The sequence below is a fragment of the Mytilus galloprovincialis genome, chromosome 14 (assembly GCF_965363235.1).
Source record: "Mytilus galloprovincialis chromosome 14, xbMytGall1.hap1.1, whole genome shotgun sequence".
NCBI lineage: Eukaryota > Metazoa > Mollusca > Bivalvia > Mytilida > Mytilidae > Mytilus > Mytilus galloprovincialis.
The window spans coordinates 37,450,976-37,523,064 of NC_134851.1; the positions used below are offsets into that span (position 1 = coordinate 37,450,976).

At 31.5% G+C, this 72,089-nt stretch overlaps 2 protein-coding genes and 1 long non-coding RNA gene across 3 annotated transcripts; 1 reads left to right on the forward strand and 2 right to left on the reverse strand.

Moving 5' to 3' along the window:
* Positions 1-5,889: 5,889 nt before the first annotated feature.
* Positions 5,890-7,737, reverse strand: LOC143058210 (uncharacterized). Its single transcript, XR_012972946.1, has 2 exons — positions 7,546-7,737; positions 5,890-6,238 (listed from the first exon to the last, which is right to left on the reverse strand). It is a non-coding gene; the product is annotated as an uncharacterized LOC143058210 (long non-coding RNA).
* Positions 7,738-15,759: 8,022 nt separating this feature from the next.
* LOC143058844 (uncharacterized) lies at positions 15,760-21,731 on the reverse strand. The gene is made up of 2 exons (XM_076232319.1): positions 21,670-21,731; positions 15,760-18,322 (listed from the first exon to the last, which is right to left on the reverse strand). The coding sequence occupies exon 2, from the start codon at positions 18,309-18,311 to the stop codon at positions 16,218-16,220; it is 2,094 nt and encodes a 697-aa protein (XP_076088434.1). The 5' UTR covers positions 18,312-18,322; positions 21,670-21,731; the 3' UTR covers positions 15,760-16,217.
* A 10,715-nt stretch (positions 21,732-32,446) lies between these two features.
* On the forward strand, positions 32,447-47,642 carry LOC143059708 (uncharacterized). Its single transcript, XM_076233260.1, has 10 exons — positions 32,447-33,159; positions 35,485-35,728; positions 36,131-36,282; positions 36,888-36,958; positions 38,202-38,288; positions 39,776-39,865; positions 40,922-41,896; positions 42,526-42,747; positions 43,437-43,585; positions 44,421-47,642. The coding sequence occupies exons 1-10, from the start codon at positions 33,141-33,143 to the stop codon at positions 45,736-45,738; spliced, it is 3,327 nt and encodes a 1,108-aa protein (XP_076089375.1). The 5' UTR covers positions 32,447-33,140; the 3' UTR covers positions 45,739-47,642.
* Positions 47,643-72,089: the final 24,447 nt, after the last annotated feature.

Consider the following 72,089-nt stretch of genomic DNA (forward strand, 5'->3'; position numbering starts at 1 on the left):
TTTTCTAGGTTATCTTCCTTCTTCTTCTCTGAGTTCTTTCCTCCGTTCTGGGAGCACCTGTGTAACACAGAGACAGAGGCTAATAATTGGGCATTCAAATGACAAACTAATATAAACTAGCAACACAATGCATCAGATGCATCAGTGAATAAAACAGTTTGAGTTACACGAACCCAAGCTGTGTATCACAATCAACATTTCAAGTAGTCTTCAAGCCTCGCTCGCGCGGTTTTTTTCTAGTTTATATAAGTTTAATTCCAATTTTAAAAAGAGTTCATTTGTATTTCTGTCATTAAAGCTATTGTTTCATTTTTAGTTTATCACAACTTATTAGCATTAATAACTTGAATTACTGTGTGTTGGTCTGAAGGCGAAACTAGACTAGCTTTCTTACATATGCTCTTATTCATAAATAAAAATTGGATGGGTTTAAGAACTACGTGACTTTCGACATGTTGGTTATGAATTTTAAAAAATAGACATAACAACTGTCATATTACCTCGCACTGACGTTTAAGAACTGAATAATTTTCCAAATTACAATTATTGTGTTATCAACCTTGACACCATCTTTGGAAATGAAATGACATAGATAAGTGACTTTCAAAAATACAAAGTGCGATTTTCAGTCTTAGGAGTATAATTTGCCTTTTGTAATCTAGTAAACACTTCGTCAAGATGTTGCATGTGCTCTTTAAATTTTTCATTTAAAATCAAAATATCATCAATATATGCAACTACAAATATTCACTTCATCTGATTTTCGTCGCATTTTTGGCCCGTGTAACTGCTCCAAAATTGTAAACAATTTGAAGCATTCATCACTAAATCTGTTTCTTGTATGTGTTGTGTACAAGTTATCATTTTGTACAAATTATAATTCGTACATCATCTTTTGTTAATAGATGAAGTACAAATTATTATTCGTAATAGTCATCATGGTCCTGCTTATTTGCCATGTTCCAATAGTACCATTAAAGGCATTGACTTTTATGAATAACTGTAGACTGTGCAATTTACATTATAACAAAATATGTGTTCAACAACCATGCTCGCCTGGTGATTCTGGACTACAGAGCTTCGGCAACATAATAGACACAGTGTGTATACAGAAAGGCAGTGACCTTTTCAGCACGTGTGAAAGAATTTGTGGACATTGATTGAGATGTCACAAGTACACCAGAAACTCTGAAAATGACAATGGGATGTATTGTAGATAGTGTTTTATTATGAATAAAGTTTGACTTAGAAAAAGGGCATGCTATTGTTTTTGATTGAACACGTGATAACAAGGATTTTAGAAAGCTATTTTTTTTATATTGTGCCATGACTTCAACATAAATATATGATATAAATACTGTTTGTTTTTATATATTTGTTTATGTTTTGTACATAAAATATTTAATTCATTTATTGACAATTTGTTCTTTATTTACAATGATATTTAATCTACACCGAACACTTAAGTTTGAGTCGATCCAACATTATACACAATAAAAGAGGGACGAAAGATACCAGAGGGACAGTCAAACTCATAAATTGAAAATAAACTGACAAGGCAGTTATAATTTGTATTTTGACTGTGTACAAATTGTCTTAATTAATAATACAACTGACAAAAATAATTATACAAATTATAATCTGTACTTTAACTGTACACATTGTAATTTGTATGTTGTCCAATACTAGTAAGTGCTTGTACAAATTACAATTTGTTCTTAATTGGACTGTACTTCATTTATAACATGTGCATGTACATTACTTTATATTGTGGATTTGGTTTTGCAAAAAAGCATTGATACACACTCCTGTGGATTCAGTTATTTTCTTGGGTATCAATTTTCGTGGATTAAGAAAAACATTTTGTGGATATTAAATTCGTGGATTTGTCCATCTCTGCATACAAAGCCTATAGAAAATGTATAATTTGTTAAACATTTAAAACATTTATATTCGTGGTTCATCTGTACCCTAGAAACCCACGAAAATTTGTATCAAACGAATAATAATGAATCTACGGTATATCATTTCTGTTTGATATTTATTAAAATAACGCACAATTATACCCCCAATGACATAATATTATACCCATAATGACATACATGAAAACTAAATAGCACATTGCATAATACATGGTACAGTTTACCTTATTAACAAAATACAAAAACATAGTTTAATATAATTTGTTTTAGAATGTGATATAATCATGGGATTGGGAATTGCACAACATCATTTGCTTTTTTACATAGTAAACAAGCAATTATTTGAATCAGGAATATTTTTGAATTTAAAATATTGATACGAAATGTATGATGAAAACTAATTTTGCCGCGAATGGCTAGGGTTCAAGCTACGTCCACTGACATCTTAGTATGAACTACAATGTATTACCAATGTCATTTTAACTGATCGGGCGGAGCTTACGTTTTAATTTGCATAAGGACAGTCTATTTGAAGATGTGTGTGATAAGGATGATAGCCGTTATAATTATTACTGATTTCTAATCACCTATCAGTGTCATCAAAGGAATTTAAAAACAATGACTGGACACTTCATTGATGAGTTTATCCTAAAACACCTATCTATAGATGGACTGGTTTATTGTGAGCGAATCGGTTAAACTCCGCCCAGTCAAGTGAAATAAATCGAGTAATAACTAACCTCTTAGCCGTGCATGCTTGGCTAACCCTAATTTTCCAGAATCAAAAAAAGATGTTGTTTTACATTAAAAAGAGCTGCACCTCCTGTCCCGTTTTGTATTTAAATGAAAGAACCCCATAACCACTAGTTTTATTAAAAACTTTTTAACTGTTTCACGTAGCGAAAGTTGCTCTTTACCCGTTGCTGTAAATATACATTTGTTTTAACAGCTTCATTTTGAATTCTGGACAAATATCCTGGTAAAATTCCCACAGCTGTTCAATATGATACCAGAACACCTTGGTGAGCAAATGGATGCGCTTTCATGTGTTATTCTCTGCTATGTTCCGAATTTCGTGGCAAATATATCCTGCTGATCAGCATTACTGGCCACGCATGTTTACAGTATATCATAAAATGATTTGAATGCACAAAATTAAGGTTTTCATCAAGGCAATTAAAATGACTATGAATGTTGAAAATATATAAAAGGCCATAATTGTGTATCGAGATAAATTAATTTATCGCTATTTTGTGCATTTTTTCTTTGATCTGTTTTTGTGAAAAATTTTCATATCATGCTACTCGCTTAAGATGGAAAATTATCGCTAGAAACTAAGGACACACGTAGCGTTGCTAGCGAAATTAACATGAAATTGACAACGTCGTCGTCGGTAAAATAGCTATAAACAGATTATCATTGATCATCTCAACTCGATTGCATTTCTTGCTTTCGCCGTCCTGGCTCAAGCCAGAAAATCAGTCTCGTTGAGATGATCAATGATAATCTATAAATATTGCTTTTGAACATCGAGTTATAAGTGAAATTTAGGAGTCAAATATAGTTAAATTTTGAACAAATTGTAATTTATACAAGCATTTTTTTGACAAATTGAAATTTGTAAATAATCAATATATACGTTATAAATAATTAATAATTAATATAAAAATTATAATTTGTGATTTTATTTTTTTGTACAAATTATCACGATTTTGATTTATAGCGTCGAAAAAATAAAAAAGCGCGAAAAAATGTTCTAACTGAGACAAAAAAAAAAAACATATCCCCAACCCCAGTTTTGAAGTTTAATGGATGCTCCTTACCGAGTAAACTTTAAGAACAGATGTACGTCATTTACCTACCGACTTTTAAGAGTTGTAAACCACAATGTTTGTTTCCTGTTGATATCTATTTTTACAACAATCAATGAACCGGTTACACCTAGATATACATGTTGTTATGTCCGGCCACTGTGCTTCTTAATGAACAAGAAAGTGGCGCAAACGTAACATCCATTAATAAACAATATAAAAAAGAATAAATTGTACTATGACGTGGTAAAACCTCAAACTTGATTGATTGTTGATGCTAATTTCAGCTATCGGGGTAAAATCTTGGCGTTCACTTTATATTGATGGAGGGAAAACAGATGTGCATTGAGGGAATATCAATAAATTTGTTATCAAACTAACCTGCCACGTCAGTGGTTCGAATTTGCACCTTATTTGTAAAATAAAAAGTCTAATAAGGGCATCCTGCCATCAAATACACAACATTTGTCCGTGCATTGTATCGAACTGTTACCACGTGAGCTTTAATTGAATCGGGCAGTCCGCCGTCAACCATAATGTATATAAAAAAGAAGATGTGGTATGATTGCCAATGAGACAACTCTCCACAAGAGACCAAAATGACACAGAAATTAACAACTATAGGTCACCGTACAGCCTTTATCAATGAGCAAAGCCCACAACGCATAGTCAGCTATAAAAGGCCCCGAAATGACAATGTAAAACAATTCAAACGAGAAAACCAACGGCTTTATTTATTTAAGTTATATGAAGTACTAGAAAGGGGCATATCAAAAGGACATTACAAACTTATCATTGCTCATAAGTATATATTAGACAAAGGACAACGCTATGTCAAAAAAGGAAAATGACGAACAGACAAAACAATAGCCTATATAACTCTTTGATCATGGAAAACTAAAGATTGAGCATCACGGAAGTGAAATATATAGAAGTCTAGAAATAAATCATCTTCGTACAAATGGTTTTTTGTCTGTTTTGATGTACGTTCTGATCTAATTTTTAGAATTAAAGAGTTCTACTTTTGAACTTTTATTTTTTTCGGATTAAATGTATTTCATTTCAGCTGTAATGATAAGAATAAGTTATAAAAATCCTCATTCTGTACTTTCAGTAAAATTTTGTATCATCCCATTTTTCTATTTTTGATAATATGACAATACAGAGATGTAAAGTATGCATAACTGTCAATAAGACAAGTACTAGTATTTACCGAAGTCTAGATATCGTACATTTGTAGTTGTAAGAATCTGAAGGTCACAATTCGACCTTTTACAATTAACCTGAACGATATAGCCTGCTAAAAAGGTCTTCGCATGACAATATATTAAAAGTCTAAACGAAAAAAAAAACACCGGATTTATGCCAAAACAATTAATTAAATATTATAGGTATATATTAGACGTCAAATAAATAACAAAACAACATTAGCAGAACAAAATGCGGTATCAACGCATGTATGTGTCTCGATATGGAAAGCTAGCTTAAAGTTATGACTCTGGAAAATGAGTGTTCTCTTATGTTTAATAAGGGTCTCTGGAATTACAATCAAATTGGTCCCTAACCATAAAAAATGTTTTAACGATAACCTTATTTCACTGTAAGTAATGCTGACGGTTATAATATTGTTAACACCGATTTAATATGTCTGAATAATTTTTGTTTTAACATCACATGTTACACGTTTCACAAATGATATCGGATATGTTCCTTACGTCGTAACTACAATCCCCTTCCATTTCATGAATGTGACCTACCGAATGAAACTATTTACCGAATTTGTTATTACATAGTTCATGTAAGCAACACGACGGATGCCACATGGGGATTTTTTTTTCATTTTATGCCATGGCGTTGTCAGTTTATTTTCAATTTATGAGTTTGACTGTCCCTCTGGTATCTTTCGTCCCTGTTTTATTGTGTATAATGTTGGATCGACTCAAACTTAAGTGTTCGGTGTAGATTAAATATGATTGTTTATTAAGAACAAATTCTTAATAAATGAATTAAATAATTTATGTACAAAACATAAACAAATATATAAAAACAAACAGTATTTATATTATATATCTATGTTGAAGTAATGGCACAATATAAAAATATAGCTTTCTAAAATCCTTGTTATCACGTGTTCAATCAAAAACAATAGCATGCCCTTTTTCTAAGTCAAACTTTATTCATAATAAAACACTATCTACAATACATCCCATTGTCATTTTCAGAGTTTCTGGTGTATTTGTGACATCTCAATTAATGTCCACAAATTCTTTCACACGTGCGGAAAAGGTCACTGCATTTCTGCATACACACTGTGTCTATTATGTTGCCGAAGCTCTGTAGTCCAGACTCACCAGGCGAGCATGGTTGTTGAACACATATTTTGTTATAATGTGAATTGCACAGTCTACAGTTATTCATAAAAGTCAATGCCTTTGTTGATACTATTGAAACATTGCAAATAAACAGGACCATGATGACTATTACGAATAATAATTTGTACTTCATCTATTAACAAAAGATGAAAAAAAGAGAGTTAAACAGATTTTAAATATAATTTTCAGTAGGTTTGCGTTTGAAAGTAATAAATGTACCTGTAGATATGTAAACTAAATACATGTATATCATATATAGAAATCCAAAATATATAAAAAGTAAATAATTATTGGTCAAAGTACGGCCTTCGACACGGAGCCTTCGCTCACACTGATGCAACATGCACATATGATGTTGTATATAGACTGTGACCGTAGTTGTTTGTCTTAATTGTATGCCATGCTTTTGTCCGGCATTTTTTTAGATTTAGGATTTTGTTAGTTCTTTCACTGTCTTCAAAGCATCTTATCTGCCAAAAAATAAACTTACAAAAGTTGCGAACTTCAAGGAAAAATCAAAACGAGAAGTCCGTGATCAAATGGCAAGATCAAACTCTGAAACATATTAATCGAATACAACTGTCATATTCCTGGCTTTGTACAGGCATTTTTTTCTGATGTAGAAAATAGTAAATTACACCTGGTTTCACAGCTAGCTAAACCTCTCACTTGTATGACAGTCGCAAATCATTCCATTTTGTTTACAGCGATGTGTTGCTTGGATTTGTATAGGAAAGGGTTTGTAACGGCATTGCCTTTTTTCCCGTACCTTTGTTTAAATGTACCTTTTATATTTGATATTTGAACAATAAAATATTTTGAATTTAACATCTCTTGTCTCTTTTATGTATACTTTTACATTTACGTTATTTACTTTAATATATAAACAACTGCTATGATAAATAAAGTTATGCAACGTTTCCATTGAAATAAATTGGGTTCAAACTTTAAAGGCTCATTTCGTTGTGGGAAATACTTTTAAATAAGACAAATTCATAATAAAATAGTAAAGGGTAAAAAAGAAGCCCTTCTATGTAGCTAACTTAATTTTGACTTATAATACATATACTGCTACTGTAGTACTTATGGATACAAAAATAATTGCAGATAAACACAATCGCAAATTTAACTTGAATGATAAATATATATTTTCTTTTACTTCATTTTCAATCATAAGTTGTTTTTCTAAACTTTTTTTAAGTAAAGTATATGTGTTTTCTAATGTACAGGAAAATCTTAATTGGTTCAAACAATTTGGCATTGCTACTAACTATCATACAATTCTTAGATTATAAGATATTGAAAACGTACTATTTTCTCATATATATATACTAGACTAGTATACAATTACTAAACAAATATGCAAACATAATATGTTGCAGAATTTGATATTAACATCCTAAAATTCAAAAGGTAGATTCTAAAATACAGAAAACTTACTGTTTGATGTATACAAGATAAATCTATTAAATTTCAATATCAACAACTTTTGTTACATTTTATCCTTATAATGATTGTTGATTTGTTATTTAGTCAATTGATACTATTAGATAGGATATTAGTTTCCGACGCTACTTCCCTTGAACGGATTTTGTTTTAACCTAAAATCGGACCATCCCGCCATAAAGTTTTTTTTATTGCGTCACGTGTACGCAAGCCATTCGTCACAAGTCGACAGATTCCGAAGATTGGTACGTACATGTATACGCAGGCATAATAAAAGGATTTCAAGTGGATAAAACGTATGATCGATTCTTAGAATTATCTTAAAAAACGGATATGACTATATTTCTAATTATGAGCATCAATGTAATAATTATAAATTAGATTAGAGAAAATAATGTTATTAAGGCAATCTTTATAATAAAGGAAATATATTTCCGACGTCTCTTCCTATAAACGGACTTATAATGTATGAATGTGAGAGATCGACCATAATTAAATGATAAATTGGATTTTAATGAAATCCTGAGTGCGGTTTAAAATCGTTGTGCTTCATATAAAAACTTTGACAAAAATATATTTTTATACCATTTCTACGTCCTGAGTTGCAATCTGTGAACAATTGTGAGATCTAAAAATAAGAAGATGTCGTATGATTACGAATGTAGAATCTACACAACAAAAATTCAAATGTAGTGGATTTAATAAGCAATCATAGGCCTTCGGTCCGTGTAACACTTATCAATTCAAAGTTTTAAAAAGTTTTGAAATTTTGAATTTTTGGAATTTTGATCAAAGTTTTAAAATATCAAAATTTCAAATTGTGTAAAAGTTTTGAAATTTTGAAATTTTAACCAAATTATTAGAATATTAAAATTCTAAATATCGTTTATAAATTTGATAGATTAGGAATTTTATCAAAATTTTAAAATACTAAACCTTACGTGCAATTTTGATTATTTCACTTTTTGAAAGTTTGATTTTTTAAATTTTTGATTAAAATATCAAAATAGAAAAGGGGCAAAAAGAGGGGTACCTGTAAAAGCGAAACGAAATAAAATCTGAACGAAACGGAACAAATGAATTGAAAACATATTGATACTTAAAAGTTAATGTACGAAATAAAACCACAGACAGACAGTTGTAAGCGGTGAAAACTTGGATGATAAAATAAATATTTCTCAAAAGAAGAGAATTCATTTCAAAACAAGACGTACGGCTCTGATATTGGCCATTTTTCTTGCTGATTTTTCTAGCACCCATATTTTAGGAGAAACAGGAGTAACAGTAAAAACTGAACAACTCGCAGTAGGTCAAATAGTATGGTTAGGTTGAGCATGTTTATATATTTTCTACTCAACTCTACGCAATAAAAAGGCTCAATACACGGTGTATTATCTCTTTTGATTTCAAATTTTTCTGTTTTGCTCTGCGACTTCTTACTTTCTGCAATCATGTTGGCTAAAGAATATATCATTCCATGTACATTATGAACGATCATTTTTAACGTTTAAATCTGTTCTTTGTAAGTTGTTGGCCCTAAATATTCAGCTTTGCGCGTTCCCTATGAAGTCGATCCAGAAATGCGCTTCGGCCGTAATTTTTAACGTTATATTTTCATTTTTTATCGATTGTATGACGATCATAATTATATTGCCTTGCATCAATGATTTTAGGTAATATTTTTTTGGTACGGTAGGAATACTGAATGCATGGTGTCCCAATTAAGGTTGTCCCAATTAAGGTTGTACTTGTCAACAATGTGGGAGGTTTTTGAAATATATATATATCTTATAGACGATGAAATTAGGAGTACTAAGATCAAATATTAGTAGATTGGAGCCAAGATACTGTTACAAGGTATCTACATAAACTCATCATACATGGATACCAGGATATAAATTTTGTCGCTTTTTTGCGCCAGACGCGCGTTTCGTCTACAAAAGACTTATCAGTGACGCTCGAATCAAATTAAATGAAAAAGGCAAATAAAGTCAAATAAAAATAAAAAGGCCAAATAAAGTAAACGTTTATATTCAACTTATAGGTCTGCTTTTGTAAAAATTGAAACCATTCATATCATATATAAACGCATATCATAAACATTATTTTCAGCATTCATATTTATGTAATAGTTGCCGCTGTACTACATTAAGCGCCCATCTATCCATTTGTAGGTGTCGGCATTTTGAAAATTGAAAATTCTTTTCAAAAGTTTATTTCAGCGATCAATGGTAATCTTTTGGGGAATCCAATATATAGATAGTCACTTTTTTTTACTTTGATACTTCCACGAGGGAATTCGATAATGGGACATTAAAATATTCTGATCCCCAATTTGATGAAAAAATAATATTCTGTGCAAGCAGAGGACATTTTGAAAAAAAAATTGTTAGCGCTTCGACAAAACAACCACACCCCACTTTTAATGTTACATTATATGGTTGCTACATACAACGTTTGGACTGGTTATCATATACGTAGCTCCATCATGGGTCCTAAATCAACCACTGTTTTTAAATAATACATAAAAGGAAAGGGATTTTTTTGTATTAAGGGGTATTATTGTTCCGTATAGGCATTTTTTTATTTTAGAATTTTTAAGCTATCGTACGACAATCGATTTTGAGCAAACTAAAAGAACACAGGTACATCCAGTCAGAATGGGGCGTGTAAAGAGAAGCCACACTGTAAGCTGCATGGTGGATTTTTCCATTTTTGGCCATACACCAATGTTGCTCTCGAAAAACCAGTGCAATGTAAAACGCAGAATTTTAAGTAAAGAATTCACCTACGGAACGCTGATAACTGAAATTTGAAAGTCAAGAAAAATAAGAACCGAAACAATTGAAGAGGTGTTTGGCCAAAGTGCAGTTAAAACATATCAAAATCCATCTATAAGGTCCACTTTGTAAGAGGGAGTTGAATCCTAAGTTTCTTTCGTAATTTGTACGCAATTTTTATTATCGATATTTTTGTTGCCAGTGACAAATATTTCATGAATGTTCCGGAACAAATTAGCAATAAATACAACAGGGAGAGAGTGTGCATAATGAAGACATAACCTTTTAATTAGTTTGATTGAGGTCTGGAGCTGGCGTATGACAGTAACTGCTAGCTTTATATATAGTAGTGCTTTGTTAATTCATTATCATTGTCAATTTGATTAGTTTCTTTTGTTTCCTATTCTGACATATGACTTGTATTTCCTTTTCAAGTGCGTTTTACTGTTCGTTTTACTGTGTGTTTTTCATTCTTTATTGCCTAGAGGTATAGGGGAGGGTTGTGATCTCACGAAACATGTTGATTCCCGCTGTATTTGTGCACCAGTACCAATTCAGGAGCCTCTGACTGTCCTTTTAAGTCTTGTATGATTTTAATTTTAGTTCATTGTTATATTTCGGAGTTTAGTATGACGTCTATAATCACTGAACCAGTACACTTTTTTTCTAGGGGCCAGCTGAAGCATGCCTAGCAGAACGTTCATTGCGACGCTATACATTAAGTATTCCTTCCGTATCATTTCTTGGAACTGAAATAGTACTATTTAGTTTACTGCGAGTTGGTCAGTTTTCACTGTTACTTCTAAATATTGGGCAATGGGAACACCAAATAGCTTTGAATTATTTATCTCAAACGCTAACCTTATATAAGAGATTTGAATCAACTTATTTGATTTCGGTTTCAATAGGTTTAACTATTTTTTTTTTTGATAGATGCACAACCTTAAAATTTCAGGATACTGTTATCTCATGTGTTGTCTAATATATTTTAAGAAAAAAAAAACGACTTCTTCTTTTCATTATTTATTTTGTAATTAAAAATGAGCTGATGTATTTCATGCTATTTATTTATAACTAAGAATGATTTTTTTTTCTGGACAAATTTTTTTTTTCGTGACAAGTCGAAATAACAAATTTTTTCTTTCAATGTTAGCATTACATATAGTGGCAGCTAAGGGTGAAACAAACAATTTTTGTTTTTCTCAGAATCAAAAACAAATTATTTTTTTCTCCAAACACTGGAACCCCCCCCCCCCCCCAAAAAAAAAAATCAAATGGTTGCTGCCTAAAGATATGAATTCAACTTAAATACAAACTCCTGACTTAGGAAAAAGACCAACAGAATGTGGCGGGTTAAGCATATTTGAAGGCGCCAGCTCTCAACCTTATTTCAGAAGGTGTTGTAACAGTACAACAAGTTAAGAAGAAAATATAAAACAAATCATTTGAAAAGGGCTTTTCTCATGTGATCGATGCAAAGAAGGAAAATAACCAATAAAAAGTCCAGATCGGACGTGGTATTCTATTTATACATCTATAAATTACAAAAGAGTCTAAGACATAAAATACAGATCTGAAAGTACGCAGTTAGTTCAAAGTCAATAACAAGCAATACAAAACCCATCATATATCTAAGACTAAAATATCAATCAGTACATACACAGCAACAAATAGATTTAGTGTAAATAAACACTCAGAGAAAAACATGGCATTGTGCGATGCCTAGATTAAGGTATCGGCAGCTTGTAGGGTAATGAATCAATCTACTAGTAATTAGCAACCGATCTCTCATCGCTCCCGCTTTCTGATATGTCGCGTGGGAGATCTAACGAAACTCGCTTTGAGGTCACATGTGAGTGAACTAGAAGTTACGAATTTTTAATGATATGCAAATGAGTTGACGACCTAATAAGCCAATCAAAAAAGTTTATGAATTATTTTGACTGACGATTTCGTCGTATATAAAATGAGTTACTGTACCATCCCTTTACCTTACGATAAACTTTCAAGACCGTGGAAGACTCAATGTCATTGGTCGAAAAAGAAACACCTACGAGGTCACTCACATGTGACCTCAAAGCGGGTTTCGTTAGATCTCCCACGCGACATATCAGAAAACGGGAGCGATAAACGATCGGTTTTTAATTAGATTGGGTAATGAATGTGCATACTACATGTATATTGATATAGAAAGATGTGGTATGAGTGCCAATGAGACATCCAAGTCACAATTTATAAAAGTAAACCATTGTATTAGGTTAATGTACGGTCTTCAACACGGAACAGCAAGCTATAAAGGGCCCCAAAATACTAATGTAAAACCATTCAAACGGGAAAACAAACGGTCTAACCTATATGTAAAAAAAAAAAACGAGAAACAAGAAATACTGACGAACCACATCACCAAACGACAACTACTGAACATCAGATTCCTGACTTGGGACCTTGGACCTAGTATGTTACTAAATAAAAGTAATTTTAAGTTTTGTTTTATTTTACTGATGAACAAAAAATCGATTATAATACCAATAAAAACAATATAAAAAGATGTAAATAATGACAGTGTTGAATTGGCAACCTTTTATATAACTTATTTAAAGGATGCTGTATGGTTGCCAATGAGACAACACCTAACACTTGCAAGTGATCAAAATGACACAGAAATTAACAACTAAAGGCTCTGTACGGAATTACAATAAAGAACGAACTATATTTTAACTTCGTACTTTATTTGGCCTTTTTCACTTTTTTGAATTTCAGCGTCACCGATGAGTCTTTTTTAAACGTCTTGTGTAAATACAGAATTTAAATCTGATATCTATGATGAGTTTATTATAATATGTAAAAGTCAGTTGGAAAAGACTTTACTCATCAGATGAATACAAATAATACATCTAACAAAAAAGAGTTAAATACAATGACCCTGTGCAATTGGTAAACCCTTGAATCGTCAGTGTAGTACAGTACATGTGCTTATATTTAGTCAAGTTTTAATTTACTGTCTGATAATACAATCAGTATATATACCAATAAAACAATATTCAATGATCTAATTACAATGTTGTACCGGTCATCTTTAAAAACGAGTTTACCCGCATTGTAGACTAATTTACGCCTTTTCAACATCCTCACCGCAAACATAAGGATGTGCTATTCTGTTTAAAATATTTTTTTCTGCAAATATAAATAAACTTTCATTTCAAATTTTAAATTTTTTTATTCAATTCAATTCAAAGTTTTATTCAATTCACTTCAATTCAATTCAATTAAAGTTTAATTGAATTGAATTTTAATTCAATTCAATTCCTAAGACAAGCTCTACTGAACTTTCAAATCGACTGAATAACAAAATGCATACAGTCACATATTTTAAAATATACTGCACTCGTTCTATTTGAGCAGTCAAAATGCGTTGACCGTATATTTTTATGTCATATACAGTCAATAACATGATATCACTTTTCCTTATGAATATTTAAATAGAAATTGCCGAAATCATAATTAATTACAATACGACCTATTCAACCTGTTCTTGTTTTCAATGTAAACAACGATGCGTTTAACGATTCAAACTTATTTCTTTTGCAAATGCTATAAAAAAAAAGATGTTTCACTTGTTGATATGTTTGGTCTGCAAACTATAAATCATTATGTTTTATGCTTATTGTTGATATTTTGGCTTATTCTGCAACAAATTCGTTCACCATCGATGTACATTTCATCGTGTTGTATATTTCTCCGCCTGCATGATATGAGGCCTTTTTATAAAAGAGGGAACTTTCCCAATATTTAAATCAAATGATAGCATTAACACATTAAACAACAATTAAAAATGTTTTTATTAGATTTCAGTATAATACAAAAGACAATAATAGTGCATTGACTTGACACATCAATGATATAAGGATTCGGCACGAAACGGGGAAAAAGCTAGGCAGATCCTCGGATTTCCCCGTTTCTAAGCCTCATCCTTATATCGTTGATATGTCAAGTCAATGCACTATTACTGTCTATTTAAGGAATATATCTCCTTCATGCAAAGCACTGATTCATTTACTGACTTTGTCTCACCTTTTGTTCTTTTTGATTTATAAACTGTTCGTGTACACAATCAATTGTTGAATTTGAAATACTTTAGCTTCGAGCATCACCAAGAACACATATATTGTTGACATGCGCATCTGGTACTGTACGTGTTGATGTAATTAGAAGTGATAATAGTTTAACTGAAGATATGTGCATATGCCTGTTCAAAGATATGTTTATCTTCAATGGTTGTTTCTTCATAAGGGGTTTTCCCTATAAAGAATGGATCACGTCATCTAATTTGTAGCAAGCTTCATTATTACTTGTCCAGACTTCAGTCATTTTCATAAACATAGTCATTTTATATAAACATTTGTTCGTTGTAGAACACTGTTAACATTCGTCACATCTCGGCCGATTCTGTACCTTCGCGGATTCACCGAGGATTGTCGATTCACAATGTATACTAAAATATTTTTGTTTATTTTTTCTGTTAGCTGTTCTGTCTCAAAATAACACGTTTTTTTTAATATCAATTACAAGTTATTGTATACGAATAACTGATATAAACAAAAAATTATAATTTATTTCCCACAAATTTAAATGGGTAATTTTCTAAAAAACATGCCCATGTTTTTTTTAGAAATTTACCCATTCAAATTTGTGGGAAATAATTTTCTCTAGATTGTTTATACTTCAAACATTGACATCGTTTTTCTTTCAAACAATTTCCAATGTTGTTTCTCAATGTGCACTACTATTTGTCTGTTTGTCTTTTTCATTTTTAGCCATGGCGTTGTCAGTTTATTTTCGATTTATGAGTTTGACTGTTTTGGTATCTTTCGTCAATTCTTTGAGAAAATAACAAAGATTTTGTTAAATTTTCAAAAGTTGCTTTTTCAATTATATATAACACTTACTATATGCCAGACGCACGTTTCGTCTTCGTGAGACTCACCAGTGACGCTCAGATCAAAATAGTTAAAAAGCCAAACATGTACATATTCCTTGTTTAGTACGAAACAGACACGCCCAGTTAGCTTTAAGGTGGTACCCAACACTTATCTAAAATTAATTTGGCTCGTTTAATTTTATTAAAATTTTGACAAAGTATTTAATTTGACCCTTTTACCAAAATATAAAAATTTTAAAAAATTTTAACCTACCGTTTTATCAGAAAAATTACACTGGTTATATAGCAGTTTGACAAACACTTATTTTGATCAATAAAAAGCTTAATTTTCCCTTAACAACACAACGTAATTAAAACGTTTAGATGATTTTACAGAGTTATCTCCCTGTAGTGTTAGGTACCACCTTAAAGGATGTTCGCTTCTCTGTTAAAACTTTAACAAGCTTTTTAAAAGACTATTATGAATAATTTTATTGATAGTATATAAATAAAGAAACCAAAAAAGTAAAAACAAATGGAGGATCCGTGTGCTTGTTTTCGCGATATAAGCCATTGAAAATTTGGCGGGAAATAATTCTCTCTAGATTTTTCTTATATTTAACAATGGCACCTTACTTGTTTCAAAAACTATGAAAAAATAACAAGAATTTAATATCAGCTGAAGATGTAGTTGGATAACAATATCATTTTTATATTTCGAAATATTAAATTTGCAATAAAAATTGATGCTTGAAGTTGTCTTATATTATGTTTACAACCAGCATGCAATTCACAGGAAGAAGCTATGTAAAATTTTCTAATCATTGATAATTATATTCGTGCATTTATTATAACTCATTATCTCTTGAAAATTATATCTTTGTCTAATATCATTATTGAAAGTGAAAAAAAAACCATCAAAAGACTTAAAAAAAAAAGAAAACATAATTAGAGTGGTTTATGGACTCTTATTTTGGTGACTCGTTTTCTGCTACTGCACACTTTGTTAGACGGAATACCAATATGTTCTTTTTGTCCTTGACCACCATCTTGTGATGGCTTTGGGTAAGCAACATTTTATCTCCTTTCGGACTTAGACACAGTTTACATGGCCATTGGAGGCAACTATCTTGTACTACGACTCCATCATACCTCCCATCTTTACCGTTTAGTTGGATGATGGTTTTATGATCAAAGACAGCGACAAGAATTTTATTTCCACAGAAAGCAATACCACGTGGTAATCTTATTTCCTCGTGCGTAAATGTCCATAGCTTTAGGCCAGTAATGTTCATGCAAATAATAGAACGATTTGGATACCCATCACGTGATACTACGATGCGTTCTGCGGTGCTATCTAAAGCAACAAATTTCAAATTGGTGACGTTAACATTTATCGATGCATCACGAACCCATGAACTACCCTGTCGCTGAAAAATGTAAACATTGGAGGTAGAACAAACGGCCATTTTTCTGTTGCTGAACGAAATTGAATGACATCTTTCATTAACAGTTAAAACCTCGCCGGCTGTGATCTTTTTATTTTTCATATCGATTCGCTCGTGTTTTACACGTGACATTTCGGGAAGACAAACGAGAACTTCTTTTTCCGATAAAACAGTTAAATCGCCTGGGGCAACCGAAAATCTTGTAAAAGCTAGGAAGTTATACTTTTCATCAAATAGTTTCAAACATTTATTTGATGAATCTGTTAAGACGATATGACCTGAAGCAAGCATAGCTGCGCCCTCTATCGAACATTCGTATTCTTTATCAACTGCAACGTTAAAATCCCGAAGGAAACGAGCTGTTACCATAGTGTCTCGCTCCCGAGTGGTGATAGTCCCTTGTTCTTTAACTTTTGGCTCTTCTAAACGTAATGTTAGAACTGGTTCCTCTTCATCAGAATCCGCTTTTGCGTGTGTCCCGACGGAAGCAACGGAAACAGATTTCATCGGAGAAACACGAGCGACTTCAATTCCTGGTTGAATAGATTGAGATCGTGCAGTTGATGCTGCACTGGTTTCTGACAGCTCATGGCTTTCCTTGATGGCATCCAGCTTTAATGAGAGTTTATCATCACGTGGTGTTCCCTTTGTCAAAGGCTTAGCTAATTTACCTCTTACCCTCTCAACAGACAGTGATCCAATACTTTCAGCTTCGTGAAATGCTTTCTCGATTTCTCTGTTTGCCAAATATTTTATTTTTAAATCGGTCAAGTTTTGCGAAACATGTTCGAATTTCTCTTGCCTTTCCTCATACGACTTGATCTGATCGTTGTATTTCTCTACAAATTTGATTGGATTTTTTTCATCTGTCTTACTCATGTCTGTAATGGCGTCCCTCGCTTTCTGTATGATCTGATGGCAAATATTAATTTCAAGTTGTACACTTCCTAATTCTTTATTCTTAACCTCTGCAATAGCATCTAAAACTTTTGTTTCCATTTGAGAAAAGAAATCGTTTACCTGTTTCTTCATTTCGGTAATTTCTTGTTTGATTTCGTCTTCTTTACTTTCGATCAATTCAACTTGATCTTGACGGTTGTTTAAAATTTTCTCAGTTTCAGATATCTGAATTGATAGGTCATTCGTCAAAACGGATACATTTTCCCGCCTTTTTCTTACAGCATCAGCAATCGGATGGATCTTTCTGCACGAATTATGCGACTGGTTAGAGCAAAGTGAACAAGCAAATACTTCGTGATCCTCACAAAAGAATTCTACTTCATGATCCAAATGCCTTGGACATTGCAATGGTGACCTATTCTCTACTTCATTCAAAGCGGTCAGAATGTTTGACAATGCCTCGTTCGTTGGAAGCATAGAAGACCAGTCTTCTGGTTTTTGTCCAGCGAATTCCGACAGACTTGTCTGTTTCTGACATGTTGGACATTCGAATCCCTTTGCTTTGATCTCAGTTTTGTTCTTTTCGACAATATGGTCACTGATACACTGCTTACAAAAAGAATGCAAGCAAACTAACGTCTTAGGATCGTCAAAATTGTTTTTACATAATGGACATATCAAGTATTCCTTTGCAGCTTTTAAAGCAGTAGCCATTACAAAATATCCTATAAATAAAGTAATACAAAATTAGTATATAGACAAAGTAAAATAAGAAAATTCGATTGGTATGAAATGCCTCATCATGACAAATATACAACAATTTAACTGAGAAAACATGGCAATGTTTATAATACAAAATATACAAAAAATTAATATACCAGGCATGAACCAACAACAACCGCTAATCTTTAGGTTCTTGACCGGCACGATAAGAATGTGGCGGGATTAAACATATGTGTGAGCGCTCAATCCTGCCCTAACAAGGGACAGTGATGTAACTCAACAATATAAGAAAACAATCTATAAAATCGGGTGAAAAAGGCTCTATTACTGATCAGACCGATACAACACAGAAAAAAACCAACACAATTCACAGACGGGACGTGGCAGGGTATCCCTAAGATTAAGACAGATACTAGGCAAAAAAGAAACGTAACATTGGTTTTTAATTTGAAAATATCACATATTAATTTCAAATATTTTCATGATTAAAACAAGTATCCTGAATGATTTATCTATCAAATTTACTCATTTATGAAAATATTGGAAATGACATGACGTCATTTTCTGATGTCAACCAAATAACCCTTTTTTCAAAAATTTACCTGTATAGAGTTGGAATCGAGTTGTCTTTTTTGTCATTAATTATGTCGAACACGATTGTTAACAAAAGGTAGCATTAAAAAATTGAAAAATTTACACGTAAAACAATGCTCCGTCTACGCCAAAATGAGAGAGAACGAGCTATTGGGATGTTGGCAGTAGGAATGACTCCGGAATCGATTTGTAAACGCGTCACAAACTGCACGACAAACCCACGGAAGACAAAACAACAGAATATCTGCTCAGGCAGTTCGTAACCGATTGCGTAAAGTTGGTCTAAGAGCTCGTCGTCCATTGGAGGGACTTATTCTTACGCAGCGTCACAGGATGGCGCAACTCCAAAGAACACGGGTACGGATTCGATGGAATAGGCAAACATTGAGACAGGTTCAACTTGAAATTTAGCGACGGCAGAGCCAGGGTCTACCGGAGACGCAATGAACGATTTTCTGATGCGTGCGTGCAGGAAACAGATCGGTTTTGTGGTGGCGGAATCATGGTATGGGGCGGAATTACCTATTAGGAACGCACCGAGCTCAAAATCATCGTTGGTAACCTAAATTCATAAGGCTATAGGGACGAAATTCTGGCTCCAGTTGTTCTCCCGTTTCTCCGAAGACAGCATTTTAACCACGTTTTTCAGCAGGACAACGCCCGTTGTCACGTGACACACATTTCGATGACCTTTTTGGAGATTACCATATTCGTGTGTTGCCTTGGCCAGCAATGTCTCCAGATTTATCAACAATTGAACATCTTTGGGACGAACTTGAACGACGTATCAGAAATAGCCAAAATCCACCGGAAACGCTAGCCTAGCTCCGAACAGCATTTTTCAGGGAATGGAACAACATCCCGCAAGATTTTATTCGACGTCTTAATGATTCCATGCGACGGAGGTGTCAGGTGGTCATAAATACAAGAGGTGGTCATACAAGGTATTGAAATGTTAACCCGAATTCTGTACTCGCCCTGTTAAAATTGTCCGAAAATGTGTATTATTGTATTCAATAAAAAAAAAACCTTGTTATTGTTCTCTTCAAAATTATGTAAGCTAACTATTTCATGAAATTTTTGTGATCAATTTTTTGTTATAAAAAAATTAAATGAGCTTATTTTTGTCTCGTATATATCCATCTTCCTATTTTTTGAATGAGAACAAATCCCTATGCATTTATTTAGATTGTGATACAGTTTTTTTTAATAGTTGTTATTGACTTTGACCATTTAACAAGTTGAACAACGTAAAAAAACAGATAAAAAATGAAGACAGAAACAGTCCCACAGTCCTTAATTGAAAAAAAAATCTAACGAAACACAGACATACAATACGTACATAACAGAACGAGTATACGCCAAATTGAAATAAACCAATTGCACTAGACTTAAGTTTTGTAGAAAATGAAATTCTTTGTCATCCGAAATGTCAACTATATTGGAAACAGACATAACAAGGATTCAATTAGGAAAAGATGTACTTCATCATTTATCTTTTTGATATGATAAGGTTGTTCGAATTATCATTATAGCAACGACATCCGGTCGTTAATACTTTCGGAACATAGCAATGTTATGAATTAATGGGTATTAAAGTCATAAATTATATTTCATTAATATGTACAGAATGTAAAAAAACTTTCTGTTGTTGGATCTCATTGTGTTTCAAAAAAACAATATATAAATAAAACGAATTACGCAGAATTCGATTCCAGGACGTATTAATTGCGATCAACTGTACTTACTTACCGAATGAACTTTTGTACAGTGCAATCATTATATACAAATATAATGTATTGATAGTTGTCTCATTGGAACTCATGCCACAATTTCCTATGTCTATATATAAGCAGCATGTCACTGTGTCCCTTCTTTATTTATTGATATATAAAAGTAACTATTTTTGACGACACATTTGATGAGAAAGCAACATGAGTTAAACTGTGAACATGACAAATTGTTTTGTTTCAAAAGACAACTTTTGAGTTCGTAGCATTTCCAGTCAAAAAGTTTCAATTTGGTCATCACTATGCCTGCACTGAAGGGCATCGCCACTTTTTTCCCATGTTTAGCGGGCGGTTTAAAAATTGTTGCTTTATTGCACGAATATTCGGCAAATTAAATTCTTATAATTGTTAATTTAATAATCAGCACAGCTTTTATTAGAGAATTGTAATTAAATAACTACGGAATCCTCTTTATCTGGTAAATGACGTCATTAAGGCGTGCATATATTACGAACTTTTCCAGGGAAGGGCATAACTTGAAAATGAACTGTTTACAAATGAGTTATGTGTGCTTAATTTACTGGATATTTTCATATGTGGGTGCAACATCCAGGGGGAGGGGATGTTCCGGGGGTTGCGACTCTTTTTTCTATAACGAAAATGTTTTTGAATCAGGTCAAACATGTGTGGTTTGAACGCCCTTTTTTCTTACGTTGGAACCTCTGTTCTAAACTTGGCTGGATCTGCCCTTACTTGCGACCATTGATAACGCTTTTATTAAATAATTTTCTAGTCCTTTTTTTTGAGATATAACTGACAACTTTATTTTTATTATTTCACAAAAGGGTATTTAACGTATATAATTATGGTTTCATTTCTATCAGAGATCTATACTGAAATGTACTTTTCATTTATTAATTTGCATTTGATAATGATAATTTTAAATTAACGAAATGACTTTTAAATTTTACGTCTTTAAGTTAATAATAATGAAGCGTAAATATATCAATAATAATTTAACTTACATTAAACTATTTAAACTGCGTCTAAATTTTCTGTTCTTATATACTTATAAACTGTATATAAAATGTAAAATCTAGTTGTTTAAACAGTATTTGATTTAAAAATATTCGATGCAGATCGGTGATTTTGTTTACATGATTTCAAATTATTTTCCTTTACGTATTGTCTTCAAGTCTTTGTAGTTGTGTTACTATTGTTTAAGGAATTTCCATTTCACAATTATTACAAAAGAAATCTGATCTCCCTATTACATGTGTACAAATACCTTTATTAGTATTCGACATAATTTAACTGCTACAATTTTATACATGGATATTTATGTTTCGAGTGGCATCTTTTCTGCAGTTTTGAAAACGTTTACTAATAAAAAAAAATAATTAATGATCGGCATATCAAGGACATTACAAAAAGACATAAGTAGAAAACAACAATGCTTATAAAAAATACTATCTGCTAGTAACAGTATAAAGCTTTTTGTCGAGAAAGTGCAGCGAACAAGTTCAAAAGTCTTCATACTAGTACATGTATAGGTCAATCAAATATCATATCAATATATATAAAAATAGTGAAAATCTGATACTCGGTTCAATGAATTGTGTGTGAGTGTTTTCGTGATAGAAACAGTACGTTTTTATTTAGTATTTAAGTTATTCAAATCGAAAAGGACTTGCTAAGTTAAGGACGAAATTATGATCACACAGTTCGTTGATAAAAGTCATTCTTAAAAGTTATAATTTTGAGAAATGTTCCCCTTCGAGAACACATAATAACAGTTAACTGAACAACCGACTCTTGACTTTGGACAGACACATTCAGAATGTGGTTGTGTTAAACATGTTTGTTGGTGTTAAACCCTCCCCTAGTCTAGGACGGTGGTGTAATAACATACATATAACCTATGGACAAATTATAAAATCATTTGCATTAATCCAAAAGATTGGTGTGACAACTACATGTAACATTAAAACAATAGACACAAATAATAGATATAAGAGTACTTGCTGTTCAAAGCCAATAACAAATAATAAATCATTTTTTCCCAGACTAATGTTTCATAATGATGCAATGATAGGATTATCGTTATCTTCATGTCTTTAAATTAATCTCGATTACGATCTTATTCAGACGCTGATAAGCCAGCAGATGTAAGTCGAAATAATCCTCCTAATAAATCTTAATTTAGATTTTTTTGGAACAAAGGACCAACTTAAAGTAGATATTACTTCCGTGGCATTCGGCAATCCTCGGTAGAATCCGCTACTCTCCTTCTTCTATAGATGAGGGTACAGAATCGGCCAAGTTGAGACGAATGACTTCCGTGGGTGTTTGCGAAACCTTGCACTTCAATACTGAAAGCAACAAACCTACGAAAGCTTGTGTTATAGGGCTACTTTGTGTTGACATGAATTGTCCTTAATATGGTCATACACGTAATCATAAATTAGCTTTTTTCAACATTTTGATTTTTTCAAAATGCCAAGGAGGTTCTACCCCAGAAGTTGATTTTCTAAGCTGTATTTGGTCAAACCATAATTCGGAATTCTGTGTCTTTAATGTTCTTCAACTACGTACTTTCCTTGCTTTTTTTTTTTTTTTATCTTTCACGATTCAAGTGTCAGTGGTTAGTTATTCTTTTGAGACGAAACGCGCATCTTCCGCATTAACCAGGTGTGTGACAGCTCTTGCTTTCGGATATTAAACGAATTTAACAAAAGCTGTCAAATTCAGTGAGATTTGTAAATAAGTCTGTCGAATTTGATTTTTTATCGCATGATGCTGTTGATTTCAGTTATTATCATACCACAAACCGCTGTGTTCAAAACTTTCAACTGGTCGGTGTTTCGGAACATTGTATTTTAAGTAAAAATGTCCTTAAAATATCCAATCATTTTATAAACAATATTAGTCAATTTATATAATGCCTGAAACGCTAAGCAAAATTTTAGACAATTCCTTATTTTTTCAAGCGTTTAAAAAACATCTATCTAAACAATTGCTATAAAATAAATCATCATAGATACCAGGACTTAACCATATATACAAAGATGTATAATATCAAATTGAACAACAATCTTGGATTCGAAATTGAAATGTCTGAAATTAATTTTTCAGCTATTTTATAGGGCATGATCCCCTCTTTATCAAGCAGGTTGGCCAAAGATCAATGAAACCCCTGTTCACATTTATCAATGGCAGCTAACAAGGATTTTCTATTTACAATAAGGGATTTGTGCAAGTATGTTTTGCAGTGTCGGTTTGCAAAGTGACAGATCTTTTTGTTTATTTGTCATAAATAATATTGTGTATGTCGAGAATAACCCATAAAAAAGCGGGTAAAACGGGGAGCTAATTTCCCAAATCCAGTCCTTGTCTTGTCAATTGTCCTTTTTCATAGATCACACATTTTTACCCACTATATTTCAGACCCCCATTGTATTGTAACCTAGAATCCCACATCCAATAAAGCGTTTCACCCCCTCACCAATGTTAATTCTGGGAAGAACAGGATTGTTGGGTATGTCGGAGGTATTGCATCAGTGTATGGTTTCCGCGGAAAAGGTTTAGCTGTGAAAAACAAATTACAAAAAAGAAGATGGCTGTGACATATTTGTACTTGTTTTCCGCGGAAAAAGTTTTGCTGTGAAAAACAAATTACAAAAAAAAAGAAGATGGCTGTGACATATTTGTACTTGTTTTCCGCGGAAAAAGATGTTGCTGTGAAAAACAAATTACAAAAAAAAAGAAGATGGCTGTGACATATTTGTACTTGTTTTCCGCGGAAAAGGTTTTGCTGTAAAAAAACAAATTACAAATAAAAGAAGATGTCTCTGACATCTTTGTACTTGTTTTCATTTGGGTAACTCTTAATGATTACCAATGAAATATGAGGTCTGGATAGAATTTATACACTTTATACAAAAGAGAGTAATTGGTAAAACATGCAAAACGAGGACAAAAAAAAAGATGAAAAAAAAAACAGAAGAAAAAAGGCATGAATTTAAAATATACAGAACAATGGGCAAAACAATAATAAAGAGAAGAGAACAATTTTCTAAAAGGTTAAAAAAAACCTATCTTTACCCTCAAATATTCAATTTCTTTTTGTGGTTAAGCCTTAAGCCTTTTGATTTGTGGTTAAAAGTCAGCCTACGTTGTCAAGATATTAATATTCAGATGGGAACTCTTTTTTTTAAAGATTTAATTGATTCTTTACTGTTATAAATCCCTATGGCAACCCAACATAAAGATCTACTTTTTTGTAACAAAGTTGAATAATTCAATTTTGGATGTAACACGTCCTCTGACTGGCTAAAAGGTTTTTGTTCATGAGCTCATAGACATAATTTTGTCAAGTGATCGTGACGGGATTTACGTTTTTATCATGATTTACTCTTTAAAAATGGTATTTAAAATTAAATTATAAGGAATGACTATAATATTTTGTCAGTCTATGAAATAACAACCTATAAATGTGCATGTCTCATTGGTAATTATACCACATCTTCTTTTTTATATGTTATATAAAAAAGAAGATGTGGTATGATTGCCAATGAATCAACTGTCCACAAGATATCAAAATGACACATACATTAACAACTATAGGTCACCGTACGGCCTTCAACAATGAGCAAAGTCCATACCGCATAGTCACATGATGCACACTTTGAAATGGCCTTCTGCGTGGATTATTCAGTATGCACCACATTTTTTATGGTTATCTTCAAAAACAAAAACATTATTACAATAATTCCTTAAATAAACTCATTATAGATACCGTTTATTTGGTTTTTTTTCACAACTGACGAACGTTTTGTAAACAAAAGACTTACCAATGATTATCGAATCAGAAAAAGATATACCATTTAACTTGGTGTATAATTCTATCATTACAACCAGATACCTAATAGTAATATTCTCTGAAAACAATCATGCTATTTATCTATATACAAATACAAGTCCATTTGTTTAGCTAGGCCGTGTTCACATTGACCTTAACTCGGTGTTGTGTTAGTGTAACTCACACGTAAACTAAACACAATTACGTTCCCATCGATAAAACTCAATGTTAACATGTAGTTTTAATGATGTTTTGTCTACATGCAGTCAATTTAGGCATTGTGTAGGTTAAGTGTACACAAAACTAGGCATTTAGGACATTAGTTTTACCATGTATATTTAAGGAAGAAACGATTTTTAAATAAAATTGATATAAGTTTATAACAATTAATAATAAAGTTCTTTACAGAAATATTTGTCTAAACTTGTATACTAATTTGTTGTAAAAACACTTTAGGTAGCTTTATGAACCTCTTATCAAGACTCAAAACATCATCATTGCCGAACACATTTGAAAAGGTCTTCCCGAATTGACTGGACGTACACGGAAATATTTGCCACTGGTATTTACTCAAATAACGATTCACTCATAAATGCAATACTAAACAAGTGTGAGGTAAATTGTATTGATTGTCTAGTATCTCAGTTCTATTAAAATACACTTAGAAATAATAATAAAAAAAATTACCCCCTCCCTATAAATACTCCTTAGAGAAGAAATACCATTCGAACCAAACAGAAAATATTAAAAAGCAGTGATCCTTTCATCTCAGTCCTTTTGCTTCGTCTGTAAGCACGCTGCTGCAGCCTACGTGTTATTATCTGTAATCGAGACATCGTTAGTATATTTAAACTACTGCAAATCATCAAAATTGTTTTCAAAATGGAACAACCACTTAAGTTCAAAAAGGGGGGGGGGGTATATTTTTTTCTGAGTCAGAATTATTTACGAGAACGTTTTTTTTTATTCAGATTTTTTCGATTCTATCAATCAACTAACTAACTTCAATATTTAAAAGCAATTATCTGTAACAACCAAAATTAGATGGAAATTCAGGGTTACGGTATTTTTAAAGTTCATCGAAAATTTGAAGGACCCATAAAAACACTATAATAAATGGGAAACTCTGGGTTCAGAATATATTTTTTTTTATCAAATTTGGGGTCAGAATATTTTTCAAGGAAAAATCCATTCCCCCCTTTTTTTGAAGTCAAATGGTCGTTCTCTAACTGCTAGAAAAGTTGTCCGATAAATTTGCATTCAGTTCTACGTAATGAACATTTTAATGACATAAAGTTTAAAGTGTGAACATATATTATGTACAGGTAATTAAACAAGGTGTATAGATGTGAACAAATTTAAATATGAAACCAGTGTACATTACATTAAACTAATTGTAAACATGTTGACTGTACATGGCGTTTGGTGTGAACACGGCCTTAGATTGCCCCCATGTAAACTTCTTATTAACCTACATAAAAATAAAATAAAATAAATATGCTCCAATGTCATGAATTTTTTAGCACCCCAATGATCGCAAATGTAATCCGTCCATGAGAATTGCGCTTTGATCATGATTTCATTTAAGCATACGTCTTTATGTGCTATGACGTACCGGTATAACATAAGGAATCAGGCGCAAGTTGAAAAATGTACCACAACAAAACTGTTTAGACTTTGTTTTTGTTTTTTATGAAAAACGTGTTTCCAACACCAACTGTCGGTCACGTGAAAGAGCTAGAACATTTATTTTACCGTTGGTTTCAATACTTCAGTGAATGTCTGTTGGCTAGAGTGAATTACCAATCCGATAATGAATATTGCCTAATCCATTGATATAATTTGTCAACTTTTTTTTATAGAAATTACACGACGGTTGTCGCACTGATGTAGTAACAACATTAACGGTACCAATTTTTCTGCACCAGATGCGCATTTCGACAATACATGTCTCTTCAGTGATGCTCGTGGCCAAAATATTTGAAATCCAAAGCTTATATAAAAGATGGAAGAGCTATAATCCAAAAGGTCCAAAAAGTATAGCCAAATCCGTGAAAGGAATCAGAGCTTTGCATGAGGGAGATACATTCCTTAATTTACAATAATTTCTATCATTTTGTAACAGCAAATTTCAATAACACAAAAAATTCGTGTTTTCATGCCAGTACCGAAGTACTGACTACTGGGCTAGTGATACCCTCAGGGACTAACAGTCCACCAGCAGAGGCATCGACCCAGTGGATCTGCCTCTTCTTAAGGAGTACCTGAGATCACCCTAGATTTTGACAAGGTTTGTGTTGCTCAGTATTTAGTTTCATCTGCTGTGTTTTATGTATTGTTGTTTGTCTTTTGGTTGTGATTCCAAATTTTTCATGGCATTGTCAGTTTGGTTTTGATTTTTTTAGTTTGAAGATTCCTTTCGGAACTCTAAATTCTCTTTTATTACAATAGAGATGTTCATCTTCTCAACAGAATTAGCTATAGTAAATAAATTAGGCATACTAAGGCATGCAACAACAACGTGCAATGAAATATAAATGTTTACAATAGCTACAGAAAAAAATCACAATTTCCCCCATACAAATAATAATTATATGACACCATGCTTATTCAACACCACACTTATATATCTTTAACATATCTAATAAAGTAAAAAGGAAGATATCTTAGCATAGAAATGTTCATCTTTTTTATAAAATGATGCATAAGTGTTTCTGTTTTTTTTTATAAAGGTTAGACCGTTAGTTTCAAATATTATACACTAATTATTTTTTATCCCTTTATTAGCTTGCTGTTCGGTGTGAGCCAATGCCCCGTGTTGAAAGCCGTACTTTGATCTATAATGGTGTTAAATTTGTACTTTTTGCGACTTGAAGGAGAGTTGTCTCATTGACACTAATGCCACATCTTATTTCTAAGACTTCTTTAACTAAGAACGTATTTGAACAAAGAGTTAAGTATCAGAAGTAATTAGGTATATAAGTATATATATAATGTTCAAAAATAATAATTATTGTATTCTAAGTTGGAACATAAACCCACTTCTTGTTTTTAATGATCATCTTCTTGTCATATTTATGAAGGCGTTTTAATGAAAAATAAATTCTAATAATTTGATATTTGTTCTAATTTACAAAGACCTTCTGTTCGAACGATTTGTAAGCAAGAGGTTTTTGACTCTAGTTAAAGAAGTTTTTATTAGTTAAAGAAGTCTTAGAAATAAGAAGATGTGGCTTGAGTGTTTTTGAAATTGAAGGCTTCTTTTACTAAGACAGTATTTTCTAACAATTGCTTTAAAGGCGTACTTTGACCAATACTTTTTGCGACTTGGATTGAGAGTTGTCTCATTGACACTCATGCCACATCTTCTTTTTTTTAAAGCTTCTTTAACTAAGAACGCATTTTGACAAATAATTTAGTATCAGACATATTATTCATTTAGAACTGCGAATAAGTGGGAACTAAAGGCTACTTCTTGTTTAATGATCATCTTCTTGTCATATTCATGAAGAATTTGTTCAGGAGAAATAAATACTAAAACTTGATTTTTGTTCTAATCCATCAATACCGTCTGTTCGAAGGATTATTATACAAGAGGTTTTTGACTTTATATGTCAATCAGAGGCTCTGTGAATGACAAAATACGGTGTATGTTGTAATAAATGGGATAATAGCTGAAGAATCTTATTGGTTTTTATTTCATTGATGATATTTAACAATTTTATAAAACTCTCTTTATGATCACGACAAATGTACTTCTAAAACATGAGTAGAAGACCTTCATTTACAAAAATAAAAAGAACCCGAAAAACATATTGATAAAATAGAAAAAAAAAACAAGATCCTTCCTTAATTGACAGCAGTGGGTTAACTATACAATACTAACTATTCGAAAATTCTCACTGGGATAGAGAGATGTCCCACTGAACCGCATACCCCATCTGCTTATTTATATAAACAATTTGATAACGGATGGTGTATTTTTTACCTTCATGTTACCTACTGCCAAACTCCTTGAAATAACAAAAACTAAAAAGCAGATACAGAACATGCAGAACAAAAAGTAACAATAAATAACAAAGAAACACATTTAAAAATATACAAAAAAGAAGCAAAAAAAAAAACACGTTTAAAATCAATTTATTACAGTGGTTGCAATGAAATAAATTGATGTCACAGTGAAATATAAACCGATAATTTCACATGTGAAATAAATGTGGTCATTTCACTCCTCTGACTCCTCTGACATCATACAACAATAGGCGTTGTCAAGAAGTCGGATCAAAACAAATTGTGAAAGCGTAAACAAAATATAGTTCTTTACATTTTTCACATTAATTTCATAAAAGAAAGCCATTTCCCAATGTAATAAAAAGAAGAACTAATCAATGAATTCGAATATCGAAATATATTTAACTAGTGACCAAACAACACTGATCATACGCGCATTCGTGAATTACGCTGTTATTCGATCACTCGTTTAATATTATTCTCTAATTGAATTCTTCGATTAGTTACTCTATAAATAATTTGACCATGTCTGATAGACATTTTCATGTATGTACGATGTACTGTTGTTTAAAAGATTTGCATTTCATTCAGTTTTCTTCAAACCACTTCAAGCTATTCTATTTGATATTGAACATGTACGTAATACATACAGATGGATATTTGGAATTACTACATACATTTGTACGTGTAAGTACACATGTATTATACAGTACAGGAGACCACACAAACCGTCCACAATCTACAACACCACGAAAATAAAGATACATACACAACATATAAATTCAACAATAACATAAACAATCACAAAAAAATAAAATATAAAAAAAAAACCTAGAAAATAAGAGTTGTTAAAGAAAGTACAAAACCTGCACAGTGATAGCTATCGTCTATTTTGATGTAACAAATGTCTTGTCGAAAAGATTTTTCACATATTTCAGAGACACATTTTACTTTACGAACATTGTTACATGTATTCATTAAATTTCGATTTGATAGATTTGACAGATTTTGCTGCGCTTTGTTCAACATTACTATAGTCGGTAAACTTAAATTATATCCTCTAATTATCAAAGCACATCCATCACCCTCTGAGTACCACAATATATAAATTTTATGTAAATGAATACATGTGGTTTGTCATATGTTGCCGAAGCCACACAATATTAGTCACATCTATATTAGACTATTTGATGGATTTGTTGTATCATGAGCAACACGTCGGGTGCCACAGGATCTGCTTACCCTTCCCGAGCACCTGATATTACCCGTACTTGTTGGTGGGGTTTGCGTTGCTTATTCTTTAGTTTTCGTTGTTGTGTTATATTTACTATTCTTTGTCTGTTTGTCTTTTTCATTTTTAGCCATGGCGTCCTAAGTTTATTTTCGATTTATGAGTTTGACTGTCCCTCTGGGATCTTTTGTCCCTCTTCTATATATACATGTAGACATCTATTTTATGTCCACGAATTTTAGAACAGATCTGTCAATTTCCACATCTTAACGTTCACATGTACTGACGAGTCGCCCTCAGACTCATTATACGGTATATAGCAATGGTTTACTACTTAATATAACCCCTCGAGTATCATCAAGTTGAACATAATCCAAGCTGGAATATAATACTGAATGCAGTGTCATGTCCTTAGGATCATTACATTGTTTTGTTTACGATATTAAACTTTTCTGTCTATTTTGCGTCCTTTGCCTCGGAGCTTCATAAATAGATTGCGTTCATTAAAACTTAAAACACCACAAAATAGACACTTGATGCGACTTTACTAAATATAATTAGCTATCATGTAAAAGATACTAAGGCATTCAACTTTTTCAGAATTGTTTTTCTTTACAATTGTTTCCGAAATGAATATACAATTTCCTCAAGCAAAAGATATTCCTTTGTAACTAGACTTGTCAACACCATACTTATCTATAGACATATTTTATATAGAAAAAGAAGAAATATATCGTAAGGTCAAAATGTTTAATTGTTTTTTATAACATGGAAGGCTTCTTCAACTATGAACGTAATTTCTGACAATAATTTAAGTATCAGACGTCATAGTCAGTAAGAATTGTATTCTACGAATAAGTGAGAACTTCGGACTACTTCTTGTTTAATGATCATCTTCTTGTCATATTTATGAAGGCGTTTTTAATGAAAAAATTTTTAATAATTTGATATTTGTTGTAATTCATAAAGATTTTCTGTTCGAAGAATTATTATTCAAGAGTTTTTTTTTTAACTTTATATGTCAATCAGAGACTCTGTGAATGACAAGAAGAGAAGTTAAGTGTTATTAAGATGTTGTAATAAATGGGATAATAGCAGTAAAATCTTATTGGTTTTTGTTTCATTGATGATAAATCATGATTTTTATAAAATCCTCATAATCATGATAATGATCACGATATTGTGCAATAATTTAATTGTGGATGTAACGTGTCTTCTGTTTGGCTGACGTTATTTTGTTATGAGCCCATAGACATAATTTAGTCATGTGACCGTGACGTCATCAACGTTTTTCATGGTTTTCTACAGTTTAAAATGGAATTTAGAATTAAATTATAAGAAATGACTGTAATATTTTTTCTGTCTATTCGAAATAACATAAAAAATGTGGTGCACACTGTTAAATAACCCGCGCGTTATTCAGTGTGCACCAAATTTTTTATGTTATTTCTTCATAGACAGAAAAAATATTACAGTCATTCCTTAACAAAAACATGAGTAGAAGACCTTCATTAACAAATATAAAAAGAACCTGAAAAAAAAACCAATATTACTTAAATAATTTTTTTAAGAACCTTCCCGAATTCACAGAAGTGGCTTACTATTCAATACTTACAATAAACATTGTCAGTTGGATGGAGAGATGTCTCTTTGACGCTCATATCACATCTTCTTATTTATATCAACACTTAAAGGTATTAAGAGACAGTGTCAGTAACTATCAAGTATTGTCCATATTATGACCGGAAAGTGAAAAAAAATATTTCCTTTTGATGTTTTGATATATGGTAGCATACATGATTGGTAATTCATATACATGTTACTGAAGTTGTATATCCACTGTTTCCATGGTAACGGATAAACCATTTTGTTGAAAAATGTGAATTGTTACAGTATTGTGTTTTATTTTGATATAGATCACAAATAAAAAAAATATTGCTCAGGCTGATTGTATGTGACATTTTCAAGTGTTCATAGTGATTAATAGCCCAAAAATATGTGTTAATTTGTTGTTTGTTAGATAAAATGGTCCTTTTTGATTCGAAATCAGAATTTTTCTTGACTTCTGTGAAATGATAAAACTCAAAAACGCAACACAGTTGTGGAAATATTCGATATGTACTCCAAAATGAATAATTTGGACTAATAAGTTCAAAAATAAAAATTGGTAGCCAGCAACTAGAAAAGACAAAATTTGCTTCAGAACATAGTACTAAAAGTGCTTGTATTGAAGATGATTATCTCCCCTGATTGAACTCTTCGCCTAGAGATAAACTAAATGCACAGGAAGTTGACAAGATTGTCATTGTCAACAAGCAGACAAGCAGACGGTTTTGTTTTTCACACTCTGAAGCAATGATAATGTGGAACAGGAGGAGGAATCGTTATTAAACATGACAGAAAACAATGCCTGTAAGTTTCTTTAAAATTCATATTTACATTAAAATTCTGTATAACATGTATACTATAACATGGTATTGGTAATAAAAAAGTTTCTCAAAAGATAGTTCTAAACTAATGACTGACTTTGTCTTTGAATATAATCATGATGTCATAATGAAGGTGATAACTGTTCCTTCAGTGTAAACAGGGGAGGATCCAACCATTTAAAAAAGGGGGGCCCAACCCAGAGTAAAAGGGGTGTCCAACTATATGCTCCCATTCAAATGCATTCACTATTGGTTGTCATAAAAAAAAAAGAGGGTTCCAAACCCCTGACCCCCCTATTGATCTGCCAATGGTAAGTTTTAGATAATATGTCAGATTATGGATGTTAGTAAACTTTGGGGGGGGGGGGTGATTTTGAAATCTCAAACAACAAACAAATATATTTTGTAAATTTATCATTCATAATTCAATTCAATTCAATATTTTATTGGAAAGAGCACAATAATGAGATTTTTCATAAGAATCCTGACTCAAACTTTTTCTTTTAATATATATGTTATTTAAAGATGCCCACCCTATTTATTTAACGCAATATTTTTTTTATCATGTCTATGACCTATAATGGTTTACTTTACATTGACCTATAATGGTTTACTTTACATTGACCTATAATGGATTACTTTTTCAAATTGTTATTTGGATGGAGAGTGGTCTCATTGGCACTCACACCATATCTTCCTATACCTATGAACATGATAAAATAAAAGGGCTTAAAAATAACAACCAGGTTTATCATTTTTGCATGCACATATGTTTATAATATAATATGAGACACATGCTGAGACTAAAGACTTCATGCTTGTTATAAATTTTTGGTCTATAATGTAAATAATAGAAAAAAGCCAGGTCAAGGAGGACATCAACCCAATAACTCAATTAGGCAAAAAACATTTAGAGGTTGACTTGTCCAAATAATGATGACGTCTGGCAAGGCTATTTTTTTTTTTCTGGGACGCCTTCCTACTCCCAAAAAAAATTTAAAAAAGCCTTGCCAGACGTCATAACTATTTGGACTAGAGCTTCACATACATGTTTAAACAATGGTTATTTTTTTACACTGTGCCTATGATGGTGATTATGTTTTCTGGTCTGTATGTATGTCTGTTTGTAAGCCTGTACATATGTTAGATGCTCTGTTCCATATCAGGTTGAAGATTATTAGTTAAAGGTAAATTTACCCCCAAGTTGTGCATGTTGACTTGTAGTACAGTACACATGATCATTATAGTGTGAAATATTTAAATTTATTTAAGAATTGAATGCTTCTTTTTGTAACTTCATTAGGGTGTAAAAGTGTTGACCGAAGTACATTTTGTATGAAGTGTGTAAGCTCTTCATTCCAAAAATTTGGGCACAGTCAAAGCTTTTACAACCCTATAAGTTACAAAAAGAAGCATTCAATTCTTATAATTACTTTTTTAAGCTAGGATAAAGAAACCACAAGTCATATCATTTTTTTTTTATTTAATTCACCTGTGGACTTTATTGTGGGACCTTGTGTTATTATGACTGATATATATGCTTTATTGTGTAATGCAATTGCTTGAGGAATAACATGTGGTGTGCAGTTAGCCAATCAGAATAATAATGAAACATGCATTACCAAAAATGCCCTAATTTCATTGTTATTGAAAGTATATAGTTCATGCCATTCTATTTTTATGCAAATTATCTAATTTGTCCATAGCTTACTGTTTAAAATACAAATATTATTATTATTCAATAGATCAAGAGGAAAAAGATACAAAAGGGAAATTCAAACTCATAAGTTGAAAATAAACCATGGCTAAAAAAGAAAAAGACAAACATAAGTACATAAAAAACAACATAGAAAACTAAAGACTGAGCAACACAAACCCCACTAAATTTTGATGTGAAACTAGGTGCTCCAGAAGGGTAAGCAGATCCTGGTCCACATTTGCAGCAGTCGTGTTGCTTATATGAGTTCAAACTAGTTGATAAGTTACCTATTCTAATCATGAAGGGAAAACAATCTTAAATTGTTTCATCTATATGATCTAGGTAGCAATTATAAATGTGATTATAATTGCCAATAAGACCAGCTTGTACAAATAACATAGAGTATAATTAATCAAATGAAAGTCACTTGATATTGTATTCAACAATGAGAAATACACAATCATTTGACAATACTGTATTATAATATAGTAAAGTCTGCTATAAAAGTTTGCTAAAAGGTGTAAAACAAATTATTATTAACCATTGTTAACTAAACTTCTCTTAAATACATTCACATTATGATATTCATACATGTATTTGTATTTACAGGCGAGTCACAATTTGTTTGCAGTTTTGTTAATTCAACAGTACAGCAGTGTGGCTTAATTGAATATAAAAAGACCTGGCCAAGTCGAATTCTTCCCCTAACATGTTGTAAAGATTCCGTGGACTCGCATCTTTACAAATATTCAATAAGTCGTAGGAGTATTGACAGTGAAAGTTCATTATTGAAGATAAGAGCTGGTCTTTTTGAGGAAGATGATGATACTCTAACTATATGCCCGAAACACAGGTACCTACATGTAGGCTACTTTTATTATAAGAATAAGAATAACTTTCCAGAACTTAAGCCCTTGTCTATCCAAATTATGATTAATTTTCTAAAGTTGTAACTGCTGAAAATGTCAATTACCACATTCCTGATAGGATTTGTGCAATGACCCCATGTATATGAGAAAAAAAAATTGAGGTGTGCTATAAAGATTAGGGTAACTAGATCATTGTATTTATTTGAGTCTAAAAAATAAGTTGTTTTTAGAAGAAAAAAAGTCAATCCACCCTCAAATGAACAATCTGTACTGAAGTAATAACAACATTTTTTCTGACTCGATATCCTGGCTGTTTTTGTTGTGATTTTTACATAGAATTTATTGTTCTAGTAAGTTATTACCTTTTATTTTTTCAATTTTTAAAGGTTTGCTCTTGGCGTTGGTTGGAGACCAAGTACACTATGTTCCATAGGATGGAAATGTACAAACAGTAAGAGCAACTTGAAAGGCACTATCACAAAGGAGCAGTCTATTTTTCTCAAGAAATATCATCATGTCCTACTTGGAATTGGATCAGGTTTGTGCATGCTTACATGTATTTTGTTGCTGTTCCAATTGCCAGCTCATATATATGAATCAAATGTTCATGTGAGCTAGTACCAATAACTTGGTAGTCTGCATGTGACTCTTTGAACAAAAAATCTGATGTACATGTCATTTTGATCCTGATACAGACATACATTTGGTTATCAGAAATTGTGTCACTGAATACAATAAGCTACATGTACCCCAGCTAAATTAGACAGACCCCCAATAACAAATGTAAACACATACATCTAGACTAGAGGTAAACATACAATCTTCACCAAATTACACATTTCAACAATATGTCAGACATCATCCCAAGTCTATAAAAGTTGTACAAAAAAAAATCTCCACAGGAAAATTTTTTAAGAACATAAAAGAATAAACATGCAAAAACTACTAACGATGTACCTAACTTGGGACATGCATATAAAAAAAAATGAACCACCCGTTTTGTACTATCATTTATAAGCAAATTAGCCCAAGGAGCCAGGAGAAGTGAATCAGCCATATGATTATTCTTATTTTTTAAATGAAAATGAATGTCTTGAAATATGCTTTCTTGCTACAATTAAATTTTCAATTTCAATTTTACAGGGGTGTGTTCAAGATGCAGAAAAGAACTTGTTCAAAGAATGGCAGACAAGGAAAACAGAGTTGAACCAAATGTAAGTCAAAACAAGGATATGAAAATTTTCTTACCAGTATGTTCTATTTCTATCAAAAAAAATAATTTAACGTTCTGTGCTCTTTTGCTTTAAATCAGTTCCTGTTAAGTCATTATTGCTTTTTAAGTAGAATTATCACCCAAAAAATATTGGCCTACTTTTGATTATTGGAAGCAACATAAATCTGTTTATCTGGAGTAATAGATTGATATTCAGGTTGCATTGGTAATTATGCCACCTATATTAGATTTGTACGTCTGCTCCTTCATATAATTTCCTACTAGATACGTGTGATAATGGAACATGTTTCAATTGTTTGACACAATGGGATACTGACTGAAGCACATTAAAATTTCTATACTGACAGGTTCATTTAACTCATTATTGCAATAGGGCTTAAGATAAAACCTTTACAGCTGATTTCCTAATGCTTGCAAAGTAAAACTTTGGTTGGCTTGCTTGCTTTGTTTGTATAATTGTTTATACAAGATTTTTAGACAAGATTGACATCTTATAACAATAAATGTATAGGCAAAGTTTAACCTGTAAATATCATATTCTAATATGATTGTACAATATACAAACAAAGCAAGCGAGCTAACCAAAGTTTTGCTCTACTTGTATTAGGAAAATAGCTGTAATTTATAATTCAGCTGATAGCTAATATTTATTAAAGTATTGAAATTTATATTTACTTAAGATTTGAATTTCATTTGTTGATTTAGTTCAGAGCAGGATTCATAATAATATCCACTAACATCTTCTCGTCTAGATATGCATGTAATATTTTCCCATGGACTTTGAACATTAAATGGACAATGATTCATCTACCCACCCCTTATTATATACTAGTATTTACAATTATTATAATAGTTAAACCATTTTGTAAGACATTTCAGTCAATGACCTTCTTTGGTTTCTCTATTATCCTTCTATGTCACCTACATAGACATATGGCATAATGAAAATAAAAATATGCAGTATGTTTGCCAATGAGACAACTATCCACCAAAGTTCAATAACCGTTTCACAGATGATATTAGATATTCAACTTATATTGTAACTTCCATACCCTTCCCTTTTCATGAATATGACCTACCAAATTAGACCATTTACCAAGTTTGTAATAAAAGGGAGAAAACCTATACGTTTAGTCAGCTATAAGTAATAATGGTCAGTTTAAAGTTGTAAAGATGAGATAAATGTGTGTGTTCATCTTTTTCACTCTGTTATCTTTTTTCAGCCTTCAAGTAGCATGAATAGTAATTGCAATGTTGAAGCTTCTGAGTCTACAAATGCTGAATTTATAATGGAAGAAACAAAAGAAGAGGCAAGTCTTTTATACAATTGTTTTAAGAACAATAGTATAATATATACATTCTGTAGTCCTGTAATCATAAAACCAAAGAGGTTACTCTATGTCTATATTCCACATGGTACACACATTATGTCCTGTAAAACTGATGATAACCATATTATATGGTAACATGCATTATGTGACTATTAGGCCAGGATTTTTGAATTTGTTGGTTTACGGATCCGCCGACCCGATTTTGCCGATTTCCAGAATAAAAATAAAATTGACTTTTCATACTTTTTCATTCCCGCCGACCCTAACAAATGCATTATCCCTGAAAAATAATTAAAATATTCTTTTTTTATAAAATGATTGCATTAATCACTAACAAAATTGATAACAATTTCTGTAGTGAAAAAATAAAACTTCAAGTTTACATTTCTAAAAATAGACAAATCAATTATATCTGACCTTGAAATGTCAATTGCGCAAATAATTTTGCAAAACGAAACCTGTGTTTATAACCAATTACACAATAAGTTCGTTTCCCATATTTGTCATCAGTCCGTAAAATGCATCATCTGATAGAAATAGACTTGTCCAAATGTGGACAGGTGGAAGACATCAAGTAAAAGTACTGAATATTAAATGATCATTTGGTATTTTCTTGTTTCATAGATAATAAAAAAATATCGTCCATTTGGATAAAAAAAAATGGGAATGCAGGACAACAGATTAACCCGATATTTTCGTTTTTCTCGTGGACGAGTCTATTACATGTTTGACACGTGTGTTGAAACTTATTTTCGTACGACATTTTTACATTTTTTTTCTTTGTCAGTTTTTGTGCTTGAATATCATAATTCACCAAGTTTTCTGGAATTGATTAAGAGCTACGCGAATCTGTTTTTCTTGTTTGTGAAATGACGATTTAATTTCGTCTTTGTCCGTGCACCCCTTTTTTACGGGAAATTATTAGAATGTCCTGCGATGTTGATGACAGCTGAGCAATAAAATTTCATCGAACTAAAATCTAAGAAATGATGACAAAATAGCATAACAAACATATTGTTAGAAAGATATTTATTTTGCATATTTTTCTGTTTTGAAAGATATTTTTTTTTCTTTTTTTTTTTCGACCGACCGACCCGACTTTTTCATGGGGAAAATCCGTAAACCAACAAATTAAAAAACCCTGGCCTTACTGTGACTATTGCATGGCAATAGAAAGTCCCATACCGGGTAAAAAAAAAAGGCAGAACACTCATTATTTTAGTAAATTTTCTAAGTTAAAGGAACTTAACTCTGTACAAAATCATCAGACTGGAACAAAATTTCCAACTTGATCTCATGATAAACAAATATATACCAATTATCAAATCATTATCTTCAAGCATGAAGAAAAAAATTGTTAAAAACTTGTCAGACAAATAGACAGACAAACCTAAAGTCGCCTACTCTTCATCAGTAGGGACTAATAAAAATGATAAAATAGTTGTAAAGGTATTTTTCTTTTACAGATTTCACAAATTGATGGTTATGGTGAAGTCACACAATGCAAACAGACAGTACAGGGTGCAAAGAAAGCTGCATTTTTACAGATTGATGAGGTAATAGTCATCATATTCAATCACATTTTGGTAGTCTATATAATTATTTATAATAAACCATTTGATGGTAGACTGCTTGCAACTGTATACACCTGGTTGTCTCCTAAATGATTGAGATTTATACAGAAAGCAGCAATAGTTGAAATATTAGACTTGTGTCTTGCTGGTATAAACAAATTGCTATTGAAAAATTGTTCATGGTTATATAATTCGATAACTTTTTTCGCTCACCTGACCCACAGGCCAAGTAAGCTTATTTAGTCTATGGCCTTCATTATCCGTACTTGTTTTTCTTTGTTGTCCTCTGTTTATTATTTCTAACTATACAAGATGGATGTCATTAATTCTATTCTAGTTGCAATGTTTGTAAGAGAGAGTCTATTACTAATTATGCACATAGAATTATTTGAGTGACGCAGGCTCTTTAGAGGCTCTATTTTTATAACAGATGAAATCAAATTAATGATTACAATCATATTTATAACTAGGCTTCAAATAAAAGACATGCCAAAAAAAATCTCTAATTTATTTATAGTCAAGGGGAGATAACTCTTAATTGATTAACTTTTTAAAAATTCAATTTCAATAATTGATGACATTTGTCTTTTCATTTATTACACAATATGCTCATTGGTTCAGACTGTAATGATAGTACTGTATATTTAAATTCATAATGGGTACTTATATTTGTAGGGTATGCAAATTTTATACATGTATATTTTGATATTGATTTACTTACTCTTCAACCATATGAAATGAAAATTTTCGTTTTCAATGTTTTCTAGTGTTTATTCAACTAAGAAACCATTAAATCATGTTTATCATATATATTTGAAACAAAACCACATATTTTAAGCAAATTGTATGTTGTGATAACATTTTCTGCTTCAAAACTATTTGATTAATCTTTAATGGGACATGCAATTATCAAATTGGTTTGCAAGGCACTGAGTATGTTTTTTTATTATTCAATTCTATCAGATATATTGACTTAAATTGTTTTTGAATTTGATACGTTTGAAATTGGAAATTAAATAATTTACATCTATGTTTCAGGAAAATTTGCAAACAAACTGCCTTAGCATGGACAGCATGGACGACTGCATATCTGAATCTGTGTATTCACAGTCATCTCAATATTCAGAGTGGCAAGATTCACAGGAAAGTCCATCAAGAAAAAGGAAAATGTCACTGAATTCTTTTCTGGAAACAGTAGATATAAGTCCTGTGAAAAAAACGTTAACTGTTGACTTTGATCTTGCATCTGAGAGGACAAAAAATGATTATGTCAGGAAAGCAAAAAGAATAATGCACAGTGTACTTGGTATATTGGTTCCACAACAGGAATCACTATTTGAGGAGGTTCTATATGAATCTAATGCATACAAAGATCAGACTCTTGAGTCATTTTCAAAAGCATATAGCAGTATGTCAAGTTGGGGAACACAGAGACAAATTCTCTCTCTTCTAGTACAAGATTACAGTTACAATCAACTCAAAGACTATATTCCAGATTTATCAAGATACAAATTTTCATCTGCTCGTAAACATGCTGAGGTTGTTGGTGTTGGCAAGCCAGTTTTACAGAAAAAACAATTTAGAGAAAAGGCTACTATTCAACAGATAGAAAACTTTTTAGAGTTCATACTTTCACCAGCTATAATGACTGATTCACCATTTGGAGAATGCACTTATAAAATCTCATCTGGTATTACACTCAAAGTTCCTAAGATTATTCTAAATAGTGTGCGTACAAGAACAGTAACACTGTATTTAAAGTATTGTGAAGAAACCCAGAACGCTGATATTCTATCTGAAAGGACTTACATGAGACTGCTTGAAGCCATTGAGCCTAATGTGAGAAAGTCCATGAAAGGTTTAGACAATTTTGCTGCTGATGGTAGCCAGGCTTTCGATAACCTGAAAAGTGTGGTAATGACATTAGGAAAAGGAGGTAAAGGACAAGAATGGGCAGAAAAGATCAGCAAGCAGCTCATGGAAGGGAAGCAGTATTTAAAACTGCACTACAAGGTATTTCTATATTATGAACCCTTTCTATTTGTAATGTTACACTATTGTTTCAGAAAAGGGTAAAAGATTGGTGAATTACAAATAGTGATCATCATCAACATAATTTTGACCTGTCTGTCAGACCACTTGTCTTCAACCATTTTGTTTTGACCAGATAGGTTTTTGTATTAATAACCTTCATTTCTTGATGGATCTCGTTCAAATGTTGTATATATGTCATAATTGTAAATTATTTTTAAATGCAGTCAAACTTTTACTATAAATAAAGGACTGGTACATGTATGTTTCAATAAAAACAAATTATATGACACTCAGCTAATTAATGATTTGTCAGTAATTATTTAGTAAATAATTTGAGAATCTGGTTGATATTTTTATCATATTTCTTTGTGCATACCAAAATATAAGAAATTGTTGTATTTGTGTATACGAAATATAAAAAATGAAGATGTGGTAGGATTACCAATGAGACAACTCTCCTCAAGTGAAGACTGACACAAACAATTACATTTGTATCATGTGTATGTCACTGTACGTCCTTCAAAAGTGAGGCTTTTTTTAAACTTTCAGTTTCGTACTGCTTTACTTTCTTTAAAGGTATAGCTTACAGTATATTTTTTGTTTTTCAGTTACATGTTAGTTTGGACTCAGAAGTTCCTGATCATTGTGGCAGATTTGGCCTGTCATCTGAAGAAAACAGTTTCTGTAGTAAATGTACACATACCCATCATCTTTCTTGTAATGACTGTGAAGCTCTGACCACAACTTTGAAATTGATAGAGGATGCTGCAGATAGCATAACATATACAAACCAAGAACAACAAGATGACACAAAATACATTATTGTACAGGTATTTATTCAACATTATAAAGGGCACTATTTGTTTTGTTTTTTTATATTGGACAGTGTCTACACACTACATGCACTAGGATACATTTAAAAATGTAGCAAAAAAACATGATAAATGTTCAAAATAATAAGCCCCAACTACTAAAGACTTTTGCACATGCCCATATCATGTACACAATTTTAATCATAATCACAATCCCGAATAGCAGCATTAAATGATTTTTCATTCATTAAGAGTTTGGAACTTTGTTCAGCAAAATTTGTGAAAGAGAGTACAAATTTTGTGTAGCCAACTACTAGAGTTTTCTACCTAGATCCCTTAAACTTAAAAGGAAGACTGCACTTATGATGAAATTGTTTGCCTGATATTAAGGAATTGTTTGAGGTTTTTTTTCTTATTTGTCCAGATTTGAGAGGTAACTTTTCAGTAAATTGTAAAACTTATAGCTGACTATTGGGTATGGGCTTTGCTCATTGTTGAAGGCCGTACCGTGACCTATAGTTGTTAATGTTTGTGTCATTTTGATCTTTCGTGGTTAGTTGTTGTCTCATGAGCAATCATACCACATCTTCTTTTTTTATATTTGATGTAATTGCAGTTACATAGTAAACATTCTACATTGATAAGTCATATATTTTGCAACCTGGCTATTTTGAGACTTTGACACATTTTTATTTATTTAATTACAGGGTATTAAAACAATTATAGAGTGGAAGAAACACATTGTGAGATCTGTCAACCAAGACAGGGCAAGGGGGAAAGTTTTAGACACATTGCAACCAAATGAAGCTTTAATTGAAAGAGACTGGGCAATGAAATTTCTTCCATTACAGTATAGGTATATACATGTTTTATATATATATATATGTGTGTTTTATTAAATTAAATGTATTTTAAATGAATTCATATTTGGTCTGCAACTTGACAATGAAGAGTTGTAAATGTGGAACTGCCATATAACTACTTCCTGTTTGCAAATACTTTTTTAGCCACATGATATAGACTATATTTTCACATTTCTTCTACAACTATAATTGCCATATTTTATGTAACAATTACATCAATATTTAGATAATCAGTCCAACAAGTTATAGATGCATACATAGTTTCATTATACAATCTACAATCTGACCAAAAAATGTGAGTTGGTCATAAAGATTTTATAGTGTTCTGTCTAGATAGAAAATGACTAGCCTTTGTGTATGTCTATATTCTTAGTTTCTGCATTTGAACATCAATACTTTTCACACATTCTGTTTAAAAATAAGGAGATGTGATTAAATACTATCCAAATTAGATCAAAAGGACAAAGATGCTTACAGATACAGGTTACAGCCTTCAACAATGGACATAATCTATAATGTATTGTAAGCTAGAAAAGGGCTGGTATGACAATATGAAAAACAATGCAACAGAGAAAACTAACATGTACACATAATAAAAGAGAAAAAATAGCAGACAGCAACCCAATCTTAGTTCACTGGATTACAGGTTCTCATTCTTGGACAGGCACAAAAACATGTGTTTTACAGTTTTGTGTGTGCTCAACCCCACCTATAAATATGCTAGCACAATTTTTTTTTTATTGTTGAAGGCACCTTAACATACATATTTTACTTGAACACCTGTGTTTGTGCTATTTTTTTGTTTTTCAAAGTAAATTTATTTTTCAGAGAATCTCAGTCTAATTGGTTTGCCAAACGTGGTCTTTCCTGGCATGTCAGTGTCATAACATTCCAAGAAAAAGAAGGAAAAAACAGTTTGACAGTTCTGCACATCTTTGATACTGCTACGCAAGATGCTGTCACTTCCAATGCTATATTGAAAGACCTACTACACCATGTCAATTCCACTAACAACAATGTTGACACTCTGTATTTAAGATCGGACAATGCTGGATGTTACCATTCATCATATGGCATATTGTCAGTCACTGCTCTGAATGACAATCCGTACAATATAAAAGTAAATAGGATGGACTTTTCTGATCCACAAGGTGGAAAGTCAATTTGTGACAGAAAGGCTGCCCATGTCAAAGCATGCATAAGAAGATATGTAAATGAAGGCAATAATGTAATAACAGCTATAGAATTCAAGTCAGCTGTAGAAAAAACAATGAAAAATGTTAAAGTAGTTGTTGCATTGCCACCTAGTCCCATCAAAATTTCAAAAACATCCAAGATTGAAAATATAAGTTTTCTGTACAATTTTTTCTTTTCAAACAATGAAATTACAGCTTGGAAGCAATTCGAAATTGGCATTGGCAAAGTTTTCTCTTCCAAATCTTTAAATGAAATTCCATCTCTTGTTAAAAAATGTGAAAGTACTGTGATATGGAGAATCATTGCTCAATCATCCTTGAATACAAGCATTCCAGTACCTGTAACTAGAAATGAAGAGCTTGAAGAAGAAGACAACATTTGTAGTAATGTATTTACATGTCCTGAAGACGGTTGCATTGCAACATTTTTGAAATATGGACAATTATGTAACCACCTCGACAGAGGTAAACATACCTTCCCTAAGAATAATTTGAATATAAAGGAGCGTACACAAATCACACATGCTTCTTTAATGGAAAGCAAAAGTTCTGCTGAAAAAGTACTTCATTCTGGTACAACACATGCATTACAAGCAGAATCTACATTAAAGAAAGGATGGGCATTAAAGAATAAGCGAGAGGTAAAGAGATTTTCAAAAGAGCAAATAGAATACATGACAGAGAAATTTCAGTTTGGTGAATCTACTGGATATAAGTGTGACCCAGATGATGTGGCAAAAGAGATGAGACATGTAAAGAACAGTAAGGGCATCCGGAAATTTCAACTTGAACACTTTCTTTCTCCTTCTCAAATTGCTAGTTTTTTTAGCAGGCTTTCACTAAAAAAAAGACAAGCATCAAATACTGTTTATGACGATTGTGATATGATAGCAGAAGAATCAAGAACTGAGATGTCTCAGCTAACTGTATTAGCAAATACTGTACAGTAAACATTTAACATTTTTGGTCTTTTCCCAATACCTCTGATCTGATTGATACATGTAGTTTAAATTAAAAAAAATCTTCTCTATAAATGCTTAAAAAATAATACTTTAGTTTGTTTGATGTAAGTTTAACATCAAGTAGCAAATATCTGATTTGAAACTTTCATCTTTTTTGTGAAAAACTCTAGATCCGACATCAAAATATCCAGTACCACAGCCTTTTCCTATACATGTATTTTGAATATTAAAAAAATCATACCCTTATATATATATATTTAACCAAAAATAGACCTATATAGCATTATTTCACTTCTTCATGGAAAGATATCTAACAAATATCTGATGTAATTATCACTGAGGTTAAAATTGCAATTTTAGAAAATGTTCAGTTGAATAATTAGTAGATGATGAATTGACCAAAAACCTGATCAACTATCTGTAAAAAAATTACCTGCCCTTAAATATATTTAATACAAAGCTAATTCACTCCCACTATTATTATGAATACAAAAACGGAATAATACAGCCTTCAACAATAGACATGAGTTTACTAAATATATGAAGATCTAAACCATTTACATAAATTGTGAATGAACTAAGCAGAAACAACATTAAGTCCCAATTGATGTAAAACTGATGCTATTATATAGTATCATCTGATGATGCAATTTTAAGGTATTTATGTAATTTGATGTGTGATCAAGCTGGTTTTGGTAAAACAAATACATTTTTGTGCAATGAACACATGCCATGGCTTATTTTGTCTTGATTTTTAAAAGAAAGTGGTACAATCTCGTGTTTGTAAATTTTAGTATGGTTTTGTGAATATCAAAAAAGTTAATTGAGATAATGTGTACCTTCTGTGCTGACAATGATTGATAAAGTATGGACTTTCACAGCTAACCGTGTTGAAGAAAGATGTGCAGGTTGTTATTGATTGTGTTTACTGTTAATGGAATACAGGATTAAATGTGAACACCTTGTTTAATAATATTATAAAAAAAAATGGTGCAATTCCAAAGTGTCATTAAAAGATTGAAAATTTTAGCAAAAACTTTACCCTGTTGTTAAGGTAATTTAAATGTTGCTTAGTATTTCATTTTTGCTGCTTTCAGTGCAGATGTTATCTTCTGACATTGCATGTATATATTTTTTTTAAACAATTATCATACCTTGCTATGTAAAAAAAAATGTGATTTTTTACTAAAAAACTTCTTTTACTGAACACCAATTATGTTGAAATGGAATATTTGTTATGGCTAAAAGGGCTGTTGGGTCATATTTTTTTTTTATAGTATTGTTGTAATTCAATGTTGCTTGTAAATACTTTCTAGATACATGATAAAACATTTGAACATGACCAGAAATTAAAATTTAAGCAACATAGGCCTGGTTCAAAGGTAGTTTTTAATGTTGCTATGGTGTAAATCCGGTTGCTATGGGCTTTTTTTACTTGTGAAAATGACTGTTATCATATTGTTCTTTGACCCTGTTATGTTTTCCATTTAAAATGTTTACTAAAATGAAAAAAAAAATATTGTTGGTCATCACATTGTATCCAAATATTTCCTGATCAATTTGTGAAATTACCCAAAAAATGGAAATTTTTTGTTAAATTTTTTTTTCTTTTAGATCATGGGCTACCAAATTTTATTCGATAAGTTGATAGTACAGTTAATTTGCTTCAAGAAAATGTGATTTAGAAAAGTCAGCTCTGTTGCGTTTTTAAGCAGGGGACTTGAACAATTGTAACGCATTTTTCTTGATTTTTAACCGAAAACACATGTTTTCTTCAAGTTACCATAGCAACTACAAAATAATATATAAAGTTACAACTGACATATTGTTATTTGTTATAATTGATCATATCCTTATGGGAATTATTGAAAATAAATATTATCTACAGTTTCTTTGTTGTTTTGACATGCTAAAATGCCATATTTTTGATGATTTTCCCAAAATTATAGACTATATAGCATGCTATATGAGCTTCGTTACTATGGAAACAGTTTAAGTACGATATTTGCACAAATATGGTAAAAAATGTTTTTTAGGTTATATTTCCTATGATTTAGCATAGTTTTTATGTGAATTAAAAAAAATCACATTCCTTATGAAGCTAAGTGCTTACTGACTTGGCCTCTTAAATATATTAACCCCTTCCAACTTTCAATCTAAAATACCATCAACCTTTAAAAAAACCCAAAACAAACAAAATGAAAAAAAAAAAATAAAAAATTAACACACACAGAACAAAAAGTAATAATAGATAACACTGAACAAAGATAAAAAAAAAACAAAAACAAAAACAGATACTTATATAAAAGTTTTCGCACTGAAGTTGATTGATATATGCTTATTCATTACATACACGAGGATCATATAAAATCACCATTGGTTTCAGGAGGGGTTTCTGTTGCTCAGGCTCTGGTTATCTATGTTGTGTTATAATGCTCTTCATGTTTGTCTGTTGATCGTTTTTTTTTCAGTTTTGCCAAGCTATAGTCAGTTTGTTTTTTTCGAATTTTTATACAAAGACAATATATGTATAGATTTTTTAATTTTGTACACATTGATATTGTAATATATGTATCAGCCGCGAGCAACACTGTTTACCTTTTTGGCAAGTGAGCGCAGCAAACCAGCTGAAAAGCTTCACATTGTGTCGAGCGGCTGATATTTTACGATATCTATATGCAGAAAACCCGATTATCTGTTTATCGTTCTATTACTGGTCTTTTGTTCTTCCCTAAGACAGTTTTACACTTGACGAAAGCAAGCTTGAAACGTCTTCTCAGACATTGTGACGTCGCTGACAACGCATGCTCTATTCTACAATCCGTGATACGAGAATTATGGAGCGACTAAACAAGGATCATGGTGGTATAGGGAAGGACGATGAGTAGTACTTTTGCCAATTGGACAACTGTCCATAATCGACCAAATGACACAAACAAATAATATCAAGTTAGATTTTAATTGACTGTTAACAACATTGATATCAATACCAATAAAGCAGTATTTAAGTATAGTATTGCATTGGTAACATTTTAGAATATGTTTAAACGAAGGATCGATATTATTACCCGGATCTTGTGATAGGATGTGCTCTCCAATTAAAATTAGTTTGATAATTTACCAGTTGTACATATATTACGTTCATTGAAATACTCCTTAACTAAATATAACTAGAAAATATGTATAAATATACTAAGGCATTTAACAACATCTTTTTAGGAATGTTTTTTCTTTACTATAGTTTCCGAAATGAATATATAATTTCCCCTAAATAAAAACAGTCCTTTGTGGCCAAGCTTCTTAGCACTATTTATATCTATAGACATATAATATCATATGAAAAAAGGAAGATATCTTAAGGTCAAATTGTTTATTCTTTTGATACAATAGAAGGCTTCTTTTACGAAGAACGTATTTCCTTACAATGAATTAAGCATCTATTTGAGAATAAGTGGGAATATAGGCGTACTTTTTTTGAAATGATCCTCTTCTATTCTAAACACCTTCTGTTCCAAAGCTTAGTATGCAAGAGGTTAATGACTTTATATGTCAATCAGAAACTCCGTAAATGAAATACAGACAGTTTATGTGTCATTATATTGTTACAATAACATGAATAATTGAGGTTATCTCTGAAAACTCTTGTTAGTTATTATTTCATTGATGATATTTTTTTTGATGATGCTTTTTTGTAAAATTTTTCTTTTCAAAATTGTAACACAGTGATGACTGCTGTACCCATATTTTGATTATTTTATTTATTGTATCTGTTTTGTTCAAGCATCGTTCTAAATATAACGGAATTTGATGACACTGTCATACAAGTGAGAGGTTTAGCGCTATAAAACCAGCTTCAATCCACCATTCTCTACATTTGAAAATGCCTGTACCATGTCATGAATATGACAGTTGTCCATTCGTTTTTGATGTGTTTTGTCATTTTATTTTGCCATGTGATTAGGGACATTCCGATAGAATTTTCCTCGGAGTTCAGTATTTTTGTAATTTTTCTTTTTACTGGTCTTAGAAAAGCCTCTCAATGATCATGAAAATGTATATAAAAAACATGAGCAGAAGACCTCCATTTACAAATAAAATAAAAAACAAAACAAAACAAAAAAAAAAAAAAAAAAAAAAACCCAACAAATTAATATAAAAAAATCAAGAGTCTTCCCGAATTTACAGAGCTTACTATTCAATATAGATTTTTAATACATTGTGAATTGGATGTAGATATATTTCATTGACACTCATACCACATCTTCCTATTTATATAATACGTTGATAACAGTTAGTGTAGTTTTAATCTTAATATTAACCCCTACCAGACTCCGATCTTAAATTCAACCCCCTCCCCCCAAAAAACAAACAAACCCAGAAAACAAACAAACAAAATAAAAAATACTTTATAACAATCCTATAACTAAAAGCAACAATAAATAAAACAAAACGACGATACCGTCCACCCTCCCCAAAAAAAAAAAAAAAAAAAAACAACAACAAAAAACAACAAACAAATACAAAACCAAAGTTGTCACACTAATGTTGATCAATACCTGCATACTCATCATGAGCAACTGAAATCACCATTGGTTTTTGATTGGGTTCGTGTTCATCAGTCTTCGGCTATCCATATTGTGAATTTGGTATTTTTGCCAAGCTATTGTCAGTGTGTTTTCGACTTTTGATACAAAGACAAGATACGTATAGATTATAGTTGTTTTAACACATTAATAACGTAAATTATCAGCCGCGAGACACAATGTTAACCTTGTTTGCCGAGTTAGCTCAATTATGTCGAGCGGTTGATATTTAACGATACTATACAAAGAAAACCCGATTATCTGTTTTTCGTTCTATTACTGGCCTTTCTCTCCTCTCTTATACAGTTTTAAGCTTGCAGAATTCAAGCTTGATAACGTTTCTCTAGACATTGGTATGTAGCTATAGCTGATAATGCCTGCTCTATTCCTAAATGCCACGATACAAAAATTTTGTAACGACTGAACAGGATGATATAGGAGTAGACCCGGACAATAAGTGGTATTGTTGCCAATAAGACAACTGTCCATAAGTGACCAAATGAAACAGACATGAACAAATTTAGATCACCGTACGGTCTTCAATCAGTATAACCCATACCACATATTCAGCTATTTTATGCCCCGAAATAACAAATGTAAACATTTCAAATGAGATAACTAACGACTAAATTGATGTTTAAATAATGAACTAAAAAACAAATATGATATACAGCAATAAACGGCAGCCTCTAAATTACAGCTCCTGACTTGGGACAGGCACATACAAAATGAAGCGAGGGTTAAACATGTACTCACCCATAATCTTGCACAGTGGTGTATCAGAACAGTATATTAACATCAATTCTCTGTATGCATCAGCCAACAGCTGGCCACATAAAAAAAATAATGTGATAGAAAAACTACCTCATACATCAAAGTTAGTTGTATTATTCATAAAAATCATTTTAAAATCTTAATCATCCAAGTCCTTCTTGTCGGTTGCTAAGGAACATAAATTTCCTTAGCAACCAAGGAAAAATGTACCTCAAAATGACCAAATTTCAATTATGAACAGCTCATTTATTATGGCAGATAGCTTTACATAGTTTATCATTAAATGAACAACAGAATATGCTTTATAAAAATATATTTATTAAAGTAAATCATATACGGTAAACCATAGTATAAAATATCAGAGCTAATAGCTATTTTAGGTACTGTGGATCTTAAGCAAAAAGAGTAAAATTCGACCAAATTTGGTCCCTGAAACATTGTTTTTGTAGAAATATAGCCAAAATATGACTCACTACACTTAAAGATTAGGTATTTAGCTAAACATTAATGAAAAAATATCTCTGGGTAAACATATTTTAAATCAATGGCGGATAATTCAAATTGGGTCATATTAGGGGTGTAAACTGTTCATGTAGGCCAATTTTTCATATGTTTGCTATCATACCAGACAATTTCAAACATATAAACCAACTTACATGTTATATTGATGTTGGTGTTTGTTGAATATGTTTGTTCAAATGACTGACCTATGGTTGAGAATAAAAAAACTTTCAAGAAAACCTTAAAAAAAGAGGGGGGGGGGGGTAGTGACATAATTTTTTTAAATTTTTTTTTTGCACAAAAAAATTAGAAATAGAGAGGCACTAACATCAAAGAATTTTGGTATGGATACTTCAAATGATTTTCTTTAAATACAGAGATAAACAAAATGGGTTCATTACTAGATTCATTATATTTATGGAAAATTTGGGTTTTATGTTAAAAATTGGGGATTTTGAGAATCAATTTTTTTTACAGGGTTTACTTTGAGTAATTAAGTAAAAACTCTTTTGAAACAAGGCTGAACATATAACTTGTTAATTTTTTTTTCTTCAATTCAATTTAAAGTAAAGGTTAGAGGACAAATACTACATCTTTGTTGAAAAACCGTAATTTTGGGATGAAGTGTACTTTAGGCAGATGCTAATTTGCTACTGGTGTTCTTTCGTATTCATACTTGAATTATTTTTAAAAGAAAAAAGGTTTTGGTATTTTCATTTTAGTTTTTTGTTTGTTTGTTATATATATAGACAATTGATAATTGCTTTTATAGATACTTATCGTCTTTGGCCCAACATGATAAGTTCCGCATGTATTCAAGTTATTTTTAATAAATGTGTTAACTTTAAATTGCTTGAACTTTAAATCATTTTGTATTGAAGGCTTGAGTCAATACCCCTTTAGTTCCACATCAATATATGTATCATACACATGATACAGTTGTAAAAATACTTTTAAACAATATATTTTATAAACAAGAATAAGAACTAGAGGATCTTAAGAGCCTGTGTCGCTCACCTTGTGTACATATCAAACAAAGGACACAGATGGATTCATGACAAAATTGTGTTTTGGTGATGGTGATGTGTTTGTAGATCTTACTTTACTGAACATTCTTGCTAGTTACAATTTTCTCCATCTATAATAAACTTGGCCCTTTAGTTACAGAGGAAAATATTTTGTAAAAATTTACAAAAAGAGGTAGGGCCAATTTGTCCAGATTTTTTTTCACAGGAGGGCCAATTTCAAAAAGTGCCAACAGAGTAAAATTTACTATAAAAACAAAAAATAAAAATGCTTTTTGATCAATATCTCGATTTACATATATTATGATATGTGTGATAAATATTTAATTTAACCCTAAAAAAGGATGAGAGTTCAATATGCGGAATTTAGGGTGTTTTTAGGTTGGAAAAACAGGGAATCCCACAACAGCAACCCAACAACTAGTTAACCAATTCATCTGAAAATTTCAGAGCAGAAAGAAATTGACTTGATAAACAATTAATTTCTGTCAGATTTGCTCTAAATGCTTTAGTTTCAGAGTTATAAGCCAAAATCTACATTTTACCCTTTATGTTATATTTTTAGCCATGGCGGCCATCTTGGTTGGTTGAATGGGTCATCGCACATATTTCTAAAACTAGATACCCTAATAATTATTGTGGCTAAGATTGGTTAAATTTAGCCCAGTAGTTTTAGAGAAGATTTTTGTATAAGATTACAAAATTACGAAAAATTGGTAAAAAATGACTATAAAGGGCAATAACTCCTTAAGGGGTCAAATGACCATTTTAGTCATCCTGACTTATTTGTAGATCTCTCTTTGCTGAACATTATTGCTGTTTACAGATTATCTCTATCTATAATAATATTCAAGATAATAACCAAAAACGGCAAAATTTCCTAAAAAAGACCAATTCAGGGGCAGAAACCCAACAACCGGTTATCAAATTCATCTGAAAATTTCTGGACAGGTAGCTCTTGATATTTCAGTGTAATAAATGTCACAAATTATGTCCGAAAATTGTTTTAAAAATGGACAGGCAACATTTATAATTAGTATGTCACTATTTGTGGAATATAGTTTTTTTCTATCTCTTGAACGAAGATTTTCAAAAAGGTGAAATAAGTCGTTTTTTCAAAATTACATCCAGATTAGTTTGAGCATGAAATTTTCAATTGCTGGAATATGTTATATGATATAATTACCCTCAACACATCTAAAAATATTTTTTTTCATAAGAACAGACTATTTTATCATGAAAATATTCATTTGACATATTTATTAACGAATAGAGCCTAAAAAGGGGGAATTTCAGGGTAAATTACAATGACTAGAATTCCTCTTTTGGCAACTTTTTGCAACATTTACCCAAGAATTTTTTTGCTCCATTTTGTTGACAAAACATTCATAATTTTATATTTTATAGTCTTTTATGTGAGGATTTCTGCGTTTTCGGTAAAATTAGGTGTAAAAAATGTCAAAAATCGGCAAAAATCATGCCGATTTTTGTGTTAAGTGGACCACCTTATGTGTCAAAAAACTGTTTTTATTCGAAAAATGTGTCAGTTAGCAGTTTAAATGATTAAAATGGTCTCTTATACCAATGAAAATAACAAAAAATGTTATGCTTTATCTCATTTTTACCATAAAATACAATGTTAGCCATTTCTCCTTGCTATTCTAATATATACATATGATGTCACGTTGTTTCCATGGCAACCAGACTATACAGATTTTTTTTATTGATTTTTTTTCAATTTGACTGTTAGTTTGGACCATTTCAACTTAAAAAAAAGTAATCGAAAAAAAATAATCTGGCCAAAATTTTTCATATTTGGTCTATTATTACAGAGAATTGATGTTAACAAACTATTAAAAACTAGTTCGAAAGTACTTAACTCATCAGATCGCTAAAAAGCACACAACCACAAAGTTAGTGTGGCAGGATACTAATACTTTACAACAAAAAAACCACACTAAATTCAGATCTCAAAATACTCACTGTACTTACTGATAGTTAGCTCAAAGCAAATATCAACTATGAAAAATCATGAATGTTAGATTAAAATTTCAATCAGTACACATCCAACATCCAATTAATTTAGTGTAAAGACGCCATTAACAGTTCATGTAATAGAACGGTAATTTGGAGATCTAAAATAAAGTAGCAATGTAAACAGGCTAACATTCCTGCCATTTCGTCTTTGGTGGAAAGTTGATTATTTTGCAATTTTACCGCATCTACTTATTTCATTATGGTTTGAATTTTCTCCAGACTTAAACAAATATGTACTAAGAGACTGAAATGTTACTGTGATAATTATACCACACATGCTTATCAAAACTTTAGTTTAGTGGACCAACGTTTACTAAAACGACAAACTAGAATTAAAAAGATACTCGTCCATTTGGCATTAGTCACGATTTTCTTAATGTCTTGGTTTTTATGTAAATGCCCAGATGCTGCTATCTGATAAATTGCATATTCCATATATCTCCATTTATCATTCTTTCAGTCAACGTTTGATCAAATAACATGTACACAGATATTTATTAGTTTTATTTGTACTTGTTCTTTTACAAATAAAGTCTCATGTTAACCTACTTCCATAATGACCAAGCGGTAACGTAAATATTTCGTTTTGCGTAAATGCTCATATTTGGTCCTCTTCGAGGTCTACGTTTATACTGTCACTTTTCTTTGATAAAATTAGAGGCAATAATTTTAATTTTAACAACCAAATTTTCAAGCGACAGGTGTTAATTGATTGTAGGTTGTTTAACGTCCAATGGCGAATATTTCTGGATGAGAACAAGCTAACAATAAATACAATAGGTAATAATATGGGCCATTCGGGATGATGGTCGAGGATATTTGGACAGACACTGGAAAATGATGGTTTACTTGATAGGGACATACATTTTACCTTACAACATGCCACCTACGGAACCCTCAAAGAGTTGTTGCAAGGGTTCGTAATGTTCGAAGAGCGTGGCAATCTCTTTATACAAGGCATGGGATCTTACATTTCCATTCTTACAGGACATGGTTTCAAACTTGATACATCCCGCATATCTAAACGGACGCCCAACGTTGGCAAACATTTTTCTGCCGGTCGGAAAAAGACCAAGTTACCATATTTCTTTCCCCCGAGTCCCCCTTAGAGAGTAAATTGCAGGATACAAACAATATAAAAATTATGTTAATTTTCAGAAATATAAAATGTATTTTTACTCGCAACGAAACAAGTGGAAAGCTCAGCTAGTCTCGCTTTTTGTCGTGTTTTAAAGCTCCTACAAATACATTTTATATATTCCGACAATGTATACATACATATAGTATATTTATCCACACAAAGAAATACAAACACCTTATTTGTACATGTATATACTTGTATACTTATTCTAAAACTCCTTTTAAGACTGTGAAACTCCTCGGGTTTTTCCCGACGCCTAGTATGTTAGCATTATGCCCTTCAGGGCCCCCAAAGGCAATTTTGTTATTTTTTAAATAATAATTAGTCAGTCATTTGCTTGTAAATTTTGAGAGAGAAAAAATTGAAACGGAACCAGTCTGACTAAAGCCAGCCCCAACTATTAACTTGCGTTTATCATAGATATAGAAAGATGTCATATGAGTGCCAATGAGACAACTCTCCATCCAAATAACAATGTATAAAAGTAAACCATTATAGTTCAAGGTACGGCCTTCAACACGAAGCATTGGCTCACACCGAACAGCAAGCTACAAAAGGCCCCAAAAATGTGTAATGAAAAACCATTCAAACGGGAAAACCAACGGTCTAATCTATATAAAAACAAGAAACGAGAAACACGTATGAACTACATAAACAGACGACAACTACTGTAATTTATGGAACCTGAGTTTTGTAATTTTATTTCTGCCGAATCAAGTGCTCATGTATTTTTTCGTTAACTGCCTCTGGCCTCATCCCGATGTAACTGTCTGTCCTGTGAAGACCTGTTTTATACGTTTACAAAGTTAGCACTTTATTTTTAAAATGTTTCCGAATCTTCATGGGATTTACTGTAAAATTGAGAATGGAAATGGGAAATGTGTCAAAGAGACAACAACCCGACCATAGAACAGACAACAGCAGAAGGTCACCAACAGGTCTTCAATGCAGCGGAAATTCCCGCACCCGGAGGCAACCTTCAGCTAGCACCTTAACAAATATATATACCAGTTCAAGAAAAACAAAGGCCAGAGGCTCCTGACATGGAACAGGCGCAAAAATGCGACGGGGTTAAACATATTTATGAGATCTCAACCCTCTCCCTATACCTCTAGCCAATGTAGAAAAGTGAATGCATAACAATACGCACATTTAAATTCAGTTCAAAGAATGTGTACAGATCGATGAATTTCAGAGACTGTTTTAACTTAGAACACAAGGAATATATTCTGCAAAATAACCAAGTTAAACCATTTTCTTTCTACATTCCATACTAACAAACTATTTTCTGTATGAGTTTAAACGTCTGCTTGTATTGTGCTTTTTCGCCTAATTCAAACCGTTTTCTCATCCAGATAACATTCCTTTTTCAATTTTGCCCACGCGGTGTTTTTGATGACCATTTTAAAACGAATTAATAGTTGTATAAATCCCCGTTTTTATGAATTAGATTTCTACTTTCAAACCAAAATTTCATGGGGATACGGTGTGTATCTTGAAAAAGTATTTATTGCAAAAATAAACCAAGAATGAAAATAAAGTGATACAAATCAGTCTGTTATGCATAAGACTATAGATAAATCGTACAGATGCTTAAATATCAAAGAAACAGAATATTTAAAAAGTTAAGTAATACATTTTTAAAGGTTAACAATGAGCATAAGAATTGCCGTTAAACGATAAAATGTCAAATGACTGTTCGGTATTGCATTAAAGCTCTCGGCACTCTGCATCTAGGGAAAGTTACTGTTAAAAATGTCACATAGTTACCAAAAATAAAAGGATTGGTATTATTTAATCACTTTATGATTGCAGAACCTACTGCATTTGCTTGTATGTGTGAACGTTATTCGATAACGTCAGAAACTATAAATCGTTGCGTAACATCATTCAGTATCGTGTTACCTGTATATAAGTTCTATTAAGTATCAGTCATACTTAAATACCATTCTTAGAAATAAAAAACACCATTACAATGACACAGGATGCTCCTTTACTTTATCGGACCACAGATGAATTATCACGTTGTGATTGGTTAAATACCGTCACGTGGTGACCCCCTATGAGACCGTATGGGGTTAGTAAGTTTCATATGGGGTTCATGACGCGTTAATGGCGACGTCATCTATTAATGTTGTTGTGTTTCATTGTTTATTTTTCAACAAAACGCCGCAGAAAAAGACCAGCGTCCGATAAATTCGTTATACGGTTAACTACTGACCCCCTACGGATCCATAGAGGGTGAATAAAATTCATAGGGCACTCGGCCTCCGGCCTCACCCCCTATGGATTTTACTAACCCTCTATGGATCCGTATGGGGTCAGTAGCGAACCATATAACTTATAATATATGATTAGCTTTTATGTATAAATATATGATAGCATTCAACAATCATCTTTAAATAATTGTTTTGCCTTACAACAGTTTCTAAAATGAATACACAATTTCCTCAAACAAAAAATAGTCCTTCGTAACTAGGCTTGTCAACATGATACTTATCTAAAGACATAATGAATATATAGAAGAAGAAAATTATCGTAAGGTCAAAATGTTCAGTTTTTCTTTTAAAAAAAATGGACGGTTTCTGTAACTCTGAACGTTATTTCTGACAATGAGTTTATTATCTGACGTAATACTCACTACGAATTGTATGCTACGAATAAGTGGGAACATAGACCTACCTCTTGTTTGAAAATCCTCCTCTTGTTATATTCATGACAGTTGTGGTAATGAAAAATCAATTCTAATAATTTTATATTAATTTATAATTCATAAAGACCTTCTTTTCAATGGATTTGTATTCAAAAGGTTTTTGACTTTATATGTCAATCATGAGCTCTGTAAATGACATAAAGACAGTTTATGTGTCATAATAAATGAGGTAATCTCTAAAAATCTTATAAGTTTTTATTTCATTGATGATATTAACCGATCTTAGAAAAGACTCTTAACGATCAGGACAAATGAAAATGAAAACATAAGTAGAAGACCTTCATAAACAAATAAAACAGAACCAGAAAAAATACATATTAATAAAATAAAATAAAACAGCAAACTTCAAGATTGACAAAAAGTGGCTATCTATACAAAACTACACAATTTGATAACAGATGGTGACTGTATTGAACCTTCTTAATAACACCCCTTGAAAAGAAAAACAATAAACAAATGAAGAAACTGAATAACAGAAACAGAACAAAAAGCAAAAATAACAGAAACAGAGCATCAATAAGTTGACGAAGCCACACATTATTATTATACATGAAGACATTTTTTTTATATAAATACATTTCAGAATAATTCTGTCAAATGTCACAACCTAACGTTCACATGAACTGACAAGGCGTCTTCATACTCATTATCTGGTATATAGAAATAGTTTCCTACTTAATATGACCCCTCGAGTATCATCAACAGAATCCGATCTGAAATATTAAAAAGAATGTAGTGCCATGTCCTTAAGATCATTACATTGTTTTTTTTACGATGTTAAACTTTTCTGTCTAATTTGCATCCTTAGCCTGGCAGCTTCATACATAGATTACGTGCATTGTAACTCACAATGTCACATCATAGACACAGGATGCACCTTTACCTAATATAATTAGCTTGTATGTATAAATATACGATAACATGCAACAATCATCATTTAAAGAATTGTTTTTCTTTACAATTGTTTCCGAAATAAATACACAATTTCCTCAAGCATAAATAGTGCTTTGTAACTAGGCCTGTCAGCAACATACTTATCTATAGATATATTTTATATAGAAATAGATGAAATATATCGTAAGGTAAATTTTTTTATTTGTTTTGTAGAAAATGGAAGGCTTCTTTAACTATGAACGTAATTTATGACAACTATTGAAGTATCAGAACTTGTGGTTCTACGAAAGGTGGGAACAAAGGCAGTCTCCTTGTTTAAAAATCATCTTTTTTGTCATATGTTAATGAAAAATAAATTCCAATAATTTGATATTTGTTCTAATTCATAAAGACCTTCTTTTCGAAGGACTTGTATTCAAAAGATTGTTACTTTATATGTCAATCAGATGCTCTGTAAATGACAAAATGACAGTTAATGTGTAAGTATTATGTTGTAGAATACGTGAATATCAAATCCCTGACGAATCCTTTTATTTCATTGATGATATTTACCGATCTTAGGAAAGCCTCTTAACGATCACGACAACTTTTAAAAAACCTGAGTAGACGACCTTTTTTTTAACTAATTAAAAGAATCTGAAAAAGACATCAATAGATTATAAAAAATAGCTAACTTCCAGAATCAAAAATGGTGGCTACCTGAACAATACCTAACAGTTTGGTAATACATGGTTTATTTTTCCTTCTGATTAATCCACATCCAACCTCCCTTCTCAGACACCATCGACCCTTAAAAAAATTAAGTCCCTTAATAACAGAAACAGAACAAAATGGAAAAACAAACAATCAAAATAACAAAAACAATGACGGAGAAGAAACAAAACTCAAAACAAAGATTTTGTTTAGCATACAACACATAAAATCAATATAATTTGATAACGTCTAAAAGTAGGTAAGATGGAGGATTTTAATTCGTCTTCAACCACTTCAAGTAATTATATTTGATACCAAGCATGTACGTTATACATACAGATGGATACTTGGAATTACTACGTACATGTAGATACACAGTGACATGTATTAGACAGTACAAGAGACCTTGCCAATTTTCAACCATCTACAACACCGAGAAAAGAAAAAAAAAAACACAATTAAACTATATATTAAACTAATAATCGTTAAGGTAAAAACACAAATTAAAACTTGTAGAGTGATAGCTACCGCTTTTTGGGATTCAACAAATGTCTTTTCGAAAAGATTTTTTTCAGCCAGAAATTATCAGTGACATCTATATATATAAATGCAGACATATTTTTTTATATAAATATATTTCAGAATAAATTTGTCAAGTACCACAACTAAACGCTCTAGGGTATAAAGCAATGGTTTCCTACTTTATATAACCCCTCGAGTAACATCACCAGAATCAAGCTGAGATATAAAACTGTAAGCTGTGTCATCTCTTTAAGGTCATAAAAATGGTGTGTTTTTTTACGACGTTAAACTTTTTCTTAATTAATTTTGCATCATTAGCCTGGCAGCGTCATAGATTACGTTCATTGAAACTCAAAACACCACAATATAGACACAGGATGAACCTTTACTAAATATATTAGCTTTTATGTATGAATATACTCATGCATTAAACAATATCATTTTCAGAATTATTTTTCTTTACAATTGTTTGCGAAATAAATACACAATTTCCTCAAGCAAAAAATAGTCCTTTGTAACTAAGCTTGTCAACATCATACTTATCTAAAGACATAATTTATATAAAAAAGCAGAAACATATTGTTAGGTCAAAATGTTTATTCTTTTTATATAAAATGGACGGCTTCTTTAACTATGAACAGAATTTCTGACACCAATTTAAGTATCAGACGTCATAGTCATCAACAATTGTATGTAGGTGTATGTTCGTGGGATCATGCACCTACATGTACTTCTTATTTGATAATCATCTTCTTGTCATATTCATGAAGGTTTTCTTTATGAAAAATAAGTTATAATAATTTGATATTTGTTCTAAATCATAGAGACTTTCTGTTCGAAGGATTTGCATTCAAGAGGTTTTGAATTTACTTGTTAACCAGAGGCCTTATGAATGACAAAAAACAGTTAATGTGTCATTAAAGTGTTGTAATTAATGGGATTTTAACTGAAGAATTTTATTGGTTTTAGTTTCATTGATGATATTTAATAATTTTTATGAAACCCTCTTAATGATCACGACATTGCAAACGAAAAACATGAGCCGAAGACCTTCATTTACAAATATAAAACGAACCCCCCTAAAAACATCTATAATAGACATTCGACATGAATGCTATCATGGTCAATTAAAAGGCGAAACGTTCGATCTTTTGTAATCTTGTGTAGTAATAAAATGTTTTTCTTAAATATAAAAGTTGTAATCGGAAGTTTCGAATAAACTAATATTAGATACCAGAATTGAAGTTGCCGAAATGAATATTTCCCAGTTAAGTAATTTAAGATTATGATGAAAAATACAAACCCCGATCGCATTAAAATGTTAAATGCAACTCAAGGTAAATTAACTTATCATTAAGACGTCGTTATTAACATGACCTTGTGCAATGCCGAAATACAGGTATTTTCAAATTGAAGAGTAATCAAAGTTCATATGTGATGTATGTACAGACAAATAACAGTGAATAACATTTCGTTCTATTTGACTTTACTAATAACACAATCAATATTAATACATAAAAATAATATTCAAAGATCTGATTATACTGGTTAATTGGTAACCTTTCAGAATAAATCTATTGGAACATGTTAAAGGCACGATACGTTTTCCGGGATCGTATCTAAATTTCCGTGTTCGATAAACAACATCTCTAGAAAATATAGGATGTTAAATCCTGTTAAAAAGGTTTGTAATGGTACAACACAACTTCCAAACTAAATCTGTATATCTATGGACGAATTTAGTAAAGGTTTTAAGTGACTTATACATGTAAGACCGAAATCTCTGACTTAATAATTTCATTGAAATCACATCACAACAGAGACACGGGATTCTCCATTACTAGATATACTTAGCCATTATGTATTAATATACTAAGACATTCAACAACATCATTCTAAGAATTACTTTTCTTCACAATAGTTACCGAAATAGATACACAATTTCCTCAAATAAATGATAGTCCTTTATTATTCGACTTGTCAACCCCATACTTATCTTAAGACAAATTTTAAAAAGAAAAAAGAAGAAAGATATCTTAAGGTCAAAATGTTCAATTATTCTTTGTATTAAATGGAAGACTTCTATTACTTTGAACGTAATTGGGGATAATAAGTTAAGTTTAAGATTAATATACATTAAGAATTGTATTCTACGAATACAGTAAGTGGGAACATAGACCGTTTTTGGTTTAATAATCACCTTCTTGTTATATTCCTGAAGGTTTCTTAATGAAAACTAAATTCTAATAATGTGATATTTTTTATAATTCATAAATATCTTCTTTTCAATGGATTTATTTTCAAGAGGTTTTGGACTTTATCTGTCAATCAGAGGGTATGTAAATAACAAAAAGACAGTTTATGTGTCATTAAAATGTTGTATTAAATAGGATGGAAGATGAAGAATCTTTTTTGTTTGTATTTCATTGATGATATTTAACGATTTTATGAAACCCACTTAATTATCACAACAATGTAAATGAAAAACCCATGAGCAGAAGACCTTCATTTACAAATTAAAAAGAACCCGAAAAATATCATATTAATAAAAAAAAATCAGGACCTTTACGAATTTACAGAGGTGGGTTCCTTTAAAATAATGATAAGAAAAATGAAAAACTTGAACAGAAAAACCGATTTGGTGATAGGATGTGCTCTCCCATTAAAATTAGTTTAATAATTTACCAGTTGTACATAGATTACGTTCATTTAAATCCAAAACACTACAACATCGACACAGGATGCTTCTGTACTAAATATAACGAGTTTTTACGTATTAATATTTTATGGCATTCAGCAATACCTTTTAAGAATGATTTTTCTCTTCTTTAGTTTCCGAAATGAAAACACAATTTCCTCAAACTAATAACAGCCCTTTGTGATTAAGCTTCTTAACACCATATATATCTATAGACATATATTATATAAAAGAAAAGAAGATGTCTCAAGGTGAAAGTATTCATATAATAGAAGGCTTCTTTAATTAAGAACCTTAGAACGTATTTTCTAACAATGAGTTAAGAATCATTAGAATACAAACCACGATCGCATTAAAATGTTAAATGCAGCTCAAGGTAAATTTACTTATCACTTTAAGACGTCGTTATTAACATGACCTTGTGCAATGCCAAAATACAGGTATTTTCAAATTGAAGAGTAATCAAAGTTCATATGTGATGTATGTACATACATATAATATTTTGTTCTATTTTACTTTACTAATAACAAAATCAATATTAATACATAAAAATAATATTCAAAGATCTGATTTTACTGGTTAATTGGTAACCTTTCAGAATAAATCTATTGGAACATATTAAAGGCACGATACGTTTCCCGGGATCGTATCTAAATTTCCGGGTTCGGTAAACAACAACTCTAGAAAATATAGGATGTTAAATCCTGTTAAAAAGGTTTTTAATGGTACAACAAAACTTCCAAACTAAATCTGTATATCTATGGACTAATTTAGAATAGGTTTTAAGTGACTTATAAGACCGAAATCCCTGACTTAATAATTTCATTGAATCACATCACAACAGAGACACGGGATTCTCCATTACTAGATATACTTAACCATTATGTATTAATATACTAAAACATACAACAACATCATTATGTATATCAATAACATTAATGTTATTACTAACACTGGGTCGATGCCTCTGCTGGTGGACTGTTAGTCCCCGAGGGTATCACCAGCCCAGTAGCCAGTACTCCGGTACTGGCATGAAAATACGGATTATTTGTGTTTTTAAATTTGCTGTTACAAAATGTTAAAAATTATTATAAATTAAGGAATGTATCTCCCTCATGCAAAGCTCTGATTCCTGTCACGGATTTGGCTATACTTTTTGGAACGTTTGGATTATAGCTCTACATCTTTTATATAAGCTTTTGATTTTACATATATTGACCACGAGCATCAAAGAAGAGACATTATTTGTCGAAATGCGCATCTGGTGCAAAAAAATTGGTACCGTTAATGTTATTGTATATGCATTGCATTGGTTGTTTCTTGCTGTTCTATTAAATTCATCTATGGTATTTGAAGTGAAAATAAGCATAAAACCGGTCATTTTGACAATTTAGATTCTATCAAGGAACCCTTTTAAGGCGACTATATCAGAGACAAAAATAAAATGTGTACAATAAATATAAAAATGAAGGTGTGGTATGATTGCCAAAGAAACAACTCTCCACAAGAGACCAAAATGACACAGAAATTACCAACTATAGGTTACCGTACGGTCGTCAACAATGAGCAAAGCCCATACCGCATAGTCAGCTATAAAATGCCCCGAAAAAACAATGTAAAACGAGAAAACTAACGGCTTATTTATGTACAAAAAATGAACGAAAAACAAATATATATACCGAAAAGGTGACTAGATTCTCTTTAAGGGTAATTAGCATATTTTGAATTTTACTTAATATATTATTTACCAGCAATTTAAAAAATAATAATAAATACATATTTGAACAATACAACAAAATATTTTTCATCACAGGATCGGAATATTGTAACTTGATATGTACCATAGTTTGTCTGATTTTCCATTGAAAAAGGTGTGAGGGTATCGACACATAAACCACAGTTCCATATCGACCCTCTGATTGGTTTACCAGAAGATTGAAAATGGTCATGTGGTGTATGTTAGATACCTCACACTTTTAGCCAGAAACTACAATGTAACACATTTTCTTTCCTGTGATATCAGCAAAGCTTTCTCGTGAAATTTAGCTCCTCCTATGGTGTATCTACACATACCCAACACTTTTTAATTTGGTAACTATAACAAGGAATTCGAATGTGGAATGGTGGTAGCTAACCACTGATCCAAGAAAAGACACGTATATGTCAATAAACATGATATTAAAATAAGAAGATGTGGTATAATTTCAAATGAGATGTCTGTTTATTTATAACAAGCTATAGCTACTGGTAGAAAAAGCTCCTGTAAAATTAAATTTTATCAAGGATGGGAGAGGACTTGTAATCTGAAAGACAGAGAAAACACAAAATCCTTCAACATGATTTTTTTTTATATCAATGTCACGATTCAGGAACTTTTCAATATTCCCCACTATAGCATCCGACAAACGAACGAACGTTGTTTTGTTTTAGTAAGAACAACATTTTTATCAAACCACATTTATATCTTCAATATAAAAATAAGGAGATGTGATATGATTGTCAAAGTTAAAAAAATAAATGGATTTAAGCAATTATTATAGTCGTCGGCTATAAAAGGTTCCGACATGAAAAATAAGAATCAATACCTTTCGAATTTAACTGACGGCCTATTTCATAATAAAACAATTTACGAAAAATATATATGACAGACATGAACCAACGACAACCACTAAACTACGAGCTCTTGACTTGAAACAGGTACATAAAGAATTTGGCAGGGTTAAAAATGTCTGTGTGCGCTCATTTCTCCCCAAAACTAGCACACCACAAGACCAAACTATAAAAAAACAGATGAATGATCGGATCATCATACTATTATTGACGATATCAGACCAGGTGCGGATCCTGCCTTTCTGCAAAAGGGGGATCCAAACCACGGAACACACTGAAACGTCCACTAAATAAAAAAATAATTGGAAAAAATGGGGTTTCAACCACCAAAACTCCCTCTCCCCGCATACCGGATCCGCTAATGCAGGCTGCATCCATTCAAATAAAAGCTTCAAACATCATTAACACTTTTAAGTGTGTAATTTAGGTTTAAAAAATTGAAAAAAAAACAATACCAAATAAGTAACTGTTAAATCGTAACAGAAAAAGGAGAGAAAAATCATGCCAGACATATATTGTATTGGAATGCAGTAGTTTTAATAAATATTTATATGACAAAAGTATCATGGAAAACATAAACTGATCACGAATGTGTCAGAAGAGATAGTAGTAAGCATTATCTACTTAAGAGTTATAATTAGTCATATGCCACTAGAAACTATTACAGCAAAATGCAATGAGTGTGTAGGAAAAAGTAATACCTTTGACTAGCTTGCTTGCTAGCTGGACCGTGAAGTCATAACAACGTAAAGTAGGTTACCCTCCTTTCGGAGTAGTCTAGTTGGCCAAACGATGAAAAGAAAAGCTCCAAGCGATTGTACAGGAAGGCTCCGAGTGATATTACAGTAAACTTGCAAGCGATTGTACAGTCAATAAAAATATCCGACATGGAGAAAATGAATATATTTAGATTTCTACTGGGACAATGACTTTTAAACTTTCAGATAGGTAAGACTATATATCAGAAAAAGTACATGTGAAAATTCAGGTAGCAAACATTGATTTTTCGATGTTTACTTGACATTTTTCATCGCTGTTTTGTGACAATTTTGATCGTTTTACAGTGAGCTCCACCATTCTAAGGAAAACGTTTGAATGCATATATCTTTCTTATTATTTTATTGGTTCATATTTACATAAAGAATGTTTTAGCTATCAAAACCTGAAGCAGAAACGTTATATAGCAACATAATAGTTCATCAAAGTTTCCATCAAGCAACTTGTTATTTTGCAAATGTCGGAGCACCGCTTGACAGTCTCCCGAATGACCAAATTAGTAGAAAACCGTACAGTTCCGTTCCCACACTGTGGATAAGAAAAATGAAAAACATGAACAGAAAACCGATTTGGTGATAGGATGTGCTCTCCCATTAAAATTAATTTAATAATTTACCAGTTGTACATATATTACGTTCATTTAAATCCAAAACACTACAACATCGACACAGGATGCTTCTGGCCTAAATATAACTAGTTTTTGCGTATTAATATTTTATGGCATTCAGCAATACCTTTTAAAAATGATTTTTCTCTTCTTTAGTTTCCGAAATGAAAACACAATTTCCTCAAACTAATAACAGCCCTTTGTGGTTAAGCTTCTTAACACCATATATATCTATAGACATATAATATATAAAAGAAAGGAAGATGTCTCAAGGTGAAAGTATTCATAAGGCTTCTTAATTAAGAACCTTAGAACGTATTTTCTAACAATGAATTAAGAATCAGAAGTAACATTCATAACAAATTGTATTTTGAGAGTAAGTGGGAACATTGACCAACTTCTTGTTTAATGATTATCTTTTTGTCATATTCATGAAGACGTTTTCAATGAAATACAAATATTAATAATTTGGAATTTGTTCTATTTCACAAAGACCTTCTGTTCAAAAGATTCGTATCCGAAAGGTTTTTGACTTTATATGAAGTTAAATGTGTCATAAAAATGTTTTAATAAATGGGATACTAGCTGAATAAAATCATTAATTTTTATTTCATGGATGATATTAGGAAAACCTCTTAACGATCACGCCAAATGTAAACATAAAAATGAACCCGAAAAATGACATATTTATTTATAATTGAATGATACTAGAGGCTCTAAAGAGCCAGTGTCACTCACCATGGTTATGTATATAAATAAATCATGTGGTATGATTGCCAATAGGAAAACTCTTCACAAGAGGCCAATGGCAAACATAAGCAAATATAGTTCATCGTTCTGCCTTTAACAATGAGTAATCTCATACCGCATAGTCAGCTGTAAAATCACAAACGTAAAACTATTCAAACTAGAAAACGGCCTAATTAGTGTACAAAAATAAAAAATTAACGAAAAACATTACACAAATCTCTTTGTTGCGATCCTGTATTACTGTTTATTTTATCTCTATATTGTTTTGTTTCTGCTGACAACACACATAAGGGTCATTTAACATGTTTAAGGACAACCACTTCTTTAAAAAATGACAATATATATTAACAATATAGGCACATTTGACCTGTGACTAAATTTTGAGATTGAAAGTGTTTCTAAGTCTTTTTATTCTCATATACGGCAAAACTACCAAAAAGAAAATAGTAAAAATTGTAATTAAAGGGAAATAACTAGATGAGGAGTCATTATCAAATTTCGTCTATATCTTCTTAAGGAGGTCAAGGAACAGTAAAAGGGCCATGCAACAGTTTTTGATATGTATTTATAAAGGTTGCTCGGGAACACGTGTATTTGTTTACTTTAAGCAAGTGTGTTCAAATCAAACATGTATATGTTTAATTTAATTGGACAATCAGTAAGTTATTACCGGTTTAAGTTATATCAATCATGATACCTTCATGTTAGAATGTTAGCGCTAAATTATAGTATTATGTCTAGAATTGTCATTCGATGTTCGCCTATCCAACAGTACAGTTTTGTTTCTCACCCACCCACCCCTTTTAAGACTTCATAGGAATGTAAATTTTATGTATAGTAAAAATAGAATGTTATGTAGAAAAAAATTCTAATGTAGATTGTGTTTATATGTGATGGCAGCGGTCATCAAAAACAGAAAGTATCATTCAGATTCGCGGGCGGTATTAATAACATCTGATGGAAAACCAATATTATAAACTATATATTTGATCGTCAAAAATCTTGGTAAGACTAAAACAATCTAGTTTAAGATTTTCTTTTGATTTGTTACAATTTTTATCTTGATTGAAGAAACATGACGACTTCTCTTTCAAGTTTTTGTCTAGACTCCAACAAAAGTAGCAGATTGTAAAAGAGAGACGAACGATACCACAGGGACACCTAAACTCATATTTCGAAAATAAACTGCCAACATCGTGGCTAAACAAGAACAGACAAACAGAAAATCAATAGTACACAAAACACAACACAGAAAAATAAAACTACGCAACACGACCCCATCAAAATCTGAGGTGATCTTATGTGCTCTGGAAGGGTAAGCAGATCCTATTCAACATGTGGCACCCGTCGTGTTGATTATGTTAGTACATAATTGGTAATAAGTTTTATTCAGAAGGTCACAAATCTTTGTTTAAAATCTTCAATGTGAAGGAAATCATGATAGGAACGATACGATATCTCCCAATTGGAATATCGTATCAATTGGGAGATATGTACATCGTATGCAGGCGTTGCTGTAATGATGCTACAAAAAATTAGAAGTTCACAATTGGGAAGGAGAAAATTCTTTTGTCGTACAGTTTTGTTTTAAACCGACACTTATTTCTAGATGTAAGTAAAGATATTAGGCAGAGTAGCAACATCTGTTGCGTCCATTATCTCTAGTTCTATGAAATAGATGCTTTCTAGATAGTCAACACATTTATTTCTCAAAGCAGAAAAATAAAATGTTCTACAAATGCCTTATACCATACAGTTTCAGTTTACTGTATGTACATTCTCCTAAATTTCATTTCTATGTTAAAGCCACATCTTTTAATGTGGTCAGTCTGTTAGTCTTGCGAGTATAAAGTTAACTGTAGTTACATGTAGTTCATGGAATCAATGCAATATATCAGCTGACCTTCACTTCATTTAATCATGCTAATTTTCCATTTCTTTGATAGTATACACAAAAGGTCAACTGTATATGGAATACATATTTCAGGTTTCACGTTGGCATTGATCTCATTATCATGGTTAATTAGACAATGTTAACATTTTGTAGTTTTATCTTTCCTAAAACCTATAAACAATAGGTCAACGTCATAGGCATTTGGTACAGGGAATGATGTCTGTCTGTCTTGTCATCTGAACATCACCCCATGTTCATTGTTTATTAGTCAAAGTCGTATTTTCGTTATTTGTTTGTTATTTTGGTACTATAAGCTAAATATCTTGGAAAATGAAATGTTTGTACAATATCAGTGTGAGAGTTTTTGTCTGATCATATGCATTCATAGGTCATTGATAATTAATTACTGCAAATTCTAGTTACTTTATGATATACTGCCAACTAAAAAAAACAACACAAAAAAAAAAAGAAAAGAAAATACCCTACGGACAACTGGAATTAGAATATAAAATTGACCCATTCAATCGATGCATTATCAAAACAAATTGCGAACCCGCGGAAACACAATCTGATATATCGTTCCGTCCATATTCTGCTGTATTTCAACTCAAGGTCAATGGTCAATGTAATAATCAAAACTAAACTTAAATGTTGCACTTGTCATTTCGGAGTATTTTATAACTGATTATGTGGTATGGGCTTTACTCATTGTTGAAGGCCGAACAGTGACCTATACTTGTTAATTTCTGCGTCACTTGTTTTTTTGTGGAGAGTTGTATCTTGGCAATCATATCACATCTTCTTTTTTCATATATACTAACTTAGAATTTAAATATCGAAAAATATACTTTTGACATAAAACACTGATAATTGTCAGATGAGCTATAATCGCATTTGATTGAATGTGTTGTCGAGTAATGCGTTTATTATATTTCTATATTTGAATTCTTGGATAATATGTTCTAGAAACAGTTTAACAAAATTAACATTAAAATCAGAGCTAAACATCGAAGAAATGAACAATAACTTTGATTTGATTTAATTATTGAATTTGTACTTTCCATTTATTATAATCAGATATTAGAACATAGAAAGGAAACGTTGCGTTACTTCATATGAATCAATAGTTCATCTTAAGGTGGTACCCAACACTTTCACTAAAATTAATTTGGCTCGTTTAATTTTCATAAAATTTTGACAAAGTATTTACTTTGACTGTTTGACAAAAATATAAAAAAATCAAAAAATTTGAACCAACCATTTTGTCAGAAATATTACACTGGTTATATAGCAATTTGACAAACACTGATTTTGATCATTGAGAAGCTTAATATTCCCTTAACAATACAACGTAATTAAAACGTTTAGCTGATTTTACAGAGTTATCTCCCTGTAGTGTTAGGTACCACCTTAAATGTTTTATATAAAAAATAAACACATGGGAATTTCATACTGCTTACTTTAACAGCTTCATCACAAAAAAGTGCGAGACAGAATTTAATATCAATTTAAGACTTGAACTTGAACCAAACCACGAACACAAATATATTAATAAAAAATACCAATTATCATTCAGATTCTGCGGCAGTTGTACTCACATTGGTTTGAAAACCAATAATTTAAACAATGTCTTCCTTCGCCAATCATCTTGTTACGACTTCAAATGAATCTTTATTACAATTATTTTGATTTGCTGACAATTTGCTTTTTGCTTTTAAAAAATCACAAGGATATAAATACAAAATATTTTTCTTCAGTTTTTGTCTCGACTGCCAGAGTCGAAGAATGTAAAACATGATGACTGTCGTGTAGCATTCTATCTTTACAATTTTCTATAATCTGTTGTACTAGATTTAGCATATGTGCCCTGATATCTGCCGTGTTTCCTAATGAATTATGGGTAATATTTTTAAAAGCGTTGTAATTGGTTTAGAATGTACCAAACAATTGAAATCCATCCAATGGCGTAAGAATATTTTCATTTTGGTGTACGAAAAATTTTAACTCGAATCTGTTACATAATTTCAGTCATATTTTTTTTTCAATAATTTTCAAGTCATAAAATCAGACCGTGGATTTTTCTCATTTAATTATTTGACATTTTGTCATTTCAGTGAATT

Bases quoted from the DNA above. Each gene is read 5' to 3' on its own strand.
- LOC143058844 (XM_076232319.1), bottom strand. From the start codon at position 18,311: ATGGCTACTGCTTTAAAAGCTGCAAAGGAATACTTGATATGTCCATTA.
- LOC143059708 (XM_076233260.1), top strand. The intron at 36,283-36,887 runs GTTTGTGCATGC...TCAATTTTACAG, and splicing joins CCTACTTGGAATTGGATCAG to GGGTGTGTTCAAGATGCAGA. The intron at 41,897-42,525 runs GTATTTCTATAT...TTTGTTTTTCAG, and splicing joins ATTTAAAACTGCACTACAAG to TTACATGTTAGTTTGGACTC.